Raw genomic sequence first — 72,089 nt, forward strand, 5'->3', positions numbered from 1 at the left:
CGCGACTAAATGAATGAATGTGAGGTCAAAGACAAACCTGTAAGGTACTCTGTTACTCAGATCTTATCTTTTGGGCAACCTTCCAAGGGGCTCAGTTTTATAACAATTTATATATGTATTTATGTATGCGTTGATGGGATAGGCAGACTGGTCACAACACCCTTTTAAGTCATGACCTTTGCCTCAAGGCGAAGAACAAGTATGTATGTATTTGTGTATTTATTGACAATTGATTACCAGGAAAGTCCGACTGGGTAGGAGCCCATTCTCATTGGAGGTCTGGGGAGAAAAGCTCCAAAGTATTACAAAACATTTTAAAACAATAATTTTACATTCTTTAAAAATTATACACAAAGCAACTACAGTTTAAATAATTATACCAAACAAGCATAATATGAAAACACTGTTAAGAATAAATACATGCTATAAGACAATGATTTCATAGTTAGAAACTAATTTTAGCAAGTTAATAGAGAAATTAAAGGTAAATTAGTATAATACAATCAGTAATTGCAATATGAAATGAGGCTTATGGTATATTTAGAAGAAAAGCTAGGGGAGAGAAATTGATAGAAATAAGGAAGTGAGTGAAGAAGGGAGAGTATGAAGATGTAAGGTATGAAGAGGTGATTGTTCACAATTAAGAATATAGTTTATCCTGGTGTTGCGCAAGAGCAGAGCCATCTTTTAGCTAGGAAGTCTTTCAGAGTGTTTTTTAAGGATGGGAGGGAGGGTATTGAGCTGATGGCTACACATAAGGAGTTCCAAGCCCTAACAACATGGTACAAGTACAGACAATGAGCAGAGTTTTGATTGGTTTGTGGGCAGACAGGAGTTTTGGGTCATTAGAACATTAATAAACATTATGTACAACTGTACAAAGTGGTTCACTTGAGCAAAAGCATTTATAGAAGAAGAATTTCAAACCTTGCACCACAAATATCTAAATAACAACATTTGGCAAACCAGAGACACATAATTGTACTACTGAAAGTTTTCTGAATATTTGCAGAATATGCATATTTTCTTTTTTATTTACAGTCATCCCCTTTGGGAAAAACCCAGTTTTGATGGTAGTCCACTGAACACAGAAGGCGTTAAGAGATCTGGGAACACAAGTTGACAGCAACCTCTCTTTTGATCACCACATTGTCACTGTGGTCAGAAAGTCCTTCTATGTGGCACATCTCATTACTAAGGGTTTTGCACCCAGGGAGAAAGAGGTCATACTCTCCCCTCATTAGTCCAGTCATGAAGTACAATGCTCCATTTGTTGTGTACCTCACTAGACACCTGCAACAACTATTGATGCCGCAAAAGAACCTCACAAAGAGGATCCTAGGCCTTAAACACTTGTCCTATATGGACAGACTCAAAAAACTTCAACTATTCTCTGTCTCATATCGCCTACTTAGAAGCAATCTGTGCTTGACTTACAAAACCATGTCTGACCCAGCTGTGTTAGAAATGCTACATCTAAAGAAATCCCAATTCCTCTGCACCACACACATGCTCCAGAGACCTCATCTTCATTACCACAATCAACAGAACGTACTGGAGCGACAAGTTCATAACCCAGAGAATGCCCATGCTATGGAATAGACTTCCCATACATGTCAAGCAGAGCACCTCGCTGACCCTTTTCAAGAGAAATCTTGATGAGTGGATTGGAAATAGAAAATTCACCCTGGGGATCACTGCAGTAGCTCTACTCTACAGAGGCAATGGGGAACTAAAGTCGGGTGGCACAATGCCAGGGTAATCCTATGACTAGGCTTGTAAAGTCCTTAGGGCCATTAGCCTAGTACACACCTATGAAAAGAGGATGAATGTAAGATAGCAAGCAGAAAAGATGGGCTCCCAATTGAAATGGTAGGAGTCGCAATGCTGGGTCCTGAAATGATGAAAACAAGAGAAGAGTAAATATTACAGTTCATTCTTCTCCTTTAAATGTGTTTTTGCAGGGGGCAAGTCCTCTTTGCAGCCAATTAACTATATCCGCTCCAAGATCGCCATATTATGTAGAAAAGGGAATATTCCAAAAAAATGTGTAATCCCGCAGTGGTGGTGCTGTGGTAGCGTTGTCACCTCACAGTAAGACGCTGTCTGGTTCGATTCTCAGCTAGAGCGTCTTCTGCGTGGAGACATGCATGAATGGGTGTACCTTCGTTGAAGGTTGTGCATCAGGGCTGGTAACTCAACACGTAAAAATCAACTACCAATCATTAGTGGACCGGAGTTCTGCTGTGGCGACCCCTAACTGGGAAAAGCCAAAAGACACAAGTCCAGATTTTTGGTCATTCAGTTTCTACATTTTGGGACTCAGCATAGCAAGTCCCAACATTTTAAACAGTTGGTGAAAAAGATGAGAAAGAAGGGAAGTGAAAAAATAATAATTGAATGCGCTAATATAATAGTGGTTCGAAAGTAGAACAGAAGGTAATACAGGCTGGATCATTAACTCTGACTAAGGCTCCGAGTTGCTCACAGGCTGCTTCCCATAGTCAAGGATATATGGCTTAATTCCTTCCACTTCTGTTTGCATACTTTGTTACTCTGAACAGGTCGCTTTGCCATCCAGTGCTCCTGGTTTGTCCCTAGAAATGGATACACATGTCTGGTGGGCTTACCTAGTCAACAAATAAATAAAATACACATACAAAAGACATTCTACATGTATCATACCTGTTTTTTTTTTTACAGCTGATTGAATAGATTCCTTTCTCTGAGAGCAGGTGCCAAACCTACATCTCTGAACCACTTATACATGTATCCTTTCTTTGGGTAAGAATTCAGTTGCTTCTTAATCAGAAGTAGACTGTCAATAGAGCTGACTTAATCTGGTAATAAATTCCAAAATGCGTGGAATAACTTATTAAAGACCTTTTCACAACATTAAGTAAAAATTGTGGCATATAAATCTTAATACTGTCTTGATTTTTCAGTGAATAGGATGAGCATAGTATGCTGAGTTCATTTGTTAGAAGAGGGCAGCACCTTTCATTAATTGGTTTAAAAATAAATACTCAGGAGGAAAGTGGCTCTGACCAATCCTATAAGCCATTTTGACTTTTTTGAACTTTTTAACAGTGATGTTCACTGTAATTCAAGTCCATCTTCTGTACCATTCCAGACAATTGCCTGCCATGAAAAGCCGACCCTGCAAACCCATTGGTCACACTTGTGACACTGACCATACTTTTCTGGGACTGTAACAACCCATTTTGTTGATTTTTTTTTACATTGTGATACTTTACATGCATGCATGTGTGTGTGTGTATATATGTATATATATATATATATACACACACACATATATTATATATATATATATATGTGTGTGTGTTTGTAAATCTATGCATTTTGTTTTGTATACTGTGTTAACTGTGCATGTATATGTAGTATCTGCCACTTGGCTAGAAAGGGTCCTCTTCCAGGCCACCCACCAGGTAAACAAACTTTTAAATAAAACATTCAACTGCCATTTGTCAGAAGAATGATCATGTGACCATTCATCCAACGCACTTCTTCCAGAACCTACAAACTATTTATTGTTGTGCATCTTACTTTAGCCCATTTTATTTTATGCACTGCTGTACAAATTATTTGATTCTAGCATGCAACATTTTACATTGCCTCCCATACTTAATGACTATCATTTTTTAATGTATTCTTATAATTACTACATACACACAGTGTACTGCTATCATTTTTTATAAATATTTTGTGTCTTGACTTATGGCCCTTTTCTGTTTGGGCCTCCACTAAAATGGATCTGATCAATATGGACTATCCAGTAATCAGAATTAAATAAAATAAATCACAGCCTTCATAACTACGAACATAATCCATCAAACCCCATTACCCCCACTTCTTAAGAGAGTGTTTCTGAAATGTTGAGGCCAGCCTCCCTGGAGAGACCAGGGCTTGTTTCAGGAAAGCTTAACATGTTTTGTACTAAAATATTAACAGTACATTATTAATTTCCTGTGAGATCAGGCTAAATGGATGAGGACAATAGTCTTTGCAAATTAAAAAAGCAAAGTATTGATCTAAATATTAATTATTTCAAAATGTATGAGTATGTATCGGTGAGTGTGCTTTTTCATATGGGGAGGCTTGAGCATTTTGTGGTTTGAGGGAGGCTTATTTTGACAAAACTTGAAAACCTGTCTACCCTAGCTTAGGTATGTGTGATAAATCCTAGACTTCCACCTAATATATTCTTCTGAGGCACTTTGTCTTAATGTAAGATGCTGTTCTTTACCTGAGTGGTTATGGTGTTAAACTAAAATGACTAGCTGCAGCCATTCTAAATGAGCATTTAAGAAATATGAAGAAACATTATCTACTAAACCTTAGCAACAGAAAATTCAGTAACGTATGGAAAAAGACATGAAACAATATTTTTTCTTGCTATATGACAATGATTTCCTACTTTTCAACTGAGAAGACCAATTTATAGGAAACCTGTGAAATCAGATGAAACACTGACAGATTCAAGTCAAGGTGAACTAACACAGTATAATTGGAGATGAGTTAAAAAGAAACCAGCTTCTACTATCTCCTGTCTGATTAAATGATCAGATGACATTTAGCCATATTGTGTTTTTCAGATATTTTGCCAAAAGAAAAAAAGTCCTTGAATATGGTCAGTATGACATATTATTTCTGTTTACCCCTGAGGTGCAGCAATCACAGAGTTCATTATATAAGTTGAATGGGGCAATGTTGTTCGCGTAAGAGAGCAGTTACTTTGTCGTAAAATGGTCAATTTTAGCATTTCATAATATGCCCCTTGATACTTCTTCAGACAGTCTTTTTGCCTGCTACAAAGCTTTTATCATGTTCTGCACTTGTTTGTTATTACCTTTTGTATATATTTTTTTACTTTACTAGGCTCTGTTACATGTATTTTTAGCCATTATATGTTGATGATGGACAGCGCAGTGGTTGCATTGTTGCCTCACAGCAAAAGGTTTTCTGGTTTGATTCTTGGCTGGGGTGCCTTCTGTGCAGAGTCTGCATATCCTCCCTGCATTTGTGTGGGTTTCCTGCCACGTTACAAAGACATAGGCCTAAAGTGTTTCTCCCCGGGCCTCCACTGAAAATTGGCTTCATTCCAAGTTGGACTTTCCCAGTAAACAAATGTTAATAAAATAAATGTTTGATCATTACATCTACATTTTGTTTGTACTCTGTTTTTGCCTATTTAGCCTGGATCGTGTCTCGTAAGTGTCCTCAGACCAGACCACTTACCTGGTTAACAAATGTAAAAAATAAAAAAATAAATAAATAAAAATAACAAGGTCATTCTGCAGCCTTATTCTGGGGTGTAAAGGTTTTGACCCAAAGAAATGCCTCTGCTATGGTACCCAAAGACATCACAGAACACTCGGACAAAAAAGTTAAACAAAATGTATTGCAGTCATTAAGAACTTTCATCTTAAAATAAGACTTCTTCAGAATAACAGGTACACTTCTAAGGCCAGCATTTATACAGAATTCAAAGTAATTCATTAAAGCAGCATTTTTACATCACTTCCTGTTACTTTTCCTCTAAATTTATTTATTTTATTTAGTTTATTTTACATTTGTTTACTGGAATAGTCCGACTGGATACATGTCCATTTTCAGCGGAGGCCTGGGGAGAAAAGCTCCACATAGTCAAACATACAAAAGGTTACACAAGAAGTTAGAAAATAATTAGAATATATTAAAAAAAGTGGCAATATACCTTATGCACATTGGTTTAGAAGTGTTCCCTAGTAGGGACTCACAGTTCTCATGGACAGACACAATTATAAGTAAGATTGTAACTCACAGTTCTCATGGACAGACATATAAAGGTTACACAAGAAGTTAGAAAACAAATTAGAATATATAAAAACAAAGTGGTAATATATGCTATGTACATTGGTTTAGTAATGTTCCCTAGTAGGGACTCACAATTTTCATGGACAGACACAATTACAAGTAAGATTGTAACTCACAGTTAGTCCCTAGTATGGACTCACAGTTCTCATGGACAGACACAATTACAAGTAAGATTGTAATTCACAGTTAGTCCCTAGTAGGGACTCACAGTTCTCATGGACAGACGCAATTACAAGTAAGATTGGATACATAGCATGGTGATGTAGTTAGATGTTATGATTATTAATGATTATGCTATGATAATTACTGATTATGCTATTGTTTTATAACTTACTGGGTTGGTATATGGGCATAGCCAGTTCAATTTGAGATACTGTTTGAGGTTTTTTTTTTTTTTTTTTTTTAAGAGACTTTTGGAGGACTGTAGGGTTATATAGTTTGGCAAGGGATTCACCAGCTGAGTTATTAGCTTTGTGAGTTTGGACCAATAATTTGTCAGCTAACCGTAGGGATCTAGATTGCTATATGGCTTAATAATATTTATAAGAAAGGGGGCATCTTTAGGGTGGTACAGAACTTTGTGCGCTATTAGGAGTTGATTGAATCGAATTAAGCTGGGCAGTTCTAGCCATTTCAAATTCTGGCAGTGATGGGTTCTATAGGTGGAGCCAGTGGCGAATCTGGCAATATGGTTGTAGGTATGGGACAGCTTACTTACTTCGGTTTTATTAAGGTTTGAGAGTACAGGTGAGGCATATAAAAGAGTAGAGAGTAGGTGTGATCAGGCGATTTCAGTCCTAGCCAGTGGGGTTAAGAGTGTCTTGTTTCTATACAGTGATCCAAGCTTCTTATTGATGGTCTGTATGGTTTTGTTGACCTGTAGGTCAAATTTGAGATTATTGTCTATGATAACCCCTAGAAGTTTAGTGTGTTGATCTGAGGAGATAGTGGTGCCATTGTTAGACATGACAGAGAATGAAAGTGTGGCAGGTCTACTAGTGGGGGTGAAGAGTAGAAGTTTAGTTTTATTGGGGTTCAGTAGTAGGCATTGGTTGGCAAGCCACTTCTCAATAGTGTTAAATGTATTTTGGGTTAAGATTTGTAGTTTGGATGGGGAGGTGGCTAAACAGATGAGAATAGAATCATCTGCATATTGAATACAGGTATCTTTAGGGATAGCACTATGAAGATTATTGATAAAAATAGAGAAGAGTAGTGGGCCTAGTATGGAGCCTTGAGGGACACCAAGTGTGAGAGGTAGCTGACTGGAGAGTTTGCCCTGGCATAGTACCGCCTGTTGTCTACCAGTTAGGTAGGACTGGAATCACTGGATAGTGTGCGTGTTGAGGGAAATGGATTTTAGAGAAAGAATTAGAAGTTCATGGTTGACCATGTCAAAGGCTTTTGATAGGTCAAGGAAGAGGGCGGAGGTTAGCCTATTGCCATTTCTGTTATTGTTTATGGCATTAGTAAAGGAAAGAAGGGCTGAGGTGGTGCTGTGGTATGGCCTGAAGCCATGCTGGGAGTTGGATTTTAAGTTATTCTGTGTAAGGTATTGCATTAGATGCTTGTGTACACATTTCTCCATTATTTTGGCTAGTGGGGAAAGAATGGCAATGGGTCTATAGTTGGACATGTCTATTGAGCTACCACCTTTATGGAGTGGGATGACGTGGGATGTTTTCCAGAGGGAGGGGATAGCATTTTTGGATAAGGTTCTGTTGATAAAGATAGATATGGGATATGCAATGGCATCTGCAGCTATTTGTAGATACTCTGCAGGGAGGAGGTCAGCACCGAGTGTGGTAGGTTTTAGGTTTTTTTAGGAGAATTTTGATAAAAACTATTGGATATTGGTTGGAGGCTAAAAAAAAACTTAAAATGGCACACCACTATTTTCTACTGTATTGGGTATAATTTACCACACATAAGTTAAAAAACACAGTTTAAGAATCCTACCTAATGCAAAATAGTTAATAGTTTTATATTGAATTTTATAAAAATATAAATATATAACCTTGCATATTTTATAGAAAATTTAATTCTCCTAAAAACCTATCAAATAAGACTCCTATATACAGCGACTAGAAACATAGTAAATGACAACATCATCCCTTGAGTCAGTCTTGCAGCTTTGCTGCTTTCATTTTCAGAACCGGAGCTAGGGACATCTGGTCTTCCAGACCTGGTGAAACATTGGCATTAAGTCGCAACTGCCAAACCACTTCCTGATATTCCAACAGTGTCTTCTGTCTACTTTTTCTAATACCCAAAATAAAAATCTATTCTGAGCACACCTAAGTAAATGTCTGTAAAGGGCATTGGTTTCAGTCTTTTTCCTGACCTCATACATATGCTCGTACCCTCTGTTTTTGAGGTCATGTTCAGTCTTCCCCACATAATAAGAGAAGCAGGCTGAGCAAAAAGCTAAATACACAATGCGCTTGGTGGAATAATTGAAATAACTGTTCCCCCTGAAAGTTTCCCGTATACTTGGAAGAAATAGTTCTCCATAATGTGTGCATAATGTGCATTTGTATGTGCCTTTTAGAGCATGGTTGTCAGTTAATACTTTCTCATTGGTCCCCTTTTCAACAAGATTTTTAATACTGAGACCTCTTTTATAGGTGTATAGGGAAGCTTGGAAAAAACTGGTAAACCCTTAAGCATTTTATAAAACAGGTCCCAATATTTAGTGACAATTTTTTGAATGTTGAGCATGTCATTGTTGTATTTTAAAATAAGGGACTTATTGTGATTGGTTTCAGCCTTCACCCCAACTATCTCATCCTTGGAGCCAGGGCATTCAAGTTGGTCCAATGCATCCAAATTAGATCTATTACCATCCAACAGAGAAGCAAATATTGTACCCCACCCTTTTAATACTTCATTCATGAGGTCTTTGATCAAGGTTCCAGGATCCCCCCATTTTAGGAAGCATTCTTCAATGTAATCCAGTTCCCTTACCAATCATCATAAGCGGATGTCATAAGAGCTGCCCTCACCATTTGTCCCTTGACTATGTTCTTCTTCTGATGGGTGGGAGGGTCATTATAGTAATATAAATAAGAATTAGAAAAATTATTTTGTTCAAGCCTTTTACAAGTGTGATGCCCAAATAATGAATCTCATCACATCTCGGGTTACTTGTAAATTTCAAAAATTCCATAGTTTAGTTAACATAATTAGTAAATTCATCAAATTCATCCTTATTCCCTTTCCAGATGAGAAAGATGTCATCCAAAAAACGTAGGTATAGGATGATAGATTGAAAGTAAGGGGGTTTAAAAACATTTTCTTTCTCCCAATATAATAGTACTGTGTTGGCGAACACAGGGGAACAAGCGTCCCCCATAGCTACCCCACTTATCTGTCTGTAGTACTCCCCCTCAAAGTACATAAAGTTGATATCCAAGGGGTCTATGCATTTGAAAATATCTGAACAATGTAGAACCAGGTTCAGAGTTACACAAAGAACCTACTGACATTTTCAATAATTGTGGTCTGGACATCATGAAGGCCATAATCAAAAACAATGAGAAATGTCTTGAGTTTTTTCAGTGAAATTGATGTAATGTGTTAAATAATGCTATTCAGAATCACTTGCTGTTTACTCTGTGTGAACACAGAAATAAGTATTCTATTTTAAAGGATGTTGATGACAAAGTAGTGAAAACTAAGAAATTGAAAGTAAATAAGCTCAAGAGAGAGATACAACAGATTATTGTACTGGGTGGGCTTATCAGGCACCCAAATATAGGGTTCCCAAAGATCGTGCTTTAGGTGATAATTATGATGGTTCTAACACTTTTAATACCAGGGATCCTGCTGCTATGAACCCTAATAATGGGTTTAGGTCTATAAACAAAAGTTGTAGACAACACCTATTGAAGTACCCTATAGGAGTAATGATGCTTTGGAGTCCCCCCCCCCCCCTTTGAGGAAGGTGCAACCAGTTGAAAGACTGGAGGAATACCAACCATAAAGACATGCAAATGAAGAGGGAACATTTTCGGTATACCCAGGTGAAGGGCAGGAGAGGAAGGAGAAATTGAGTCACCTACTACCAAATGACACTGTTAACACAGATGGAGTGATATGTTCCCTAGGCCAGTTCGAAATCTTTAAATATAGTGATCTGCATCTTGACCTTAACCATTTTTCGTAAGGGGTTTAACTTTGTGCAATCTTCACCTACTGCAATTAATGATGTTTTGATTGAATTGAAGTTGTTCCTAAGGAAAATCAATTTAGAACTTATTTTTGGGGATTTTGTGGGTAGCCAGCAGATGTCCAGATTCAGAAAGAGGAGTACATTCAGTCCCCCCCCTGCACCCTATGTTAGTTAATTTTGAACAGGAGATTAGGCAATATGTTAACAAAAAACATAGAAGATTTCTAATCTCAGTCAAGACAAAAGGGGAATTTTATCTGAGATATGTAAAAATAGATATCCATATTATGAAACCTGATAAGGGGAGAGGGGTTGTCATTATGGACCATTGGATGTATGTAGCTAAAATGTTTGAGTTGTTGAATGATGATATGAGATACGTTCAGGTTTCATGGAATTAGGTACAAATGGCCTATAGAAATATTGATATGGTACTGGATGACAACCTACTGCAAGGTATGATAGGCAAAAATTTACACAATTTCCTTACTGTCTTGAAACCCATTATTTCAGCCATCTCTGGGATTCCCAAGATCCATAAGAATGTTCTGGCTCCTCCACTTAGACCCATTGTGGAAGCAGCAGGTTCCAAAACCATCCCCCTAGCTGTTTTTGCAGATAGATCGTCTTGGGATTTTTTAGGAAAAGTGACTGAAGTATTTGTTCTCCCCACCATTTTTAGTGACTATCAACATTAAGGATTTATTCTCTGTGATCCCCCACACTTTGGGGTTAGAATGGTGTGGAAATACCCTTACAATGTGTACGTTTTTGATCACCAATTACCTCAGATTCGTTATGAAATGCTTGGATATGGTGCTGAGTAACAACTTTATGTACTTTGAGGGGAAGTACTGCAAACAGACAAGTGGGGTAGCTATGGGGGCTGCTTGTGCCCCTGTGTTCACCAACATAGTACTATTATATTGGGAGCAGCAATATGTTTTTAAACCCCCTTACTTTCAACCCATCATCCTATACCTATGGTTTTTAGATGATATCTTTCTCATCTGGAAAGGGGCTAAGGATGAATTAGATGAATTTATTAATTACATTAACCAAACTATGGAATATTTGAAATTTACAAATAATGTAAGATGTGATGGGATTCATTTTTTGGATGTCACACTTGTAAAAGAATTGGACAAAAGGAAATTTAGATCTAAACCTTACAGAAAATATAATTTTTCTAATTCTTATATTACAATAGTGACCATCTGACCCATCAGAAGAAGAACATAGTCAAGGGGCAGATGGTGGTGGCAGCTCATATGACATCTGCTTATGATGATTGGCAAGGGAACTGGATTACATTGTAGAACTTTTCATAGAACGGGGATATCCTGGACCCTTGATCAAAGACCTCATAAGTGAAGTGTTAAGAGAGTATGGAAAAAATGTGTTCCTCTGCTGGGTGACAATAGATCTAATTTCGATGCACTGGATCAGATTGAGTGGCCTGGGTCCAAGAATGAGGATGTTGGAGCAAAGGCTGAAATCACTCATAATAGGTCCCTTATCTTGAAATACAACAATGACATGCGCAACATTCAGAAAATTGTCACTTAACATTGGGACCTATTTTCTAAAAATGCCTAATGGTTTACCATTTTTTTCCATACCACTCCTATACACCTATAAAAGAGATCTCAATATTAAAAATCTTGTTGAAAAAGGGACCAATGAGAAAATATTCACTGACAACCATGTTCTAAAAGGCATATACAAATGCACATTGTGCATACATATGGCACATTGTGGAGAACTATTTCTTCCCAGTATACAGGAAACTTTCAGGGGGAACAGGTATTTCAAATGTTCCACCAACAGGGTCATGTATTTAGCTTGTTGCTCAGCCTGCTTCTCCTATTATGTGGGGAAGACTGAACATGGCCTAAAAAACAGAGGGTACGAGCATATGTACGAGGTCAGGAAAAAGACTGAAACCAATGCCCTTTACAGACATTTACTTAGGTGTGCTCAGAATAGATTCTTATTTTGGGTATTAAAAAAGTAGAGCCTAAACCCCATGGGCAATGGGAGACACTATTGGAATATCAGGAACTGGTTTGGAAGTTGTGACTTAATGCCAATGTTCTACCAGGTCTGAATAACAAAATCTCCCTAACTCCTGTTCTGAAAATGAGAGTAGCAAAGCTGTAAGAGTGACTCAAAGGATGATGATGTTGTGATTTACTGTATTTCTAGTTGTTGTAATAGGGTTCTTATTTGATAGGTTTTTAAGAGAATGGAATTTTCTATAAAGTATGCAAGGTTATATATTTATACAATTTTATAAACTACAATATAAAATGCTTGAGTATTTTGAATTAGGTGAGATTCTTAAGCTGTATTTTTTAACTTATGTGTGGTAAATTGTACCCAATACAATAGAAAATAGTGGTGTGTCACCAAGTTTTTTAGAGTAAAAATAACAACAGGAAGTGCTGTAAAAATTCTGCTTTAATGAATTACTTTGAATTATGTATAAATACTGGTCTTAGAGGTATATCTGTTATTCTGTATAATTCTTATTTAAGATGAAAGCACTTAACGACTAATAAATGTTGGTTTATTTTTTACTCTGAGTATTCTGTGATGTGTTGGGCACCACAGCAGATCCATTTGTTTTTAGTTACTAGTTTTGTTTGTGTTTATGTCTTGCCAATGTTCTTTGGGTATAGAGGGTTTGACTTTGATTATGCCTCAGGCTTAGTAACTGGCCAGGGAATATTGGAGAGATTAGAGGGCGGGATCAATGCCAACTCACACCTTTTATGGGGAGTGGAATTAGAGGACTTGTGGCACTGTAGATGCATCTTTGGAGAGGCAGAAATGCAGTTGCTGCTAAATGCATGTTGGGGGCGAGGCATGACTTTGTCAAGGAGTGCATGCACTCTGCCTGAGATTGTGGCTGTGCAGAAGCATGTACATTCACTGACCAAGCATAGAAGGCATTGCATTATGTGATTTTTCAATCAACTTAGGGTGAGTTAGGAGCATTAAAAAATCTCCTAACCTCCCAGTGATGTCTATAATCCCCAGGTCTCCCTTTTCTTTCCCTGTAAGTTTGTTTGCCAGAAGCACAATAAATGGACTGTTAATGGATGGGAACTGGATAGTCATTAGATGAGGGAGGTAGTGCTATAATGTGATTAAAATATATATTCAGTAAAATCTGCTTTGGCCATTCATAGTAGAAACACCTTCTGGCCTTCAGTTCATATAATAGTCAATACCTGCACCAAGCTCAGTATCAAATTCTATCAGTGGCTGCACCATCAAGCATGCCATTTGACACTTTGATAAATCTTACCTCTCATGAAAAACATATATTCGTTTTCTCTCAGTCCAGTTTTGCTGTAATCCCAGTTCTACTTTGTTTCTGGCTGTTTATTTATATAAAAATGAACAAATGGGCCACATGAAATAACAGTTTCTTCCCTGCACAACTGCAGTATGTAGACAATGCATCAATGGACCATTTAAAACTTTTAGGGGTACTGGGTCGATGAGTGTCTGGCACCTCAGGATATGCCTCTAACAGAGCTCTGCATTTAACCTTATTGTGGTATCCCTCCAGCCTTTCACCCTGTGGTATCATCCCAAATAAGCTATGGCTATACTTGTTAACCCTCATATTCCTCTGATTTTCTCTCAGCATCCATGTATGCTCACACAACTATATTACAGCAAAAGGCCATAACACTCATCAATTGTTATCTGCTCTCACCTTAACAAAACACCTTATATATAAAGAACACCTCGTCTGTCTCCACAGCACCAGTGGTTGGGACATTTTAGCCTAGGACTGTTAACTTCCATATGAACCTCTGTACTTCAGCAAGCTGCTTATCTGCACCTGAAAATATCTAAATAAAATCTTCCTCCTGAAATATGTAAATTAACTTTGCCATTGTCTAACCCCTAAAACATGCTTGGCCTTAAACATTTTATTCTGTGACAAGCATCTATTTGTGAAATACTATGATTTATTCCAATTTCCCCTTACCACCCAGACTGTTTCCTTTCTCCAGAGTATTATTTTCCTCCTTACAGAATGATCTGAATACTTCCCCTTATTAGAAAATTGTGACTTAGCAATTTTCTTGCCCTCTGTGGCATTTCTATCCTATTCAGCTTAATAATAGGATCATAGCCTTGCACTAGCATTCAAGTAGACTATTAGGTGTCATCCTTAGTGCACACCATGTTAGGCCTGAATGAAAATTTGTGATACTTTCATTAGGAATTTGTCTCCCTTGCTCTTGCATCATTTCTCCTAACACATCTGAAAGTTTCATGCTAAGAAAAAAACAAACATATCCCAGTATCCACAAATATTTTGTTATTTCACACTTAGGTGGTCATAAAGTTATTCAAGATGAAAAATGTGCATATCCTTTAATGTATAATTTCATTTACAGCTATACTCTTTACTTCTCTTTGAGCCATAAAGTTATTGAGCTTTTTGTAATCTGAAGATGAAGAAATCTGATGACTACTAAGAGTAACTACACTAGTTAGCTGAGTTTTACAAGGCAGGAAATGATACTGTGGCTGATTCAGGGAAGTAAGGTGGTGAAAGATGGTTCAGGAAACTACCAAAAATTCTACTTTTAAAAAAAGCTTTTATCTCAGTCACTTCTTTATACTTCTGCAAGCCATTTTATAACACTGTGTTACACATATGTTAGAAGAAAATATGCAAGAGTCATTGCAATCCAGTTGTTGATACTGAGGATTCCAAACTTAACAGTATTTTCCACTACTTTTTCTCTTAAGTGAATGCAATTATGACTTAATAATAGACACCAGTATAAATTAATCTCATCACTGGTGCCCTGATAGTAAAATATGGACAGACATGGGTTAACCATGAACATAAGAACACACCAGCATGTCTGTCCCTATGAGTGTATTAAGGGTTATAAAAAAGTTAAAATTTGTTATAAGTAGTTATTGTGCTGTTGGCAGGTTGGATTGTGTAGCTCTTTACAATAAAATACACACTGACCCTTTTATCAATTTCTGTTCGTACTTGCTGTTTAACCTTATCCGCTGAATCACTTACAAATGCCTTCTACCAGCACCTGCAGGACTGCATGGATAAGGCAATCCCAAGCAAAACAAAGACTCTTTGTACCAAAGGCAAGCATCCAGTCTGGTGGACCCCAGCCATAAACAAACTCTACAACAAAAGGAGGAAGCTACTACAAGATAGAGCAAAATCCTTAAAAGGTAAGACACCCTTGATCACTATAAGTAAAAAACTAAGAGCTCTCATAAAATCATCCAAAGCAAATTTCGAGAGAAAAATAGCTAAAGACTCAAAAGACAATCATAAGGCCTTCTTTAGCTATGTTAGAAACCTGGGAGGAAACTCCCAGATATGCTCAGAGCTAGTTCAAAATGATGTGAAGATTACTGATCCTACAGACATTGCCAACATACTGGCTGACAGGTTCAGTGCAAACTTCTCCCCTCCCCAAAAGGAGAGATATCTATACCAAACGATTGCAGCCCCCAAACATCTCCAGCGCCCAAGTGAGAACTGCTCTCTCCAAAGCAAAAACACAGCATCCATGGGACCTGATGGTGTCCCCGGCTGTGTGCTCCATGAACTCAATGAGGAATTAAACCCACAGCTAGGACAGCTGTTTAATCAAAGTCTTACCTCTGGATACGCACCCAGGAGTGGCGCACTGCAACTGTGGTACCACTTCACAAAGGCGGTGCCTCCACCGACCCTGGAAATTACCGCCCATTAGCTTGACAAGCCTTATCTGCAAAGCCATGGAGAGGATCATAATGGACCTCATAAATAAAGACATAGGAATTTGCAGACTTTGGATCCAACCCAGTTTGGCTTTGTCAAAGGCAGATCATGCCTTTTAAACTTGGTTGACTTTTTCAAACAGTCACCAAAGCCATTGATGAGGAAAGGCAGTCCATACAGCCTACCTCGATCTGGCTAAGGCCTTCGATACAATACCCCATTCGGGTATCATTGAAAAACTCATCAGCTTAAATGTCAACCCATACATCACAAGATGGGTTGCAAACTGGCTGAGTGACAGAACCCACAGGGTCAGAGCTGCTGGCGCCATGTCAGACTCAAAGCCTGTCACAAGTGGTGTCCCACAGGGCTCAGTCCTGGGCCCACTCTTGTTTGGCATCTACTTTTCCAAGTACAAGCAAACACAGGAGGGTTATGGCTGACAAAGTTTGCAGATGACTGCAAACTGGGCGCCATAGTAGAAAACACATCTGACACAGATATCCTTCAGAAGGGTCTCACAGAAACGGATAACTGGTGCCAGAGCCACGGCCTAAAGTTAAATGCCAAAAATGCATAGTCATACCCTTCGGGAAAAACAAGGTTACCCCTAGCTACCAAATAGGTGGCAATCCACTGAGCACAGAAGAAGTTATCAGGGACCTGGGGACCCAGGTTGATAGTAGTCTGTCATTCGACACTCATGTAGCTAAAGTAGTTAGGAAGACCTTCTACATTGCCCACCTTATCATGAAGGGATTCTCATCTAGATCAAGGGAGGTCATAGTCTCCCTTTACTCATCACTCATCAGACCAATGATTGAGTACAATGCCCCATTCGGAATGTATCTGACCCGACACTTGCAGCAGCTGGAGAGGCCACAAAAGTTCCTCACCAAAAGGATAAAGGGTCTCAAAAATCTGTCCTATGCTGCCCGACTGAAAGAACTCCAGCTCTATTCAGTCGCTTACCGCTTGCTCAGAGGTGACCTTTGACTAACATACAAGGCCATGTCAAACCCAGATTTGATGAATATGCTTCACCTCAAAAAATCTAGATCCATCAGAGCCACAAGGGCGGGAGACTTAAACCTTGACACGGCTATTAATAGGACGTGCTGGAGGGATAGATTCATCACCCAAAGACTCCCTATGCTGTGGAACAAAATCCCGGTACATGTGAGGCAGAGCACCTCGCTGGCCTTGTTCAAGAGAAATCTTGACCAATGGATGGGAGATCGCAGATATACCCCAGGGATTACCTCAGTGTCACTGCTCGACAGAGGCACAGAAAAATAATGGGTATAGTTCCCCATACTAAAGGGGTGGCCTAAGCCACAAAACGATGGGCTAGGCTTGTAAATGCCCTCGGGCAGATAGCCTAGTATGAACCTATGAACCTATGAACCTATGTAATACCGCTTGACTGTCTGACCTAAATTAACACTGGAAGCCATTATTGAGCAGTGGCTGTCAAAGCCCTAGCCAAAGGGAAGGGATGTGCAATGAAATCTGTGCACCACATTGTATACTGATTTACATTGGGTGCTGGACATGTACTGTTCCACTTTTCACCTTTGCTTGCTAACACATGTGCTTCTGTTAGCATATGAACATGTGCAGCTTGTGGTCTCTACCAGGGTACAGCATACTCTCCTCATAGGATAGCAGTGCACATTATTGGCCATATCATCCTATGTTCCCATTAAACCTAAATCTAGCCATTTGAGGTCTATTCATACTTAGTGAATGTGGGTTGCCAGCAATATGGCTATTTTACTTTGCCACTGTGCCAACAGGTTAGCACCTCTTCTGTAATATGTCTGCATGTGTGTGTATAAATTACATGTATTTAAACATATACACATACATTACTATATATTTTTATTTAGTTATTTATTAACTGGTTAGGTAACTGGTTTACTGCTTGAATGACCCTCTTCTGCCATGACCCAGGCTCTAATAAAGTACAATGAAAACATATAAGCAAATGAAACAGTAATACAGACTGGGTACTACAATAGTGAAATACAGAATAGTTGAAGTAAGTTACAAAGTAGCTATAGAAATAAATATACAGAAATTCAATGTAAAAAAACATTGTGTGTGTGTCTGACATAATTTAACATATTTTCAGTTTGTATGTAACTATTTAACGTTTGCTTCCCGTTTCTACATTCATGGATTGTTGTCATTTGTATAGGCTCATTTTATGACTGAGAAGTGAGATTCTCATCCAATATCTTTAAGGCATTTACATATGCAATATTTTATGACAAACTTTTTTAATTATGTTTTGTAGGCTTCAAATAAATATATGTACAGATAACTCTAATAAATGGTAAGTAGAAGTTACAGCAGTTAAACTTTTTGTAGATTGCAAGTTTAAAAATCAAACCTGTGAACCTGGTACGAGTAACCATGAATGATAACTACTAAACATTAGATAGAGAAGATAAACAAAGTCTAACAGCAACGATTAAATGGCAGAACATATTATAGGGTGACTAGTTAAGGCACAACATCTGGCCTGCGATGCAATGACATCCAGCCCCAGTGAGTAACCAAAACATTTTTTTAAAAAGTGAAAAAAATACTATGCCTTACTCCAGTCACACAAACATTCCAGCATGTGCTTACATACCTAACTGACTGCAGTTGCGCACACCTCTAATTTCAGCCATGGAAGTAACTATTCTCTGTTGTTTATAACTTGTAGTCTGTAAACAGTAGTAACTTTCTGCAAGAGTTTGTAATAAGTCATGGCTGCAAGCAGAATAAAGTTAAACGCAAAGTTGATGTAGAAAACAGGCACTCTCATGACTGCTGCCTTAAGTAAAAATGCCAGTCTCCTGTACCTATTGTTAACTCGTTCATAGGTTCATAGGTTGGTACTAGGCTATCGGCCCTAGGGCCTATGTAAGCCTAGCCATAACAATTCCCTGGATATTTCTTCCCACAATATTTACTTCTCCAGGCCCCTGTCTAGCAGGGCGACCAACATGATCCCTGGGGTGAATTTCCTATCTCCCATCCAATCATCAAGGTTCCTTTTGAAGAGGGCCAAAGAGGCGCTCTGCTTGATATGTATGGGCAGTCTATTCCAGAGTATGGGGAGTCTCTGGGTCAGGAACCTATCCCTCCAGCATGTTTTGTTCATTGTGATGACAAGGTTTAGATCCCTGGAGCATGTGGCTCTGAGGGATTGGGATTTCTTTAAGTGGAGCATGTCCAACAGCTCAGGGTTTGACATGGCCTTGTATGTTAAGCAGAGATCGCCTCTGAGTAGACGATATGCCACAGAGTATAGCTGGAGTTTTTTTAGACGGTCAGTATATGGCATCTGCTTTAGGCCTGTGATTCTTTTAGTGAGGTATTTCTGTGGCCTTTCAAGCTGTTGCAGATGTCTTGTGAGGTACATACCAAACGGGGCATTATACTCTATAATGGGTCTAATGAGGGATGAGTACAGTGGGACAATGACCTCCTTTTTTCTGGATGAAAATCCCTTAGTGATGAGGTGTGCCACATAGAAGTATTTCCTGACTGTTGTGGCAATGTGGTTATCAAAAGTGAGACCACTGTCCACCTGTGTCCCTAAGTCTCTCATCACACTTTCGATGTTTAGTATCCTGCCACCTATGTGGTAATTCATGGGTACATGTTTTTTTTCCAAAGGGGATAACTATACATTTCTTGGCATTAAGCTTGAGCCCATGGCTCTGGCACCAGGCATCTGTTTCTGTAAGGCCCTTTTGTAGAATATCCATATAATTTGGGGATTCAATAATGGCTCCCAGTTTGCAGTCATCTGCAAACTTTGTTAGCCAGAGTCCCTTAGTGTTGGCCTGTACTTCAGAGAAGTAGATGCCAAATAAGAGTGGTCCCAGGACTGAACCCTGAGGTACTCCACTTGTCACATGTCTGGAGCTGGATTTGGAGTCGGCTACTTTTACTGTCTGGGTTCTGTCAGTAAGCCAGATAGCAACCCATCGAGTGACATAGGGATTTATGCCCAGCTTAGTAAGTTTATCTATGATTCCAGAGTGGGGGATGGTGTCAAAGGCCTTGGCGAGGTCCTGATAGGCTGTGTGGACTGCCTTACCCTCGTCCACAGCTCTGGAGACTGATTCGAAGAAGTCAGTCAGATTCAGGAGACAAGATCGGCCCTTCACAAACCCAAACTGGGTGGGGTCTAGTGTTTGAAGGTTGCCAATGTCTTTGTTTATAAGTTCCATGATAATGCGTTCCATGCCCTTGCAAATCAGGCTTGTCAGACTGATGGGACGGTAGTTCCTGGGATCCAAGGTGGATCCACCCTTGTGTAGCAGGATAACTGTAGCTGTACGCCACTCAGTGGGCACGAAGCCTGAGGTGAGGCTATGATTAAACATGACACTTAGGTGAGGTGCCAGTTCATTTTGTAGTTCATGTAGTACACAGCCTGGGATGTCATCTGGTCCCATGGATGTTGTATTCTTAGCTTTGAAGAGTGCAGTTTCTACCTGTGTGGCTGTGATTATTGGAATTTGGCAATCTTTTGGTATTGAGATGGGCCCTTTAGGGGGTGAGAGTGGGGTGAAGTTGGCACTAAATCGATCTGCCAGGATATTGGCAATATCCTTGGGGTCAATATATTTAATGCCATTCTGTTGCAACTCAGAGCAGATCTGAGCATTGCCATTTAGATTTTTGACATAACTATAGAATGCCTTGTGGTTGTCTTTGGAATCTTTGGCAATTTTATTTTCGTAACTAGATTTTGAGGATCTTATGAGGGATCTCAGCTTCTTACTGAGGCTGGTGAGGGAGTTTTTTGCATCCTGGGATTTTCCTCTTTTTTGCAACAGTTTCTTCCTTCTGTTGTATAGTTTGTTTATAGCAGGGATTGGGATTGGCTTCCTTTTTTTGGAGAAGTGCATCTTGACTCTATTTGGGATGGCACGATTCATGCATGAGTGGATGTGCTCGTACAGTGCCTTAGTGTAGGATTCTGCAGTCAAACTTCCAGATCCCATCTGCGTGGGTGTTGTGAAGTTTGTCACTTCTGACATCAGTAGCTTGAAGTTGGCTTTGGAGAAGTTTTTTAAGGAGGTTTCCTTACTGGGGGGTGGGGGTGGGATGTGGATGTCAAGGGTGATTTGCTTATGGTCAGACCTGACCAATGAGGGGGTGACCACTGGTGTGGAGCATCTATCTATCATGTTGGTAATGACCAGGTCTAGGATATTGGAGCCCCTGGTGGGACACTGGATTAGTTGATCCAGGGCATTGGAATTTATGAATTCCAAGAACTGCTGGGAAAAGGAGTTGGTACCTGAGTAGTTTTCCCAATTAATGGCAGGGTAGTTGAAATCACCCAGTATTAGGGTGTTTGGTTATATCTTAATATTTTCCAGTATGTTTAGAAAGGTGTAGTGAGAATCTTGGGGCATGGATGGGGATCTGTAGCAAGTTACAATTTGGATTGCAGTCTTACCTAGTGTTAGTTGCACCTGGAGAATTTCAGATGCATTGTGTTGTGTGAATATCCTTGGTGAATATGGACACTCCTCCACCTCTAGTGTTTCGGTCCTGGTTTTGTGGCCAAAAAGTGTGGTAAGAATTGTAGCCTGGTATTGCAGGGGTGCTCTCTGAAGCCTTGAACCAGGTCTCAGTTACTGCACAGATATCGATGTTCTCCATTTTAGGAGTGCCTTGAGAGAGTGCATTTTGAGGTTTAGACTTCTAGCATTGAGTAGCATTACCTTCAGATTTTGCCTGCTTCTATTTGTTACGGTGGTGGTTTTATCCGTTGAACCTTGCCTAAAAAAGGCACTATAGGGGTGGCAAGAGCTTTAGCCAGTAACCTGAATCCCAGGAGTGACAGGTGCAGACCATCTCTGGCAAAGCATCGTGGTTTTTCGATCATGTCTTCCCAGGCAGACAAATACTGGATCCCCTTTGAATGACACCAGAAGCTTAGCCAATTGTTGAAGTCAATCATTTTGTCCTTATACTGCGGTATCATTCTTGGCGAAGGCAGGATGCTACTCAGGGCTAGGGTCATACCTGCCTGGGTCACATGATCCAAGAGCTCTTCCATATCTCTTTTCATGTAGTCCAGGGAGGTATGTCTCAAGTCATTCACTCCAGCATAGACAATGACAGAGTCATATTTGTACTTGTTGTGGAGTGACTTGAGTCCATGCGTTATGTGGCGGATCATGGCACCCGACAGGCAGCTGACTGTAATTTTCTCCTTGTTCAGTCTGGTGAGTGGGGCATCAGTGTGCCTGACTATAGAGTCACATATGACTAAAGTGTTGGGTACATTGTCTTGCCTTAGGGGCTGTTGTTGGGTGGCACACTGGTGTTGTGAGCTATGTGTCACTTTGGTTGTGACTGGTGTTTGTTTGCGTTTCGGCTTCGGAGGTCCTTGTTGCTTGGGCAGGTTAATGTTAAGGGCCTCCGCATATGTGGGTTTAGTGTTGCTATGTGTGGGTGTTGATGGTGTGGGTTTTGAAGGGCTATGAGTTGCTTGAGGTGTGAGGCAGGTGTTAACTTTCTCCTCTTGACTGTCTAGCACAATCTTGGCCGGAGAGAGCTTTGCTTCCAGTTTGGCTATGTAAGTGCATCTCTCGCAGGTTGTAGTGTTGGGTGGTAGGAGGAGAGGATTGTCTGTGTACCTGAGGCAGTTGCCGCATTGCCCCAGTATGCCCAAATTCACCAGGTGGACAGGAGAAATCACTGGAAACTGACCCTTGGACATGTAACAACTTACTATGTTTTGAGGTGGCCCTCAGATGCATTAAGAATTCATGTAGTGGCCCTCCCCACAGAAAGGTTGTGCACCACTGAGTTAAGGCAATTTTGAGTACCAGCTAGTGACTGCAAATGTACCAAAAGATCTAATCTTAGTGGAGCGGATCTGATGTAATAAAGTTTTGGATCACTGGGCACTGAATATGTAAGTTAATTATTTTGATATATCAAAGGAGTGATCTCTGGTATTATTTTTTCCACTAATTATTACATTGTGTAAGATAGTAAGTTTTCAGTGCACATTTAAATGCATTTTTATCTGACATGTATTTTAAAGAATAAGGAAGCCTATTCCATATTTTGGATGGATATATATATATATATATATATATATATATATATATATATATATATATATATATATATACATACATACATATAAGTTACTATGTATCTCTATATTTATTTTTCTGTCAGAAATTATGGATTAGATATTGAGTGGAAATTAGATGAAACTGATTTACACCTTACAAACATATTAGCTGAGTAGCGGCCATTTCATTGAGGAAATTAGCTTATGTGCAGTTTTTAGGTATATGAGTTAACAGTTGCTGATTAAAATTCCAACCATTTTTGTACTGCAATGATGTAGCCTGCCACAGTGAGTAGTGACAACCACACAGAATGTCATATGCTGTAGAATACAGAAAAATAAAATAAATATGCCTACGGCCAGCCTTTAAGCAATATATAATGTTTTCCTCATACAATTACATTATATGTGTTATCAGCAGATATAGCATATTTAAACAGCAGTACCAACTAATCATATGGGAAATACTTGAACTACCTAATGTTGAATACATCTGTTCTCCTGTTTCAGCTGCATGGATTGTAAACATTGTATAAATCTCCTTTTGGTTAGAGTATTATTGTAAATATAGGTTGGCAGTGAATTCCAAAGAAAAGAAGGTGCAGTTATGATAGCCTTGTCACAGTATGTTTTTGCATTCCTTGCCATTCCTGAAACAAATGTCAATTTGTAAAACACATCAGCCTCTGTGGCCTTCAGATGTGGTACAGGACACTCCTCCTGATACTCAACTGCAGTCCCTTCACCTCTACACACAATATCCTTTACTCATAGGTGCATAGTGTGTTACCAGGCTACCTACCACTAGGGCCCTTTCGAGCCTAGCCGCACACCCCAAACCATTTGGGTTCCGAGTATCATGGGCATCTATACAGCAGGGGGCGGCATGTTAGTAGGGAAGTAACTAAGGATTTGTATGGGGGGTGTTAGAATAATACTTTTCTTATTGATAGCCTCTGTCCATAAGGCACATGGGGGTCAGACCGGAGGTAAATTTATGATTTCCCATCCACTTGTCAAGGTTTTGTTTGAATAGGGCCAGGGATGAACTCTGATTTACATGGACGGGGAGGCTATTACACACTGTGGGAATCCTCTGGGACATGCATTTGTCTGTCCAGCGTGTTCTGTTCATGTCACAAGTGAAGTTCAGTTCCCTGGATCTAGTGTTTCTGGTGCAACAGGTCCACCAGGGCTGGGTCTGAGGAATTCCGGTAAGCCAGGTAAAGATCCCCTCCAGCAGCCTGTAGGAGACTGAATACAGAGACAGAATCTTTAGGTAATCAGAGTAGGACAGGGTATTTATGCCCAGAATTCTCCTGGTGAGAAACCTTTGCGGGTGTTCCAGCTGTTGCAAGTGTCTGGTTAGATACATGCCAAAGGGGTGTTGTATTCAACGATAGGTGTGATAATAAGGGCCGAATAGAGTTGTCCTGTAACCACTTTCTACTTATTTATTTATTTTATTTATTTAACATTTGTTAACTGGGAAAGTCCGACTTGGAACAAAGCCAATTTTCAGCGGAGGCCCAGGGAGAAACGCTCCAGATGCATGTCTTTGTGATATGGGAGGAAACCCACACGAACGCAAGGAGGACATACAGACTCCACACAGAAGGCACCCCAGCTGAGAATCGAACCAGAGAACCTCTTGCTGTGAGGCAACAACACTGCCGCTGCATCACTGCGCCGACCTGAATGTCATACCCTTACCTATAACTTACCTGAATGCCATACTCTGTCCCATAACTTACCTGAATGCCATACCCTTTTCTGTAACTTACCTGAATGTCATAGCCTTTCCTATAACTTACTTGAATTCCAGCCATACCCTTACCTGTAACTTACCTGAATGCCATACTCTTTCCTATAACTTAACTGAATGTCATACCCTTTCCTATAAGTTGGGTAACAGTATGATTTTCTTACTATCTTAGCTACATGTTGATCAAAGGCCAGACTGCTGTCTACATATGTCCTCAGATGCCTTACAACTGGGTCAACTTTTTGGGGTATTTTATTGATGGAGTAATTAACTTAGGTAGACAGTTTGCCAAAGGGCATTATGATGCATTTTTGGCACTGAGTTTTAGGCCATGGCTTTGGCAGCAGTCATTTGTCTGTGTTAAACCCTATTGCAAGATATTGGAGAATCTATAATAGCTCCAAATTTACAGTCATCTGCAAACTTGATTAGACAGTGGCCTTGAAGTGGCATTCTTCCAAGATGTAGATGCCAAACAGGAGCAGGTCCAGCACAGAACCCTGGTGTATTCTGGGGGCTGAAGTTTGAGCAGAATTTATCAGCCAGTAGATTTGCTACATCTTCCTGATCAGTGAAGGTGGTACTGTTCACCACCAGTTCAGCACACTGTTGCATGTTACCTTTAGCTAAAGAAGGCCTTGTGATTGACCTTAGCGTGCGAGGCTATCTTTACCTCATAGCTGGCCTTGTTAGACATAATTAGACCACTTACTTTCTTGTATAAGACAGCACTTGTCTTTGAGGGAGTTGCTTTTCCTGATTTTGGTCATGAGTTTTCTTCTTTTATTATATATCCAGTTTAGGTGAGGATGCCACAAGTAGGGGTTTTTCTTTAGTGTAACTTTTTGGGTTTACTTTTGGTAGGTACAGCAGCGTCTGTGTAGCCATTCACATTTGTATTGAGACTCTGTGGATAATTCTGCATAGGTAGTTGTGGTCTCGGGGTTGGGGGAGCCTTACATTTTGACAAACTGTCACTTAATAGGATATAATTTGCCTTAGAATAGTTTCTGTTAACTGTGTTTTCCAGGTTGATTTTTACTTCAAAGGAGACAGCTTTGTGATCTGACCTCACTACTAAGGACATGACATAGGGGAGGGGGGCAATGTTCTCCCATGTTGTTGAGTACCAAATGCAGTATGCTGATCCTCTGGTTGGAGCATGCACTATCTGTTCCAGGGTGTTTGTCTTAATAAAGTCCAGTAAGTGCTGTGTCTGTGAGTTTTTGAGGCAGTGTACATTTCCTAGTCTGTAGAGTGGTAGTTAAAGTCAGTCAAGAACATGGTGTTTGGTTGGATAGTGAGCGCCTTCAGTAATTTTAGGTAAGAATTGTGAGACACTAGGGGCATAGATGGTGACCTGTATCATGAGAAACGTTATCTATGGTGACTTGCACATTGATGAGCTCCATGGTATCATCCTGTTTAACCAGCCTGGATGTACGTTTGTTGCTAATGTAGATCAAGGCACTTCTACCTTTGGTCCCAGTCTGTGTTGTTGTTGGTATAAATTTATGGAAGGCACTGTAGCCTTGCGCATCTGGAGTACATTCTACAGCTTTAAGCCGAGTCTTGTTCACTGCACAGATTTCTTGAACGGTGTGGAGTTTTTTTGCTTAGGCTCTTCCACTTCATACTTTATAGTAGCTCATGTTGAAATTCTGGAGATCACACTTGTGATCCTTCAAACAGCAACACTGAACATGCAAATATGAGAAATGTATTTTAAGTCTGATGTTGTGGTACCCTGGAGTATTACCCTTAATCTGAGGTACAGTGATCTCATAATTAGCATATATAAGGAGCAAGGCATTGGGGGACATGGCCTTCTACATCTGGGGGTTCCCCCACTGTCAAAATACTTTAATATATTATAAGAAGTTTCAAGATTCTATTTTTTTGGTCCTACTTCATTTTTTGAAGTTGTAGGACCCAAGATGATAGGTCGCCCACATCTCACAGGGAGGAGCTGTACATACCCGAGTTCTTGCAACTTTTATTTCTGGATTTAAAGTTTTATTGTTGCACTTAAAAATGTATATTTCCCTTTGGTTTCAACATTTATGGTAGACAGTTTCCACTAAGTAGTTTGACTGCATCACAGATTGCAATGAGTACAGGACATACACATACCCCTTGTTGGGTCTATATCATTTTGTCGAATGGCTATTCAGCTAATAGCCATTCATCGAACACCTATTAATTGAAGCAGCCCTTCATCAAACAGCAAATTTTAAATAGGGCAAACAAGCGGATGGCCAACGGAGCGACTGGAAAAAAAAGTTAAAACCTGCCAAGGTAGGGGGGCTGCCCCCCCCACACACACACACACCCCGTCTATCTAAATATACCTACTCCAAGACTGCAGTACAGTGTGGAAAAGGGCAAATTCCAGATGGTAGCCAACCATTGGTTTGTACTTGTTAAAATTCACCATTCTATGAAGAGTTGCTTCGATAAATAGGTGTTCAATGAATGGTTATTTGCTGAATAGCCATTCGACAAAATAATATAGACCCCCCACTGGCCTTACCCATTTATCAAAAATCCATTAGTCAAATGGTAAATTAATGTTTTTTTTTCCCCTATGGGCCTATAATATAATATATAATATCTGATTTTTTCTCTTTTTGTAAGTGTTCTGAGCCTGGTTTCCCATGCTGTGTATGACCGTTGGATTTTTTTTTTTTGCATACATCTCTATAGGAGATCTATCATAAAATAAAAAAAAGAAGAAGCAAACACATATGCACACATCTACAGATTCTGCAGTGGTGCATCATTAATACTGTTTATTTATTTGTATTTATTCAGTAGGATGGTGCAATGGCTGCATCATTTGTCCAGATTTAGTCTAGGAATACAAATTTGCAGTCAGGTCAGAAATAACACATTTTCACAGCATAATGAAAATTGTCGAAAATGTCATCACAGGGACAATAACTTTTTGTAATGCAAGACAACAAAGAACAAACATCATTGTGGTTCCCAAGAGAGGTGACAGGAAGGGCAAAGGAAGACGAAATGGCATTCAGGAAGCTTAAGGAAACACAGTGGGGGTGAGACAGATAACGGTGCTGGAAAAGGAGGAGGGGACAGCTTAAAAGGTCATCAAAATAACAAAGGCCCACACTGATGGGCAAACACTTATGGGATATAAAACCTTTTACAAGTACAGTAATCATTAAAGAAAAGCATTAATTAGCTTGGAAGTGGCATAGCAATGCTTAATAAAGGAGAAGAGATATTACTAGAGATTAGAGTGAAGGGGGAGCCTGAACATCTGCTTGTCTTCAATATTCACAAAACAAAATAGAAAGGAACCTGATATAAACAAGAGAGTAATCCTTGACTGAGTGGTAAACACTAGATAATTCAGACAAGAGCTCATTCTGAATGAACCGTTGCAGTTAAAGATGGTTCAGGAAAATACTGTAAATGGATAAGAAAAACAGAAGACTCCTTTACAACTCATAATGGGATTGCCCTTTCAAATCATCATGTCATATCCCTATGCTTATTAACTGTAACTTGGTTTAACAAGAGGGATGCATTCTGAAACAGTAAAATATTGTTGCATGCTAACTGCTCATACCCATTTATTTTCTTTCCTTGTACTGTGTCTTACATCCTATCTTGTTTTTCTAAAGACCTCCCAATAATTCTGATGTCCCTTCCTAATATTCTTTTCCTACATGCACACATATACTGTATATTTTCCATAATAAAACCTAATTAGCTGTAACAAGCTCGCCAGATATCTGGGATAAATGAATAAAACACATTTGTGCTGATCTTTTAAAGAGAAGCTGACACTCTTTCTTGTAGGAAGTGGCCAGAGGTAGGTGTTTATTATTCTTAACCAAATCTGATTTATACCTTTTAGCCATTTTGAGTAAACTGAACCTGTCTTGAATGAATAAATGTGTGTTAGGAGACAGAACTGGAAGGTCCTGTACCAGTCAGGTCTTATCAGATGGACACCCTTGCAAAGAATCCACTCCCCCATTGTTATTTCTATGTCTGTGTGTGTGTACATCCATGCATATATGTTGACAGGGTGTGGAGGGGGGGGGGGGCTGGTCATAAGACCTCTTTAAGTCATGACAAAATCTACAAGGTGAAGACAGTAATCTTGTAAAAACATAAATAGCAAACAAATAGTATACTTCAGAAAGCATTTGTAAAAGAAAAAATGTATTTAAACTTGCCACCACAGATGTTGAAACAAGTATATTAATAACAACTTTGAAAGTTTCTTGACTGTTTACAGTATGTAGAAAAATGTAATTTTTTTTTTTACTTACAAAACTGTGTGCATCATAAACACTATAAAGGAACCTTGAGGAAAACAGTATAGAGTATAAGACAGTAAGTAGAAAACATTGAGAAAGAAAAGGAATCGAGTGACGGGAATAGTAATAGAATAAATCTGTTACTGTTATACTTTTTTGATGGTTATTTTCATTTGTTAACAATGCCGTGGTGGTGCTGCGGTAGTGTTGTCGCCTCACAGTAAGACGCTGTCCGGTTCGATTATCAGCTAGAGCATCTTCTGCGTGGAGACATTCGTGAATGGGCGTACCTTCGTTGAAAGTTGTGCGTCAGGGCTGGTAACTCGGCACGTAAAAATCAACTACCAATCATTAGCGGACCGGAGTTCCGCTGTGGCGACCCCTAACCGGGAAAAGCTGAAAGACACAAACAAACAAACAAACAATGAGTATGAAGACTGAGCATAACACCTTTTTCTGCTTCAGTCCAAGTCACAAGCAAAGACAAGAATCTCATAGTAGTATATTAATAGCAAATAAATGATAGGATGTACAACTGCAAAATTGCACATTTGAGCAAAAGCATTTAGAGAAAAACATTTTCAAACTTGCCACAGCAAACTTTGAAACAAGTATCTAGATAACAACATTCATCAAATCAGAGCTGGACATTTGTGCATCTTTAATATTTGAATATGTTTTTAGAGAGGCAAATTTGTAGAACTGAAAGTCTCTTGAACATTTGCATATTTTTTTATAAGAATGTGTACTAAAATAAAAAGAATATATATGTGTATTTACAAAAAGATATGCATACTGTAACAAACATTATAAAGCTAAACGCAAGAAAAAGTAAAGATGAGAAATGATGATAGAATGTAAACAGAAAGAAAAAAATGAGAAAGAGGAGACAGTAAATGAAGAGAATCGTATTAAAATGCGTTGAGATAGTACTGGTTAGAAGGCAAGATAGAAGCCAGTAGAGACTGGATACATTAATACATGCAAATAAATAAATAAATGACACTCAAAAATGTTTTATAACATTGATTTTGGAGGAAAAATGCTTTTCAACTTCTATCAAGGAGGGAGCTATGCTTACTGAAAATCATCTCTAAGGTCATGGCATCTCAGAAGAAAGGAGTTATAGGGGGTCACCCAAGTCATCAGTTTTGCCTTCTTCTAGCCTTCTATCAAACGAGTTGACTATCTGGTACAGATGTTTAAATCCTGACTGTGAAACAGTATCAGGCCTACTGTAATACCACCATTTAAGGGAACGAGAAGTGCACAACCTGCAGTGTAGGGGCTAGAGTCATGTGACTGGATCTGGCAAGACATGTCTGCACAGTAGCCGTCACTGTGTGTGTATATGTGTGTGTGTGTGTACATATTTTCAAAAGGAAGGAATAGCAGATCATCACATCTTTAAGCACACACTTATCAGCCACTAAGATAGTGGTTATGGGCAGAAGATAGAAAAACAAATCCATTATGGTTGTCTGGATGCTGGCCATGGTATGACTGTCTGTACAGCTGTCTGGATGCTGGCCATGGTATGACTGTCTCTGGCCACACTGTTGGGGAACAAATAGACAAAATCATGGGAAGGAGCTAAAGACATGGAAAAGAATATTAAAAAGGATTCTAGTTACACAAGAAATCATACATTTATGTCATTAACTCTCAAGCACCCATACAGACAAACATGCAATGGTTTGCTTTTCTGTGGTGAATATTAGAACTAAGGCTATTTATAATAAATAGGCAATGGATGTCTTGCACAGGGGGCTTTGTACATTCCAAAATAAATGTTTTCCTTTTTTTAAACATTGTTTCCAAGTATTCTAGTGTGTGTGTGTGTGTGTGTGTGTGTGTGTGTGTGTGCTGTGAAAAACCCTTATTTACACACGCTTGACCATCACATACCTATTTGAGTCTTGCAAAGCAGAAGAAAACTGTTGACCAACTAACATTCACTCTGACTCCTCTAATATCTGTGGTGCAGGGCTTATGCAGCCTAAGGAAAACTGTTTTAAAATATTTTGCATTTTTTACTTCTTTCTTATTTCCTACTTGTTACACATTTGGTGTGTAAAACGTACGTTTTCCATAGCCTGGGAATGAGTGACCTTTTCTTTTTTTGAATGCAAAGGGAAATTTAAAGACATGAAATATCTCTGAGTGTACATTTCTTATGGGCTTGCTTTTCCTGTGTTAGCAGATCATAAAATGTATATAATGTAATCACAATCCACTTCAAAAAAGTAGAAGAAAGCAGACAGTTATAAGATATATGTTGACATGTTGTGTATCAGTGCTCTCTATTCCTCTGGGCCAGATTAGTTAAGCCTTTTACCTTTGTACCTGGCAAAACTGGCTGAGTTACTATTGCTGTGAGAAAGCAAAACAGCTGTTTAAAAGCTGATGTAATTCTTCATTCTAGAATAAGTGATGTAATGAAGGTATGGAGCACAAGCAATGAACTGAAGTGTATGCAGGTTTGATCTTGTTTTCTTTTTTTTCTGTCCTGTCCTTGCTTGCAAGAACTTGGTGACACATCTGCAAAAGTTCTTTACTCTGCCTGTATGTATTCTTAAAATTTCCTTAACTCAGAGTAGTCATGGCCTATAGTTAAGTTATTTAGTTGCTATTTCTTTACACACTGTTCAGTGTAACCAAATGCTACTTTATTATTCCATATTTACTTTCTCATTCATTTGCATATTTAACGTTTAACTGCACTGTTGGCTTATTGTATAAATAAAGTGTATTCATGTTTAAGTTGTTGTGGCTGGTCTTTATAATATATGCATTATTTTTTTATCTAAGAAGAGGGTCATCATTTATCACTGATTAACAAGCTGTGGATCCCCATCTCCACTTACCTAGATTGTTTGGACCTACTACCAGTGAAAGTATTAATATGTATCATATTTGGCTTAATTAAAAGTAGCAGGTAACTGGAAGTCTCTAGCCAATTCCACAGTGATGGTAGAACTACTGTGTCAGGAAAAACCCACAGGGAATTAGATAATTCTGTCAGACTTGAGTATGGGGCACTAGAAGACACTGTAGTTTATAAAGAAAGTGGTATGAAAGGGGCCTGGGGTACTAGGTCAAAAATGTGGTCCCAAAGGTAGCCTGTGTGCAGTCTAATCTGGGGGTGAGTGTTCAAAGCTCATACCCAAGATAGCAGAGCATATTTTCTTTATGCTCTTGGTGCCAGATTTGCATTTTGTAAATTAATTATCGAGTTAGACTTGCTTATGCACTTTCTTCTGGTAGTATAACCTGCTAGGTACCATTGGAGTGACAGAGTATACCCGTCTGGTGCCAGTTAGGACCTTTTCTTCATATTTTGGTAGCATTCCATGCCACAGTCATCACATATTTGGGGGCAGTGTCTAACTTTACATCACATATTTGGTTGGCTTTGGTGGGATTTAAACTCACTATGGGATAACTGTCACAATGTCAAGGACTGTAGAGAAAGCATACCATCAGGATACTAAGCACATTAATAAACACCATCTCTTCTGTCCTCTATAATGTGATTTCTAGCATTGTTACCTCACAGCAAGAGGTTCTCCCGTTCGATTTTCGGCTGGGCTTTGGAGTACCTTCTGTGTGGAGTCTGCATGTCCTCCCCGCGGTTGGGTAGCATTCGAAAGACATCCGGGCGTAAATGGGCATGCCTTCGTTGAAGGTTGAGCATCGAGCTGGCACCTCAGCATTTCGTAAAAATCTACTGCCAATCATTAGCAGACCGGAGTTCCGCTGTGGCGACCCCTTACCGGGAAAAGTCGAAAGACAAACAACGACAACAACAACATAATGTTATCTCAGCCTTGCTTTACTGGCACTGTCAGTACGAGACTGTTCAAAGTCTTTCATAGGTTCATAGATTCATAGGTGTGTACTAGGCTAATGACCCTGGAGCCTTTATAAGCCTAGCCCATAGGAGTGCCCTGGCATCGTGCCCCCTGACGTTAGTTCCCAGTGTCTCTATCGAGTAGAGCCACTGGAGTGATCCCCAGGGTGAACTTTCTATTTCTGATCCACTCATCAAAATTTCTCTTGAAAAGGGCCAGTGAGGTACTCTGCTTGACATATATGGGAAGTCTATTCCAGAGCATGGGCAGTCTCTGGGATATGAACCTGTCTCTCCAGCATTTTCTGTTGATTATGGTAATGAGATTGAGGTCTCTGGAGCGTGTGGTACGGAGGGATTAAGATTTCTTTAGGTGTAGCATTTCGAACAGAACTGGGTCAGATGGCTTTGTAAGTCAAGCAGAGATTGCCTCTTAGTAGACGATGTTGTTGTGTCTTTCGGCTTTTCCCGGTTAGGGGTCGCCACAGCGGAACTCCGTTCCGCTAATGATTGGCAGTAGATTTTTTACGTGCTGAGTTGCCGGCCCTGACACACAACCTTCAACGAAGGTACGCCCATTCACGCATGTCTCCACACAGAAGACACTCTAGCTGAGAATCGAACAGGACAATGTCTTACTGTGAGACGACAACACTACCGCAGCACCACCACCGCACCTCGTAGACGATATGAGACTGAAAAAAATGGAGTTTTTTGAGTCTGTACATGTAGGATATGTGTTTGAGGCCTGGGATCCTCTTTGTGAGGTACTTTTGTGGCCTCTCCAGCTGTTGCAGGTGTCTAATGAGGTACATGCTAAATGGGGCATTGCACTCGATGATTGGTCTAATGAGGAAAGAGTAGAAAGACACGATAACCTCTTTCTTCCTGGATGCAAAACCCTTGGTAATGAGATGTGCCACATAGAAGGACTTTCTGACCACAGTGGCAATGTGGTGGTCGAAGGAGAGGTTACTGTCAACCTGTGTCCCCAGATCTCTTATAAAGCCCTCAGTGTTCAGTGGTCTTCCATCGATGTGGTAACTTGTAGGAACTGAGTTTTTCCCAAAGGGAATGATGATACATTTCTTTTGGCATTGAGCTTAAAGCCATGGCTTTGACACCAGCCATTTGTCTCAGTGAAGCCTTTCTGTAGAATGCCTGCCTCACTTGGGGAGTTAATAATGGCTCCCAGCTTGCAATCATCAGTAAACTTGGTCAGCCAGAGTCCCCTTGTGTTGGCCTGGACTTATGAAAAGTAGTTGCCAAACAGGAGAGGATCTAGGACCGATCCTTGAGGGACTCCACTCATGACTGGTCAGCAGTCTGACTTGGAGTCTGCTACTTTCACACTGTGGGATCTGTCTGTGAGCCAGCTGCAACCTATCTAGTGATGTAGTGGTTGATGCCTAGTTTGGTGAGTTTATCTATAATTCCTGAGTGGAGAATGGTATTGAAGGCCTTGGCCAGGTCGAGGTAGGCTGTATGAACTACCTTGCCTTCATCCACATCTCTGGTGACTGACTCAAAGAAGTCCACCAGGTTGAGAAGGTATGATATGCCCTTCACAAAGCCAAACTGCGCTGGGTCCAGAGTTTGGAGATTTGCTATATCCTTGTTAATTAGGTCCATGATGATGCACTCCATAGCCTTACATAGCAGAGTCATCAGGCTGATGGGGTGATAGTTCCCAGGGTCTGTAGTCACTCCACCTTTATGGAAAGGGATGACTGTAGCAGTGCACCATTTGGAAGGGGCAAAGCCTGAGGTGAGGCTGTGATTGAATAGGGTGCACAGGTGTGGTGCCAGTTCATTTTGTAGTTCATGTAGAACACAGCCAGGGATATTGTCGCATCCCATGCCTTGGACAATGCAGCTTTAATCTGTGCAGCAGTAATACTGAATGCCTGACATTCTTCCAATATTGTGAATGGTCCCTTAGGGGGGTGAGAGGGGAAAAGTTGGCACTGAATCTGTCGGCCATTATGTTGACAATATCTGCTGGCTCTGTATAGGAGGTACCATTGTGCAGTAACTCAGAGCAAATCTGGGTATTGCCATGGAGATTCTTGACATAGCTGTAGAAGGCCTTGTGGTTATATTTGGTATCTGCTACAATTTTGCCTTCGTAGCTAGCTTTAGAGGATTTTATGCGGGATCTCAACTTTTTATTGAGGTTAATAAGGGAGTTTTTCCAGTCAGCTTTCTCTGAAACAGTTTCTTCCTTCTGATGTAGAGTCTGTTAATGGCAGGGATCTACCAGATTGGCTTCCTTTTTTTGGAGGAGAGCGTCTTGGTTCTGTTGGGTATGGCTAGTTCCATGCATTTATGTATGTGTTCAGACAGTGCATTGATGTATGATTCGGCAGTCATGCAACTATTCTCCATTTGCATGGGTGCCGTGAATTTAGCCACCTCTGTTTTTAGGAACCCAAAGTTAGCTTTGGAGTAGTTTTTCATGGTGGTTACTTTTGTGGGGGGTGGAGGTAGGATCTGGATTTCCATGGTGATTAGTTTGCGGTCGGATCTAACCAGGGAGGAATTGACTATTAGTGTAGTGCAACTATCTCTCATGTTGGTAATAACCAGGTCAAGGATGTTGCGTCTCTTGTGGGGGTAAGAATGAGCTTGTCCAGGGCATTGGAATTTATGAATTCCAGGAAGCGTTGGGCCAGTGTATCGGTGCATGAATAGTTTTCTCAGTTAATGGAGGGATAGTTGAAATCACCCAGTATGAGGGTGTTGGGTTGGATCCAATTATTTTCCAGGGTGCTTAGGAATGTGGAGTGAGAGTCCTGGTACATATTTGAGGACCTATAGCAGGCTATGACCTGAATCGCTGTCTTGCCCAACATTAGTTGTACCTGAAGTATCTCCGATGCATTATGCTGTGCTACTAGTCTGGAGGTGTGCATATCCTTAATGAATATGGAGACGCCACCGCCTTTGGAGCTTCAGTCCAAGTTCTTGGGCCAGAAGGTGTGAAATGAGTTATAACCTGTTAACACAGGGGTGCTTTCTGCTGCTTTAAACCAGGTCTCAGTTACAGCAGAAATGTCGATGTTCTCCATTTTAAGGAGAGCTTCAAGCGAGTGCATCTTAAGATTTAAACTCCTAGCATTGAGCAGCATGACCCTCAGATTACATTTATTTATAGCTGTTATGGTGGTAATTTGGTCTTTGGAACACTGCCTAAAAAAGGCACAATAAGGGTGACAAGAGCCTTAGCCAGTATCTGGAAACCCAGGGGTGACAGATGCAGGCCATCTCTGGCAAAGCATCGAGGTCTGTCAATCATGTCTTCCCAAGCAGTCAGATACTGGATCCCCTTAGAATACACCAGAAACTTAGCCAATTGTTGAAGTCAGTCATTTTCTGTTTGTACTGCGGCATAATTCTGGGCAATGGTAGGATGCTGCTCAGGGCTAGGGTTATACCCGCCTGGGCTACATAATCCGAGAGGTCCTCCATGTCTCTTTTCGTGTAGCCCAGGGAGGTACATCTGAGGTCATTCACACCCACATGGACAATGACAGTCATACTTGTACTTGTTGTGGAATGACCTAAGTGTGTGTGTTATGTGGTGGATCCTGGCACCTGTCAGGCAGCTGAGTGTTACCTTCTCCTTATTCATTCTAGTAAGTGGGACATCAGTGTGCCTCACTATTGAGTCACCTATGATTAGTGTATTAGGTAAGCTGTTTTGCCTTAGGGGCTTAGGTTGAGGGGTACACTGTGTGGGTGAGCTATGTATCTTGTGATTTGTGCTGTGTTGTGGTGGTCAAGTGCGTTTCTGCCTTGGAGGTCTCTGCTGTTTGGGTAGATTTTTATCGAGAGCCTCCATGAAGGTGGGTACGTGGTATGTGGTTTTGTGTGAGAGCTGTGCTGGTGGGTGTTCTGGAGGGTTATGTGTTCCATGTGGTGTGGTTTCCTCTTGACCGGCTATTCTTGTCTTGACAGGAGACTGCATGACTTCCAATTTGGATATATAAGTGCATCACTCACTCATATGAGTGTTGGGGGGTAAGAGGATAGGGTTGTCTGTGTACATGAGGCAGTTGCTACACTGCCTCGGGATGCCCAAGTTCACCAGGTTAAAAAGAGAAAGCACAGGGAATTGACCTTTACACATGCCTGGAGGGATGGGCATTATTAATAAGTACTGGAGATGTTTTCTTATAGGACATTTAGTGCTAATAGTACTTATGTGTGGTACAATAATTGGTACAAATAAGCTAGTTAAAGTGCAACAGAGAAGAGCACTAGCAAGATCTAAGGGAAAACTGAAGAGCAGACTTTCTGTCACTGGTAATAGTTTACCCTAGCTTAGCAGCGCTACACGTCATGCAAACCCTCGCAAACACGTTTTTTTTTTAAAGCATAAAGTTAAAAGGGATAGAAAACTGCTCAAACAACCAATAAGCTACAATTTCAGAGTTGGAAACCACTCCTCTTCTGGTTAGGCTACCTAGTGCTTACCACTCCCACCGATAAGCGGAAAGGCTTCCTTCTAACACAGAAAGGTAGGGGGAACTCAGAAACTATAATACAGTCCTGAATACAGCAAATCTGTATCAAGACTACTCTAGTTAACAGGAAAGACGGGAAAACAAGCAAAAAAGCTAGAACTTTTTTTTGTTTGTTTTTTTTTTTTTTTCACAGAAAAAGCACTTAAAACAGTAATAAAATCACTTTAAACACAGTGCAGGCTATCACACTTGAGTGTGAAGCAAAATATAGTAAATGCAGTTAAAAATAAATGCAATACAATGAAAAAATTATTTAAAGGAAGTGCAAACAGCAATGCAATCAAGAAAAAGCAAAATGGAGATACTTAAAGTCTGTCTTTCTCCTTTCTGTTGCCCTTGATATAACTACAACTAAGATGCTTTGTCGAACTTGACTCCTCCACCAGTACTTTGCTTGACTGCCATCCTAACTCAACAGCATTTACCATGTAGTTATTGCAGATGGTACATTCCCTTACCCTGAATTCATTGTTGACCTCTATGTGCACACTTTTGATCTGCATACTAGGCCCAAGTTCTTCTGAGCTTTCTTTAATAGATTTTTCACTTAAATTACCAAGTTGTTCTCCTATATTCTAGTGATACTGTAACCTTCATGTCTTTCCTCTCCCTGCTTCTATTTCCACTAACCTTAGCCAGGATCGTGTATGCTAATTGGTGGCAATTTACTTATGTTACAATCTGTTCGGGTTATTGGCATCCCATCCTATTTTGCTAGAGTTTTATTTACAGTTTTTTGCTGGTTTGCTTAGAGCTACATTTTAGAAAATGTATTTGCTTTTTTACAAATATATGATGGATGTCTGTTTGATTTATTTGGTTATATTATATCAAAGTTATGCTGTGTGGCGATGGAATGAGTATTTCTATGGTTGAGATTTTATTCTTTCTACATTAATATGTACCCATTGAATTAGTAAGTATAAGTAAGGAAGGTGAATCACCTGAATGTAGGAGATATGGTACAACGGGGGTTGCTTCCTTGAAGAAACACCTTTTCAACTGTAATTTAAGTGTTTCTTAAGGTAACTATTTTGCATTCAAGTATAGTGGATTTCATTATTATGTTTTCTTCTAATTTTAATTTAACTTATCTTTTAATCGGGTAGCTTGTACCCTTTTCAGGCATGACCCAGGCTACAAGGGCATGTATAAATGTAATGCATATAGAAACTTCAGTGCAGCCAATAAACCAGCATGCTTTGGGGGGTTGGGAGGAAACTGGAGAAAATCTACAAGGCACATTAAGAACATACAAACTCTGTACAAATAGTGACCAGACATCAGGTCTGAACTCCGAAGCTGTGAGGAAGAAGTATTACAACTGACTCATTGTATTGCTCTAAATAACAATTTCCCACAGTTTCTCCAGCCAGCTTGGTCAACATGGGCAACCTGAGGCAGTGTCGCAACTGTCTCATGCTCACCGACAACCTTCTATTCCTAGTCCACACAAACTCAACATGTGAGAGATGCAACTATATTAAGAACCTTGAATCCATGCTTTCTCACATACCAGTCAGTGCATATAACAATGAGCGGGATGTCAGCATGCACACCTCATCTCCTCCTCCACCCAAACGCACATCACACATAGCTACATATGCGGAGGTCCTCACCAGAAACATATCTAAACACCAGAGACCTCACAAACACAAACACAAACACGCCACACATGATACTTCCTCTGCAGAACACAATGCACATAATAGCTCTGTGACTCCCCTGCAATGGCCCAGTAATCAAGGAGCTTCATTCCTCACCACTAGCACCAGTGAGGGATGTACATATTGGGAGGATGAAAAGTACACACACAGTAAAATACAATTTCCCTTAAGAGCACACAGAGATCACAGGCAGTCTGGGGCTGGTTTCTCCCTCTTTCTCCAGATCCCCAATAAGACTCCCCACTGACAAAGCTATAGACTTGAGTCCTTAGCCAGGGTTCCAAGCCAAGTCCTCCCAGCACTCTCTCTGTCCAACCAGTGCTTTATGTCCCTCCCCAAGTAGCTGACACATACACACACTTTGAGATTTGATTTATACACAAACACACACGTGGGAAAGGCAGGCACAGGTTTACTAGCTATGCCCTCTTCTGCCCAGACCATAAGGTAGTTAGCACTGCCACCAAAACCCCTTATCAGCTACTTTTAAGGCCCTTTCCAAAGGGTGCCCAATCTTACTGTGTCGTGTTACTATTATCCAAATGGTAAGTGTGACCAAGACTTGAAGGCTATTTAGGAGTGGCCTATACAGTGTCACCAAATACATATGCAAGTACTCTTAAGAGCTTAAATATCTCTAAACAAACCAGCCACAATTAAAAGGTTTAAATATATTTAATAATAAAACAAGGAGACAATACTTAATACCTCAGCACAGTGACTACAGATTTCAGAATCACATGAAATATTTTAAAACAACATTGCAGGGCAGTCTCAAATAAATACAGAAAACATCTAAACTAATCTTACTATATCCCTATCTCTAAAAGAAATTACTTTTCTCTAGTTGCTTACTATTACCAAGGCAGAAGTGCTGAAGATGGATGTTTCCAGGTCCAAAGACAAATACAAAATGCACAGACTCTCTGAGATAGTTCTTAAATTAATAATTCACATTACTGCTGGGTTAGCTGGGATGACATCACTCTTTGTCACCTGCCTTCAGTTCCCAGGCTAACAGAAACTTAGAATTTAGCACCACTGTGTCAGAGGTACATATCTCTCAGAAGTTTGCCTAGAATTGGAAGTTGTAAAACAGTTAATCACTTCTACATTTGAAACCTAGTAATTATTTCTGTTTTAAGACAATAGGAAAACCTTGAGCTCTAGACATTGTGTCTGTTCTGAAGTGAAACAGTGATAACAGAATTGCAAAACAATTTCTACTTATTTTCTTGAGGTTTTACAAGTTAACTCTGTATGCTCCAACTTCTACCATTAAAACACACATCTGCACAGGTATATAGTTTATACACATTTATGCTCTTTTCCAGCAGGGTACACTGTGGTTACATTCATGAATCTCAGTACATAACATACAGTTCAACACACACTTCTGCACCAGTAGTTTAATATCCACATAACATATAGTTATCTTATGTTTGTAAGAAAAGCCTATGGATCATATTAATATTCACAAATGACATATGATTATTTACAAAATTCCAGATAGCTGGGCTGGCAGTGTCACATTTTTATATAAATCATATTAATATTTTCAAGTGGCATATAATTATTTACAAAACTCCAGCTAGCTGGGCTGGCAGCATTTCAGTTTGTCACAAGCTCACACATCAGTGTCTCACCTTGCCCATAAGGCAAAACACAAAACCAAGCATATTAGTCTTAGGTGATTCCATCATGAGACACACAGATGTCCCTCTCACCAGGCTGGATAAGGAAAATGTCATGGTCAGTTGACTGTCAGGTTCTAGGATCTGCCATATCACACATACCTCAAGAACACATACTGTTATGACTCCATCATAGTTCATGTTGATGTGAACGACTTGAGACATACCTCTCTGAATTATATGAAGAGAGACACACCTGAGCTCTTGCTCTTGGATTATGTGTCTCAGGCAGGTATGTCCTTAGCCTTAAGCAACATTTTACCTTCACCTAAGATGATACCTCACTACAAACAGGAAAATGGTTGACTTCAATAATTGGCTTAGTTTCTGGTGTCATTCTAAGCACATCCAGTATCTCTCAGCCTGGGATGACATGATCGACAGACCTCTATGCTATGCCAGAGATGGTTTTCGTCTGTCACCCCTGGCATTTTGGCTTCTGGCTAAAGCTCTTGCCATCCCCATAGTGCTTTTTTCAGGCAGTGTCACAAGAACAAAATTCCTGACGTAAAAACTCCACCTAAAAACAACTTCAAGGTTATGCTGCTAAATGCTAGGAGTCTTAACATGAAACTGCACTCACTGGAAGCAGTCCTCACAATGGAAGACAAAGACATTTGTGCAGTCACAGAGACCTGGTTCAAGGCTGTGGAGAGCACCCCACCCATACTAGGTTACACCTCCTTCAACACATTCAGACTACAAACTGATGGTGTGAAAACTAAAAGAGGCAGTTTATTAATATTCATTTAAGATAAATACACCTCCTCATTGGTTAAACAGTATGATTCTCTGGAGATACTTCAGGTGCAAATAAATGTTGGTAGGGCACCCATTCAAGTCATTGCCAGCTACAGGACCCTCTCCATGAATCAAGACACCCACTCTGCCTATTTGGATCTACTTAAGTAGATCTGACCACTATGGTTTTGGGCAACTTTAGCTACCCATCCATTGACTGGGTAAATTACTCATGCTCAAACTCACTTGCCCAAAGGTTCCTTGACTTTAACTCCAATGCCCTGGACCAGCTGGTTGACACCCCTACAAGGGTGCCAACATCCTGGATCTGGTGCTTACCAATATGGGGATCACTGTAGCACCCTTACTGTGAGGTCTTCCCTGATAGAGATCTGACCACAAATCGGTCTCATTCTCATTCGAAGTAACACATGACCCCCACAGCAGCAATTAAACTAAAAGAATTTCTTTAAAGCAGATTATAACCTCTTATGGGATGGTATAAATAGCTTCACTGCACATCCCCCCTCAGATGGAACTGGCAACTATGCCGACTTCTACACCAGTACTTTATACAAACACCTGTATAACTGCATTGACTCGGCCGTACCTGATAGGACCAAAACAAGCTCCTCAAGAAAGAGCAAACAATAAGAGGAAGAATTTGCTGTCTAAGAGTAAGAGGGAGTGATCCTTAAACTGAAAACACTCCCTCCTCAGCTTAAACAAGCAAATAAGACTTCTTGTGAAGTCCTCCAAAGCAAACTATGAATCCAAATTAACTTCCTCTACTAAGGGCAACCATAAGGCGTTTTTCAGTTACAGCCATAACCTAAAAGGAAAGGCCCAGATTTGTGCCAAACTGGTAGTTAATGATACCACATATACTGCACCTGTGGCTATAGCTAACCTGTTGGCCAACAGGTTCTGTGAAAACATACCCCTTGACATCCCTACCACCTGTCCCCACCTTGTATTTCTAAAGAGCAGGTCATAAATGCCCTATCTAAGGACAAAAACACAGCATCTATGGGACCTGATAATATCCCAGGCTGCGTCATACATGGACTTCAACAAGAATTATCAACACCATTGGGTACTCTTTTCAATCATAGTCTAAACACCAGCTTCATCCCAGCTGAATGGAAAATTGCCAGCGTTATTCCCCTGTACAAAGGTGGTGCTTCCACTGGTCCCAGGAACTATAGACCTATTAGCCTGACTAGCCTTATCTGCAAAGCCATGGAGTGAATCATCATGGACTTTATCAACAAAGATATAGGTAATCTCCAAGCACTTGACCCTACTCAATTTGGATTTGTCAGAGGGAGATCATGCCTGTTAAACCTGGTGGACTTCTTTCAGACAGTCACCAAGGCCTTGGGCGAGGGTAAATCTGTGCATACAGCCTACCTAGACTTAGCCAAGGCTTTTGACACTATCCTGCACTCAGGCATTATTGACAAACTTACCCAACTAGGTATAAACCCTTACATCATTAGATGGTTCACTAACTGGCTCACTGATAGAACACATATAGTCAAAATAGGGGATTCCACTTCCAACAGCAAGCCTGTAACCAGTGGTGTTCCATAGGGATCAGTCCTGCAACCTCTAATTCTTATTTTAAATTTGTTAACCAGGGTACAACACTGGTCACACATGACCACTTTCAGTCTCAACTCAGGTAAGTGTAGAAAGATGCAAATTTCAGTAAAAACAATACTGTCTTTGGAATGAGAATGGTTTACAATCAGTGAGAACTGAAATAGTTTGGTTGTTCCAGTCTCTTGCCTATATTGAAGACAGATATCCAGTGTGAATTACATGTACTTGTAGTTATTGGATAATAAGACTGTAATATTTCGCGTCTATATCACGTTATCGAAAGTTTACTTAATCGAATCAATAAAGTTTGAATGTTATTGATCGATTAAGTAAAACATCGAATAACATAAAAAAATACATAAATTAAAAAAAAAAACTAAATGGCGTAGGCAGGGGGCCCCCCTGCACCCCCACACACCCTACTTAAATATACCAACTCTGAGACCGCACTACATTGAGGTAAACAGAAATCTCCCCTTACAGAGATTTCCGTTTACTTACACAATGTTCTTCACTTTCGATATTGTTGTGCCGACAATATCAGACTTGTATTGTCAGCTTACGAAAACATGAAGTAGACCCAATATTTCTAGTAGTGAGTCTCTAAAATGTCATTTAATCCTTGTGACAATTAATAATGCTAGATAAAATCTTAGCTTTACAGTTCCATACTATTTTGTGTAAATAATGGACATAGAAAGTATTTCATCTTGCCCTTATGCCGTATATCCTCCCTAGGTGCTACCAGTTCCAACCCAGCCTTCTCCATCAAGATGCCTGTCCACTTAGCTTTTTATTGTCCAACTTTCTCCATCATGATGCCTGTCCACTAAACTTCTCATTGTTCAACCTTCTCCATCATGATGCTTGTCATTGTCCAACCTTCTCCATCATGATGCCTGTCCACATAGTTCCTCATTGTCCAACGTTCTCCATTATGATGCCTCTCCACTTAGCTCCTCATTGTCCAACCTTCTCCATCATGATGCCTTTCCACTTAGCTCCCCATTGAGCCCTACTTCCATCACAGTATGACACCCACTCTTTGCATTCCTTTGTGAAAACTGACGCAGAGAATTCATTCATTGTTCTTGTTTTTTTCCCAGTCTTCTGTTATCTCCCTCAGCTCCTTATCACAGTTTCAATGCCTTAAAGTCCATAAGTGAGGAAATGGAGATTATTAAATACATTTTTTGCAAGGTGAGCTGCGCCACCCCTGACATCCCATGTGGAGGCAAAGCCCCCATATCCCCACCTCTAGGTTTACTATCTGTGAAGTATTCTGTCTTTGGAAATGGGGCAAACATTGACAAGTACCATCTTTCAGGCTTGCTAACTGTGTCCCTTCCACTGGCCTTTTTATTATGTATGTAAAAAAGGCCCTGCTACCTTTCCAGATTCTTCCTGACAACTTCTTTCTGACTTGTACAATCTTTGTTGTCCTTCTGCGAGCATCCATGTACTCTGTCTCTTCCACCTCAACCCCTCCATTCCACCACTTTTGCACTCCATCTTTTACATAAGACTAGTCTCATAGTCCTATTAGCCATAAAACTCCTCTCTTCATTTTTGCCTTTTTGAATTATCCGCACAATCATGCCCATAGTTCTGAGTACTCCATTCCTGATCCATTCCCAAATCTTACTAAATCCCTCTGTCTGCTATCAGAAAACAAATTCATCTTTGACCCTCTCCCCCAGCTCAGCATAACCATGTTGCCTAAAATCCCACATAATTATCTTTATCATTGGATTTTTATCCTTCCCCACCTCAAACTACAGTTACTTTTTATTTATCTCTTAAATAGGTAGGGGAACTGGGCACGACGACTTGGACTCAGTAATGATCAAAGAAAAAAACACAAAAAGCAAGATATATATATATATATATAGCAGTGTATACACAATGTAAACATTGCAAACAATGTTTAGAGTAACATTTACGACTGTGTATATGAGGTAATGACATTCCCTACACACATTCTTAAGTTACTGAATATAAAGTGAATGTCTAGTTGTTATTTCAAAGTTAAAAAAAAAAAAAAAAAAAGAACAAGCCAAAACAAAGTGTATCTATTGTTGTTACTAGGATACAGAGCCGGATCCAGTACTAGGCAACCTAGGCAATCGTCTAGAGCCTGCTGGCTGGGAAGGGCCCACTGGCTGGAGAGGCTGCTACAACATTTACTTTTTAATTAAAAAAAATAAATAAATTTCTTCTTTAAGGGCATTTGTTCTTCTTTAAGATAATGAACACCCTTTGCATCTGTTCATACCTGCATGCGTTGACACATACACCCCCTGCTGTTACTTTTTCTTTTCCATGTCTCTGGCGTGGAACTTAAACACAATGAACATTCCATTCTTGCAGCATTCCTGAATCTTATTTTGTGATTAAAGTAAGTGTATGAGAAAACTTCAGAATCAGAATTAAAGTTTGTGTGAAATGCCCTAGTTAGGGATGGCAAGTTAGCTGATTTGCTCTGGCTCAAACTGTGTACCTTAGTTACAGGACACAAGAGCCTGAATCCTTTACACCAACTAGCAGAGTACTCAAAGTGCATTTTCAAGGAACTGAGATTCAGTGCATTTTCAAGGAATTGTGAGCTTCAGTGCATTTTCAAGGAATTGTAAGCTTCAAGGGAAGATAAATTTATTGCTGCTAGGGTTGCCACCCCTCCGTTTTTTTGCCAGACTATCAGGAAATCAAACTGATTCTCTGGTAGTCCAGAAAACACTGTACAAACTCTGGAATTCTGTTTCAAAAAGGAAACAGACTATCGGAGTTTGTAAATCGGCTGATTTACTATGCTTTTTTTACAGAAAAGCATAGTAAATCAGCTGAAAGCAGGAAACAGGAACGGAAAAAGAGGGCGTTCCTCGCAGAGTGATGTCATCGTGACATGATAAAATGGGCGGAATGTGGGCAAGGAGGGTGTGGGATGGGCGGGGTTACTGATGATGCAAGGGGTGTGGCTTTACTCTGGTTTTAGCCACGATGAAAGGTGGCAACCCTAATTGCTGCTCATGCTAACTTGGTTTTCAATGTGTAACTGTTTTGTTAAGCAAATGGCCACCACTGTTTGTATTATAGAATTTGAAAGCAGTGTTTGTAGCACAACAGGCAGCATACTTGCTTTTAACGCCAAAGGCTGTGGGTTCTACTCCCACACCATACAGATGGATTGCTGATTCTGTGTTGTACTTTAAGGGGAGGGGATGCCACAGTCCTGAGTGTGTCCTCTTTTGAATGAGATGCCTAGTAAGTATGAACTAGTTGTCACTTTGCCATCTGTTCCCTACTGCAATATTACCAGCTTACCATTTTTTAACGTAACCTAGTCACATTATTCTCCAAGGGCAGCAGGCACTGAATTTGTAGATGAAACAAAACTGTGTCCTCTTTTGGATGAGATGCCTAGTTCATAGGTTCATAGGTTCATACTAGGCTATCTGCCCAAGGGCATTTATAAGCCTAGCCCATAGTTATTTGGCTTTCGCCACCCCTTTAGTTTGAATAAAACTATGCCTATTATTTTGCTGTGCCTCTGTCAAGCAGTGACACTGAAGTAATCCCTGGGGTATATCTGAGATCCCCCATCCATTGGTCAAGATTCATCTTGAACAAGGCCAGCGAGGTGCTCTGCCTCACATGTACCGGGATTTTGTTCCACAGCATAGGGAGTCTCTGGGTGATGAATCTGTCCCTCCAGCACGTTCTATTAATAACCGTGTCAAGGTTTAAGTCTCCCGCCCTTGTGGTTCTGAGGGATCCAGATTTTTTGAGGTGAAGCATATTCATCAAATCAGGGTTTGACATGGCCTTATATGTCAGGCACAGGTCACCTCTGAGCAAGCGGTATGAGACTGAATAGAGCTGGAGTTCTTTCAGTCGGGCAGCATAAGACATATTTTTGAGACCCTTTATCCTTTTGGTGAGGAACTTTTGGGGCCTTTCCAGCTGCTGCAGGTGTCGGGTCAGATACATTCCGAATGGGGCATTGTACTCAATCATAGGTCTAATGAGTGATGAGTACAGGGGACGATGACCTCCCTTGATCTAGATGTGAATCCCTTCATGATCAGGTGGGCAATGTAGAAGGTTTTCCTAACTACTTTAGCAACATGAGTGTCAAACGAAAGGCTACTGTCAACCTGGGTCCCCAGATCCCTGATGACTTCTTCTGTGCTCAGTGGATTGCCACCTATATGGTAGCTAGGGGTAACCTTGTTTTTCCCGAAGGGTATGACTGTGCATTTCTTGGCATTTAACTTTAGGCCATGGCTCTGGCACCAGTTATCCGTTTCTGTGAGGCCCTTCTGAAGGATATCTGTGTCAGATGTGTTTTCGACTATGGTGCCCAGTTTGCAGTCATCTTAAGTATAAATTACTTGTCGGTTTGTCATCCGTTCCCTACTGCAATATTACCAGCTTACCATTTTTTAACGTAACCTAGGCAGTTAATTCTCCAAGGGCAGCAGGCACTGAATTTGTAGATGAAACACTGAAATATAACATTATTTGCTAGCAGCAACCTTTTCATTAGTTACATATCTCTTTAATGTGGAATTATTCAGATTACTTTACTTCTGCAGAGATTACGTATATTGACTGATATCGAGTGGTCCTTTATGGTTGAAATGTTCTGAAGTGGGCACTTTTCTCATTATTGCTTCATATGTTTTGCTTCATTGCTTACTGGAAAAATGTTCAAAACTACAACTTCAAAATTCACTCTAACATGTGGTGCTGTACTACACAAGGAATATAATTTAATACAATCAGGAAGGTGAATCAAAGGACAAGTGCATGTCTGCATGGCCCTGAAAATGTGTGCAAGGAGCCAATGGTTTGAAAACAGCCCAAAGGTGAACTTTATCCACCACTGGCCAGATGCATTTTCTTTGAATGGAAGTTTCAATGCCGTTTCAATGAATGCGAGTTTCAAGGGCTGAGAAGTTTGCTGTTACTGCTAAGTGTGTTTTCACTGTGAGACCGTATTGTTTTGTTTAGCAAATGTCTATCAGTATTTGTGCTATAAAATTTGAAACAAAAGTATTAAATTAAATCCAAATGTCTGTCATCATTGTAGAAGTAAAAAGGATAATAGTATGCTCACTGACAGGTTTGAATAGCGTTTATGGTAACTGGGGAGAAATAGCCAAGTAATGGGACACAGGAATGACTGGGGGAAAGGGGGTGCTGCTGTGTGTGTGTGTAGGGAGGCCCCAATCTATTACCCCGCCTAGGGCCCCATTTGACGAAGATCGGCTCTGTTGGGATATCCAGTATCCATAAACCACTACCATTTACATTATCACTGCTGGTTAATGGCATTGTCATTGTGCTATCCATGGTCCTTTCTGCCTTCGTTAGTGCCACCTTAGTATTAACATATCCAGACGTTTGTCCTTTCTGGTTCACTCTCACAACAGAAAATAGGTTACTTGCTTCAGCAGGTCCAAATTTACCTTACGTAAAGATAGTTTTATGGTTGCCTTTAACTGTAGTGGTCTTTGATGCATTATCAAAATTATTTTGTTTGATTTTTTTTTTTTTTACATTCTCTGTTTTTTAATGATACTTGATTGTAAGAATACCCCATATTAAGTATGCAATGTACATATTACTTGCTGTCCACTGTATTTTACTCTACTACTGGAGGCATTTTGCATGTTTGTATTTTAGTTTTTTCCACTACAGGTGAGAAAATAAACCTTACTGCTCCCACCCCCAAATTACAAGTTCATCGCGATCTAGATCTAGGTTAATTCACACAAAGCAAAAAACACTTGACACAAAGAGATAGCTAATCAGTGTAGAAAACTGGATTTCTTAAGGGCTGTGGCTAAGTTAATATTGCAGTTCACTAAATGCAGAGTCAGAGATGTGTTTAGCTGTTACGTAATTTGCTAGCATTCTTTTCCTGCAAGGAGGGAGGGAATTTCATTTCAGGCTTTTGAGCAACCCTTGCAGTTTATTAAATTGGGGGATGGGGACATTGTTGCCTGCATGCTATCACTGTTATGCAAAGAGTACTCTGTACATTCCATTTGGCCAGTGACTCAGCATTCTATAGTTTACAAAGAGATCATTTACAGACAACTGCTGTATTAATACACCATTAGTGACACACATAGTGGTGATTAACTATTCATTCGCTGTAGAATCCAACAAGAAACAGGATACAGTATGCTTGTAACAAGAAGTAAGCAATCGCTATTCATTTCTTTAAACTTTACAGATTCGGTTCCTAGTCTGACTCATCAATGACATCATTCAATGCTTTCTTAGTATTTGATAAAAAGAAAAGTTGTCGTTTTCCTTTAATGAAAAAAAAAAACAAAGATCTCACTTCCTAAAATCTATCAATCACCCTTTGTCCTAATTTATTTTAGTTTGTGCCTGCTGTTTGTATGTGGACTTCTGGTGGATCAGTCATTGTTTTTCCTCTGTGGAAGTTCAAGTTGCAGGCTGCATGATGCAAATAAAGTTTTGGTACTTTTTCATTTTTTTTCCTGGATTTTTTTTATCTTCAGTACTGAAGTCACAGCAGGAATTCTGCCCTGGGGCACTCGACTGTCCATATTTTTGCAGAATGTCCAAATTTTCACCTCATATTTTCAGTCTGTTACTCATAAAATTTGTGGATTTCTTGCAAATCACTGAGGACAAAAGTCAGTGAATAATGAAACACATTCAAGTTTCAGACTTTATTTTGTTCAGAAAATGCACGCTATTACAAAACCTGTTATACTAGCAGCTTTCTAAGTCTGAGAGCAATATTTAGTATCTGTCCCTATTTTTTGGCATTTGCTTCCTCCATTATTTTAGGTTCTGTCCAGATTTCTTGTGCTAAGAGATTGAAATGTATGGGCACTCCTGACATCAGGTAATTATACTTCACACCAAGACTGCTTGAACCCTGGTGTGACATCAGATCTGCGGACTCCAGCTAAAGCCACTGTGGATGTGACTGTGGTGTACTCTTAGCCTATTCTGAATTGTTCGTCCCTTGTAATACTTACATATATTGCTTCTTGGCTGCCACGTGTTGCTGCATAGTCCTTTCATATAGTTTCTTAGAAATTCATAATTTCACTCACTTTAGCCAGCCTTCTGATCACACAATTCTAATGCCATGCTGGACACATTCAGGTCCCTCCTCATCAGTGAGCAGCTGAAGTGAGACTTAAATGTCGTTCGTAATCCTTCTTCTACAAACTTTACCTACCAAATGAATACACGTAGCAGTGGTAAGTATTCCTACACCATGTATATCATGGTGCAAAGTGAAAAAAAAAGTACTGAAATCGTATGCTGCCAATACACATGCGTTATGTGGATAGGAGAGGGGTTACTCTAAGGAAAAGAGGCAATATATATATAATGCCAATAATCCTGGTTATGTCCCTGTCTATACATTAACAGACATTGCGCTTTTGTTTTTTGGTGGGTGGCAAGCCTATAAGAGCAGAGTGTTGCTTCAGCATTGTTTCAGTACTGATGACCCAGGAGAGAAGGGTTGGGTTCCATTATCCTATTAATGTGAGTTAAGCAAGTCATGGGAAACACCTCAAGTTCTACTAGTCACTTGGCCTAAAATTACAACTAGTATTTTAGCATTAAATGATGGAAAGATAGCCTTTTAGTCTTGCATAGAGAATAGGCAAAAGCTAAAGATCCCAGAATGTAGTTGTTTTATTGGCAAAATGGCTTACTAGTTAGCTTACCTTGTTCTTAGTGCTTGTGTAAATTTGACACGTGTGTGCAGCTCTTGGCTTATTTCCACAGAGCTCAGCCATGCTTGGTGTCCTCGCCTGTGCCTCAGAAGTTTGTCTTGCATCTGGTGCCGCCCAGCCAAAGCTAAGTACTTTTACTGAATAATCACACTTATATAAGCTCTTTAAAGTACACTGATGGTGTTATCTTTTTACTTATTTCCATTCCTTGTGCTTATTTTGTAAAAAAAATAAATGCATTTTGACTGTCATTACCCATTCTGCTAATTTACTTGCTCTGAATTCATTATCTAACTAGTTTTTGGATACATTGGTATACTTGTACACTCCAGCAACCCTTTTTCTCTGTTTTTACATTAAGAAGACAGAAGAGTTTCCATATATTGGCAGTAGGTGGTAGCCTGGTTGTAGCTCACATAATAAAGGGCCTTTTGTAATGCATATGTACTTTCCCAATTTCACTGCAGCCAGTTTGGTGGATATGGTTCCTGAGACAATGTAGCAATTGTCTCGTTCACTGACAATGATTTAATCCTTAAAGAAACATATACAATATGTGACGGATTTACATACACAGTGTCACTGGAGGCAAAACTCTCGCATACAGGCACCTAAAATAATAACTAGGTTATCAGAAATACACACTATATCCACCACAATAGTATGTACCTAACATATGGTGAAGTGCTTAAAAGCAATCTTACCGAACCCTAAAGACCTCCCTGACTCTCCACTTGTAGAAATTTTCCTCAGCAAACCCAAAAGCACTATACAAAAGCAACACCCAGCATTATACATATAGTTGTAACAGGTGGGGCCTCATCTATTAAGCCCATAATGCAAGCCAACATACTACCAGGACTCTAATGATAGGAGACTCCATTGTGTGATATACTGATGCTCCTCCCACCAGGCTGAACAAGGAGGAAGTCACTGCCAGTTGTCTATCAGGACCCAAAAATCTGTCAAGTTTTGCAAGCACTCAAGCCACTGCACCACAGGTACTGGTATAATTCAGTCATAATCCATTCAGATGTAAATGACCTGAGACATACCTCCCTAGACTATATGAAGAGAGACTATGAAGCTCTCAGACTATGTGTCACAGGCTTGTATATGCCTAGCACTGTGCAGTATTGTACCTTTACCGGAGATGATGCCACAATACGAACAGAGAATAACAGACTTTAATAATTGGCTTAGTTTCTGGTGTCATTCTAGGGGGATACAATATTTGTCAGCATGAGAGATTATGGTCAACAGACTACATTACTTTGCCAAGGATGGTCTGCCCCTGTCCCCTCTAGGCAAAGACAGTGTCCTCCCCATTGAGCCTTTTTTAGGCAATGCCAAATTGACAAACCTTTCAACATAACAAAATCTATCCAAAGCAGTTAAAAAGTATTACTGTTCAATGCCAGGAGTCTAAACAAGAAACTCCACTCCTTCCAAGCTGTCTCACTTTGGAGAATGTTGACATCTGTGCAGTTACCAAGACGTGGTTTAAAGCTGCGGAGAGTACCCTTGTGGTGCAAGGCTTCAGTGCCTTCCACACATTTACACCATCAACTGCACAGGCAGGGACTAAAGGTGATGCCTCAATCTACGTAAATAAGCATATCTCAAGGTTGATTAAATAGGGTGACTCACTGGATTACTCCTCCATAGACTGGGAATCCTACATGACCCCAGATTTGCAGGTAAAGAGATTCCTGAACTTAGCTGACACAAACAACCTAGACCAGGTACTCACATATATGGAAGAATATTACACCACCCCTAATGTTGTATCCTCTCAGGTGACCACAAAGCTGTCTCCTTCAAGATAAAAATCAATTCTGTAACTCAAGTAAACCCTGTAACAGACAGGACCTATTCCAAGGTAAACTACCACTTATTAAGTGATAACCTGTCAAAATTTTAAACTCCTCCGAGCTCAGATAAAACAGCCTATGTGGGAACTGTTCACAGAAGCTCTGTACAACCATGTCAATAGTTACATAGCAGCAGATGTGCCTAACAGAAGTCAGCCCAAATCAAACTCAAAACACAAGCCACCTGGGTGAATCAAACGTTAAACAGATTGTACAATAAAAGAAAAAAAAAGTGATAGCTAAACCTAGAAAGTGCAAGACCCAAAAAGATAAAAACTCTTTTATTAAATTGAATAGACATCTAAGAGAGCAAATTAAGACCAACAAAGCCAATTTTAAGGTTAAGATAGCTTCCCTGGCCAAGGACAACTATAAGGCCTTCTTTAGCTACGTCCAAAACCTTGAAGGCAACACACAACAGTGTGCTGAACTGGTTGTAAATAAATCCAGATTCACAGAGCCAGAACATATAGCGAATCTACTGGCTGATAAATTCACCCCCACACACATCCCTCAAATGTTCCCCAGGGAATACCATCAAACATTACCTCACCGACTATCAATAGGGAGCAGGTCCACAGTTCCCTCTCTCTAAGGCCAAAAACACAGCCTTGATGGGCCCCAATAATATTCCAAGAATCTCCTAAACAGTCTGAAATATGACCTATCAGGGCCACTGGGCACAATTTTCTACAATAGCTTCTGAACAGGCTCTGTGCCATGTGAATGAAGGACTGTAACGGTTATCCCTCTACAAAATGGCAGACCATCAACGTATCCTGGGAACTACAGGCCTATCAGTCTGAATAATCTCTTCTACAAAACCATGGAAATAATTACCATGGAAATGATTTATATTGACATAGGAAACCTTCAGACACTAGACCTAGTTTAGTTTCGTCAAGAGCTGGTCATGCCTACTAAACCTGGTGAACTTCTTTGAGAAGGTCAACAAGGCAATGGATGAGGGCAAAAATGATGCATACTGCCTACCTTGTCCTGGCTAAGACATATGATACAATATCCCACTCATGGAAGACATTTGGGTTGCATGGCTAGGCTTGTAAAGGCTCCAGAGGTTGTTAGCCTAGTTTACACCGATGGATGTATGGAACAATTAAAAATTATTTTACAACCTCATCCCTTAGCAGAAATTCACGATGTACAGAAAGCTAATACTAAGTCTTTGGGCATGACTTGATGGGGAAAAGCTTTATACAACTTATATATTTCATTTTTTGACTGTACTTGAATGAATCTCAGCCTTGCAAAATGGTCCAGCAAGCATGCACATTCATTCCACCTCTTATACATGAAAGTTATATTTTTGAAATGACGGAACACATTTGATTTGTTGCACCTACTGCTTCACAAGTGTAGAATATGAATGGCCAAAGCATGTGTTTAAGAAAATTGAGTACGTGACAATCTCCTTGCATTAAGATGGACTTTGTACTGTGAACTCTGAGTAAACTGTGAATAGTGGGAAAGGAATTAAAAGCAAGAGCCTGCTTGAAAGCAGAAAATGTGCCTTATATGGAAGTGCATCCGATTTTCTTATTCTGCCTACAGATGTAGTAATGTGAACTGTTTTAAGCCTACGGGTAAACCACTGATTGGTTAATTGTCTTTTGTACTGATCTAATTGGTCCAGTTTATATTTTTGTATTGCCAACAGTATTACCAGTATATAAGCTTATGCATTCCTTTGTTCTGGGAGTCTCCCTGGTACTTTCCATGAGGCTCCCACATGTGTGTAATAAATACCACTGAAAGAGAGGAAAATCTGTCTTGTCTTCATTTAAGGTAAAAGCTAACACAACACAAGCAACATGCATTTCATTCTCCAAAGATGACCTCGGATCTTTTGTCCACAAGTAGTGCTTTCTACTTTGCTACTTTAAGACATAAAACAAAATATAACCATTACTTTGTATTTCTGGCCACTAACTCTGTGCATTTATCTGACCATTTATCATGGAAATTCTGAAATTAATGAGATAATTTAGACTGAGATTTATAGCAATTGCACTATATTGCATCTGTCTGACTATAGAAATAAATAAGCCTTTCTTGTCTGTCCTTTAAATTTGTTTAACATTGTACCCACTCTCCATTCAGCCTTGCCCCCTAACCTTTTATCGACCTGTCCTATGGAACCTTGAATGTCTCTGCAGATTCCATGTCCACCAGCTATGCCAGTGGTTCAAATGGCTCCCCCCTCTCTTGTGCAGAAGTCATACAGATCTAGGGAATACTTTGCCCTTGCGGTGTGTTGCCTGTGCCGTCTTCATTCTCTTTTCCTTCTTGTTCAGTAGGACCCCTTCACATATATTTATGTATCTGTTTGCTAAGTGAGTTGGTCCACTTACCCTCTTCAGTCATGACATGGCATCATTGTGGAGCACATGCAATCCTAAATAGTACAGGCAGTTGATTTTAAAACAGTTGAGAAAAAAGTTTCATCCTTGTTAAGGTTATAAGTAAGGCAGCTGTGATAGTGATACAACGCTCCACATGCACAGTTCGGGAAACAGCAGAACAGTACAGCAGCTTCTTTACATGAGAACTATAGTTAATTTCCTTTGTACAGTTAAACGGTAATGTGCTTTTGGTGCTAATGAGTAAACATTTGCAAATTTAGCTACATTTCCATTTTGAATAAACAGTTAAACGTGATGATTGAATTCCACTATATGATAAAGTCACCTCAGATAATTGTTTCATAGGAGATGTTACAAACCACCCAGGAGAGTATATATTTAACTGTATGGATGTTACTGCCTTGAGGGCATGTATAGAGCAGTGACATAATGCTTTTAAGGTTACGTTTGACGATGGAGATAATTACTTCAGCATTATTGAAATGGGAATAGTGTGTCGGTAGGGGTTAAGTTGAAGTGTATTAGGTAGGGTAAAAAATTGTGTATACCCACCACCTTTTTATCTTTCCTATTAGGTCATAGTATACTGTAGCCTGGAGAAAGTATATCCTCATCTCTGGTTTTAGCCAAGTTTAAGTTGCAGAGAGAATGTCTATGGAGTAGTTCAAAATCCATACAAGTAGGGCTGTGAGTTTATTGCACATTTTTTGTAGACTGATATTAAAACGTTTTAGAGGAGCTAGCTGCTACAGTAGTGTACAGTGATAAAGCTCTAACCGGGTCTATATTAAATTCTCGAAAGCCGACAATGTCGAATCTGACATTGTCGACATGAGAATAGCGAAACTGCAGAACATCAAAGAGGTAAACGGAAATCTCCGTAAGGGGAGATTTCTGTTTACTTGAATGTAGTGCGGTCTCAGAGTTGGTATATTTAAGTAGTGAGGGGTGCAGGGGGCTTGCCCCCCTGCCTACATCGTTTAGTTTTTTTTTGCTTTGTTTTTATTTTTTTTCCGAACATTTGATGTTTTAACAGTTCGATCGCTAAGGGTCGACCTTTAGTGATTCGAACTGTTAAATATTCGATGTTCTAATATAGACCCGCTCTAACCATAGCCCAGTTGACCAGGGTTCTATTAGCAGCTCAGGTGACTGACATAGTGACAGCAAGGAATAGGCATGCCTGTCCAGGTGTGTGCGTGGGTTCACTGATGACGCTCCCTTAGGGGAGGCATCAGAAGAATAGCTGGCTCAGCCTGTGCTGGTATGATGAACCAGCATCCCACCCCCTCAGCTCTTCAAGTAAAGAGCAGAAAAGCACTTTACTGTATCTGTATTAAGACATTCTACTTATTACAGATCTAGACCCCCAAGCTCTTCCATTGAAGAGAAAAAAACAAAAAACAAATATGTGGCCAGATGCACAACACACCCCTCCACCTCCCTCCTGCCCAGCCATTCTGGTCCCATTTCTGTGCCCTGCCCCCAATCCTCCTCCCTTTTCTTAAAAAAAATGTATACCCTGTCTGCACAGAGCTATGCGATGGTCAGATTTTAGTTAAAGAATAAAAATATTTTTTTTCTAACTTTTTAACTGTATCAAACTATTTGCTACAATGTTGCAAGCAGTTGCTTCAATTTAGAACACACATGGAGCACTACAGCGCACAGGGGTGCACTGCAAATGCAACTACATTAGATTTTGGGATCATCTGGCCATGCCCCCCCTACACTTTGCACCCAGAGTAGTTGCCCCTCTCTCCCCACTCTACCTATGCTACTGGGAGGCATGGTCTAATGAGGGGAGTTGCCTTGGATTAATCAACAAGCATGGGTGACAGGGTAGGGAGTGGTTAGGGCATCTAAAAGAAAAAATCCGGGGCAGAAGTGGGGACGGTGAAGCCTACAGGATGCCCTTAATATCCACAACTGGATGCAGTGACACAAGACTAAGTCCACCGAGGTAGGAAATGAACTGGTAGACCTAGTGTGGCCATGGGGTACTGGGGGTCAGTCAGGGAAAAATGATGTCCCAAGCAGAACCAAAAAAAAAAAGTTTTAGGGGAGTTTTAGTGTGTGGTTTGGAATGTGAGCAGGCTAGCTTTTTCCTTGGAGCAGGGTTAAGGTGAATGTTCCCATTCGGAAGTACAGCGCATAGTAGGATGTGGAAGGAGGGAAAATGTTTGTATTTGGCTCATTGGTTGCAATTTAAACATCTTCAGGTAGGTAACACTGAAAATGCGACTAGGGAGGGGGAGATTGTTACTGTGTAGTCATAGGTGTCCTGTGCGAATGTAAAGGAGTAAGTAGATAAGAGGAGGCTGGGATGAAGGTGAGAATAGTAGGTTACTAAGTATGACAGAGACAGTAGTGTGGCAGTAAATAATAAATTGAGTATAGTTTGGAATTGTTGCTCTTTGAGAACAGAGATGATTCTATGCAGTTGTTGAAAAAGACTGATGGAGCATGTGGCAGAGAATGTGTTTGTGTGTTGCATCAGTTGGATGTTAAAGTATTTTATATAGCTTTGTGTGTTAGTGTTTGTAGGGAGTATTAATAGTGTGTTGTTATTGTGAGGATGAAGTCTGGAGTGGTTTTGTAACTTTAAATGGTGAGTCAAAGTGAGTAAACAGGAGGTGGACATGGTTTGTAATAAAATGTGATTCCGTAGGGTGGCTGGGCAATTGGGGGTGAGGGTCAAAACAGGCTACACCAATAGTGCTAGCAGGAATCAGTCTGCACAAGCACAGAACCCCTGACTCACTGACCCAGAAATCAGGTCATGTAAGTAAAGCAACACTTGGCAGAAGAATATTGTGTATCACAATATTTGTTTATGATACACAGCTCAAGTGTATCACAATATTCGTTTGTGATACACAGCTCAAGTGTATCACAATATTAGTTTGTGATACACAGCTCAAGTGTTTCACAATATTCGTTTGTGATACACAGCTCAAATGTGTCACAATATTCGTTTGTGATACACAGCTCAAGTGTATCACAATATTCGTTTGTGATACACAGGTCAAGTGTATCACAATATTTATTTGTGATACACAGCTCATGTGTCACAATATTCGTTTGTGATACACAGGTCAAGTGTATCACAATATTCTTGTGTGAAATGCTTGAGTTGTGCACCACAAAAGAATATTTAAATTTCCCATAGTAAATGTACAGTAAATGTTGCTTTCCTGAAAAAATATGTGAAACAGGAATTCCAGCACATAGACAGTCCCACTCTCCACAATTTACATTTGCTGAATTGTAGAGAGTGGGAGTATCTATGTGCTGGAATTCCTGTTTCACATATTTTTTGAGGAAAGCAACATTTACTGTACATTGAGGGTGGGGGCAAATCAAGAAAAACAGAATACTCATGTACCCTGCAACTGGGAAGCAGAGCTGAACAAACATTTCCCTATATAGGGAAATGAACACAGTAAACTTAATAAATGGAGCAGATAAGCTTGCCCGTGTCAGTCATCTTTTAGTACAGTATGTCATTAACCTACAAGTCTTCCTAGAGTTGGGGTTTCCCTTTCAACTGTGAAACACAGCAGCTGATAATTGAGGTATGCAGGTGGTAGAATGGGGGAAGGCTGTTACAGTTAACAGAAGTTCACAGGGTTTCATAAACCGCCTTTTGTGAGCAGCATAGCCTTCCCATCAGCAAAGAAGAGTGTTTTTCTCTTTGCTTGTAGAGCCTGTCTTCCTGAAGGTTCCCCTAATGATTGTGTTTGCTCCTACCTGAACCTTGTCACTCTGTTTTTGGTGGTCCAGTTTAGATAGCCCCCAGCTCGTTTTCCTCCCCTATTACTTCCACTTCCCAGGTGATACCTGACCCCAAGGTTGTTGTGGTCCAAGTGCAGGACTTTGCATTTGTCTGCAATGAATCTCAGCTAGCACCTTTATACCTACTGGTCACACTTTCCAGATCCTTTCTTAAACTGATGCACCTGTCATTTTGAATCCAGTCAACTGGTTGATCTACTTTTGTTTTCCCTCAGGTATGGCTGAGCACTTTAAATGTGGAAGGTTGACATAATGAATAAGGTATTTACCTTACAGACACAAGGTGCAGGGTTTGATTCTTACATGGGGGTAATTGGCTAGGCTTAAATTGTCCCACAAGGGCAGTTAGCCTAGTACTAATCTATAAACAGCTATGAAAATATTGGATCCAGAACTGATTCTTGCAGCCACTTGTCACTTTCCTTATTCTTGAAATTAAACCTCTCACCAAAGCCTTCTGTGTCCTACCCTTTGACCATGCTGCTGTCCAGATCTTCATTCTTTGTCCCTACATGCACACATGCCCCCCCCACACACACACACGCATACAGACACTACATCCTTTGATCACTCAGTCATAGTATACTCCCCTTAGTTTCCTTTGAAAAGACTTAAAGAAATTATTTGTTCAATGCCATTACTTTTTCCAGTCTTCCATTCTACTTCCCGTCTTGGATCAGCCTGGACAGGTCTGTCCCTCCTTTACTCCTTTCCGCTTTACACACAAAAATCCTTGGTCTTTTTATTGCCCCTTTCAGCCCTACTACTTCTCATTTTGCACCTTTACTCCCTACTTCACCTTTCAACTTCTACTTGCATCCTTCCTTGTACCTTTCCTCTTCCACCTCCTCATCCCATCCTTTCAACCTGTCATATACCTATGCATGATGGCTCCACCAGGTGAGTACTTAAAGATAAGAGAAACAGGCCAGAAGAAGGACTTTCATTTAAGCCAGTGCTAAAAGCTTGGGTTGCTGCCATATTTTAGTCAGGATGGTATAGTGTTTTACATGGGTGAATACAGAATGGCCCATTTAAGCCAAGATATCTGAGTTTATGGTGTTTGTAATCAACAGGTAACATATGCAGTCTTAAAGTGAATGTTAGACTAACAGGCTGAAGTAATTTGAAACTCCAGTGGAGTCCAGAAGACTTTGTAGAGTTTTATTTGCTGTAACAGCAACTAGGACCAGAGTAATCAGCTCTGAGACAGGAGTCCAGAGAGATGTCTGCAAATGCCAGTGGAAATCCTGGTAGCGGAAATTTTGAGGTTGTTTGATTGGAGAAATTCTAGCAAAAGACTTCTTATTTGTGTTTGACTAAAGAAATGCTGGTAAAATACTTTTTGATTGGTTTTACCAGAGAAAGCCCTGGCAGTAAAATATATTGAGTTATAAGAACTGTAGTTTGGGTTGCTGGTGAACACTATTGTTATTGATTTTAAGCCTTCTGAAGAGAAACTGTCTTGTGCAGGAGGATTTTAAATTGGTTCACTCAAGTGTGCAAATTCAAAGACTGTTCAAACTGAGAAAGATAATGTCCACCTGTGCTAAGTGCCCTTGCTAAAGTGGCTAAAGGACTAAACTGTGTGCTTTACTGCAAACATCCTATTTTGGTTTACCTTTTCCTTATGGTTGCATTTTGGCAAACCCAGCCATTTTATTTTGTACCAATTAAAAAATATTGTTTTGTCAGAAAATGGGTATGTCCAGTGCCCACATATTTCACAGCTGGTGGATGTAGCAGACAGGTGCAGCTCCTTGCCTTCCAGTTCCACCTGTCAGTGAATTTTTCCTCAAGCAAAGAAAAAAATTGGTACTCCTGATGTTTGGGACAAGCAGTGTTGGTCATTGGAGTCAGTTTAGAGGTGGTCTTGTCCTGGAGGACATATGATGACCACTGTAGAACAACATCTGCAGATAATTGCTGCTGTTGCCAAAAGGATGGTAGGAGTAGCCATGTCCATGTCTCAGTTCACAGACACAGCCCCAGTGAAGCTTCTGAGTAGCACCAAAGGCCCCAAAATCCACCTGATGACATTTGAAAGAAGAGCCACCCAGGAGGGTTGGAATGATCCAATCCGGCAAGAATTCTAGCAGCCAATCTCATGAGGTTGGGTGGCCATCTGTGCATTCATGGACAATCTCATCTTGGACTGTAATGATAGTGACAAGGTAGATGGAGTCACTCCAGAGACTCACACCCTCAAGTTTCATGAGTGGACATTCTCTTGAAGTAAAATGGTAAGGGCATAGTTATTTGACTTAAAGTACATTGTGAAATTTTGGTTAGGCACTGTGGGTGTGTACACAAAGAAGTAATTATGGAAATTACTGTAACAGAATTAAATGAATTTTGCTAGCAGTTATTAAAACTTGAGTATGTCAAGGGAACTCAGAAAAAATGTCAAACATTTAGTGATTTTAGTGGAGAGGAGGCTTTGCTATGAAAATATCTATAAAGAAACATCTGCCAAAATAATTTAAAAAAAAAACAGTAAAATGAAAGATACCATATCTTCCATACTTTGCTATAGGTGTCATAAGAGAGGGCATATTGTTATGTACAGTGGAAGGGAAGCTAAAGTGGAAACTCTCATACAGACAGCTAACACAGAAGGAGTGAAAAGGCTGTGGGATGCTAAACTTGACAATCAGATAGACACAAATTTACACCAAGGTTATCATGTAGAGCCCTGCATGATCTGGGAGGTGAGCATTCTTTAAGTGTTCACTAGGACTGGCAAGAACTTTTAAGGGTGCCTATTTAAATGTTACATGGCTAAGCATCTTAATGGTTTCCATGTTCGCTTACCTTCTACTGTTCCTGTTTTCCGCAGTAACAGTTTGACTACTGAAAACCACATTCTATAACCACACTACTGCGAAGTTAATGACGTGCATAATCAAAACAGATGTACAAAAGCTACGGGGACTATTAGAGCCCAGTAGTATGGGATTTTTTAAAGCTGCAAAATCCTTGCATGAAAAAAGCTCATTCATCAAAGTCATTTTAAGTCATGTATTAACCCAGTTTCGCAACTGGTAACCTTGGTTCCCTGCCCCATCCATGATGTAATAACTGGGAAAGACTTCCCATTTTTCAAGTATCTCTGGCAACAGTGGAAAGGATATAACATCTGGGAGCCTAATCTAGTCCATGAAGCAGACTCAAAACAAAGGTTGTTCACTGGTCATCTGATTAGAGACACCCCCTGTAGCCTAAAGCTTTACAAAAAAAGAGCACTTGAGAGACCTGGAGTAACTACAGATGATTCATGGTAGACTAACATATGGATACATTTGTCTAAAGAGGGGGACCCCAAGTCTCTGTAATACAGATAGGCAGCATAGAACATCCACAGGAGACAAGTTCCCAAGAAGCCAAGGTAGGTTTGAAACCACAAATTAGGATGAAGGATAGTGATGAACCACTAAGAAGGAGTGGGGTTTCATGCCAAGAGCTAAATGACGAGAGTTCACTAGAATTTTGGACTGAGCCACCCCTTCCTTGTTGAGAAATGGGATGTGGAGGCTTCTATACCTGCACTAACTGGAGAGGAAGCAAGGCCGTCTACCACATGAGATATACATGGAGAAGAGAATCCCAATCTGATATCCAGATGAGTTGGTTAACCTTTAAAGGGCCCAGCTGGAGAATGAGACATTAAGTTGTGGTAGGGAGACTATATCCTGAGTAGGGGAAATTTGGTCCTTCACCCATTTCTCCCTAGTCTGAGATGGAGAATGACCTCATCTGTCAGACAGATGAAGATAAAGAAGAGATTGTTGCCAGTTGTTGGTACCAAAGATATTCAGAGAAATGGTCCTGAAAATGACCCATAGTTATTTATTGGGGGGGGGGTGGCATCTAGGTATGGATAAGGTCAAAGCAAGAGACATAGTTAGATTCCATTTTCAAGGTAACCTAGCCAGTTGTCTTCAAGAAAAATGAGAACTATTGTGCTGGGTGTCTCAAACATCAATACAGGTTGCCCGTAATCCAGATTTAGAAATCCTTGTATTCCAGTGCCACTTATCAAAGTTCCATTTGAAAAGATTGCTATGGATATCATGGGACTATTAATTAGGTACAACAGTGGACACCAGTACCTAGTAGTGATACTGAATTATGCTACCTGGTTAAAGCTATTCCCCTCCAGAAGGGTAACTCCAAAGTAATCTCTATAGAGATGTGGTATTGCTGTTGTCCTGGGTGAGGATACAGAAGGAGAGCCTACTGGACCAAGGTGCACCCTTCATATCCAAAGACATGAAACACTTGTGTCAAACAGCTGAGAACCTTAGGGTCTGAACCCCAAATGGATGGATTAGTAGAGTGGGTTAATAGAACTTTAAAAAATCTATGTTTAGACAAGTTGGTGAAGAGGGATATAGCCCTGACTATGGGCCAGCCTACCCAGTTTCAATTAGCAGTTCAGGCAACTGACAGAGTAGCAGGGATGAATGGGCATTCCCATCCAAGGGAGGGGGGGTGATCCTGATGACACTTTGACGACAATCCATGGTGGAGGCCACGGATGTGTGACTGGGGGATAGTCTAAGGAGGGATAAGAGTGGGGACTTTTACTGAGCTGCTGCAAAAGTGGAGTGCTATATCAGCAAGCGCCCACTGCATGACCACCCTCATGACAATGCCAAGGGACCATAGGAGGGAGAAAACAGGGTGAAGATAAAAAAATTCCCTCCAATAGATGGTATGATGGCCAGAATCCCCAGGGCACCCTTAAAATCTGTACTGGCCTCAGACATACAAAGTTTGGGGGGAGGATAGGAAGCAGCAGAGCGAGCCGGCAATGGACATGGGGCACTGGAGTAGGGTGCCATAGAATGATGTACGGGAGAACAAAAAAAAAAGTGTATGTTACGGAACGTCACTGAAAAGTTACCTTCTTTGGAGCAGGTTTCCTATTCACATTAACCAGAGACCTTCTCTGGTCATTTTCATATGCAGTTTGGATCAATGGATGGGGAATTGCAAATTCACACTTGGGGTAGTGCCTGTGTCCCATATGGACAAGGGCATCTATAAGATACTCAATGGACAGGCACAAATCAATGCCGTCTTCTTGCCCTAGTGGCCATATATTGGGTAAAATAGGGTTATATTGGCTAAGCTTGTAAGTCTCCTTAAGCCGTTAGCCTAATAATCTCCAATGAACCTATGAAGAAGGATGGGAAGTATCAGTTGCTATCCTAATTAATATTCTCAGTTCTAGATGTACCTCAAGCTTCTATGAGATTTAGTCTATTTGAATTGTTATATGGTAGGTACCCAGAGAAATGTTGGGTGCAATAAAAGAGGAGAAGATTAAACACCTTTTAAGAGTGTTTAGGATATGAACGGATCTACAGGACAGACTGAAAGTGGTGATACACATTTTATAGGAGAATGTGAAGAGGGCACAAGCAAGTTATCAAGGAGCCTTGACCATAAAGCAGTCTCCTTCAAAATAAAACTGAAACCAGAGATCCCTTCCACCCAAGGTACTTTTAGAAATTTCTTTAAGACAAACTACCTAATCCTAAGTGATACATTGGCAAGCTTCAAATTCCCACCAAACCAAGTTAACTCCACTGAATACACAGACATGTACACCACCACACTATACCAGCATGTGAACAGCTGCACATATGCAGCTGTACCACATAGGAACAAGCACAGGGCAAACCCTAGATACAAGCACACATGGTGGAACCATCATATCAACAAACTTTATAATAAAAGGAAAATGATTTTGACCAAAGGTAAAAAGATTTATTACCAGAATGTTGGAACCCTGTCACTGAAATAAATAAACATGTCAGGAACTTAATGCAATCCACCAAAGCCAAATTTGAGGCTAAAATAGCTGCCTATTTATGTTTGTAATCTCAAAAGCATAATACAGCAACGCGGTGAATTGATTGCAAACAATGTTACCTACAATAAGGCTGAAGATATCATGAATCTACTGGCTGTTAAATTTATCTCTAACTTTATCATTCACTCCTCTCCATCTGTCCCTAAAGATATAACTGAAACTGGCTCGCCTCCAGCTATCACACAAGGCCAAGTCCTAAAAGTGCTATCAAAAGCTAAAAATACTGCATTGATGGGTCCTGACAATATCCCTGGATTTATATTAAATAGCACAAAGCACGATTTAGCCACACCCCTAACAACAGTGTTCAAGCCAAGCAAATGGAGAACAGCTACAGTCATTTCTTTGCATAAGTAAGGACCTTCCACAGACCCATAAGTATGAACAGCTTCATATGCAAAGCCATGAAAGACTTATCATGGAATTAATTAATCGTGACATAAGGAACCTTGAAACATTGGACCTATCTCAGTATGGATTCATTAAGGGCAAGTCATGCTTACTCAACCTGGTTGATTTTTTTTGAAAATGTAGCCAAAGCAATGGATGAAGGCAAAAAGGTACACGCCAGATACCTCGACATAACCAAAGCTTTTGACACAATTCCCCACTTAGGCATAGTGGAAAAGCTAAATAACCTGCAAATAAACCCTTATGTCACCTGCTGGATTGCCAACTGGCTTACAGATAGGATGCAGATAATCAAAAAAGGGGAAGTTACCTCCAGAAAGAAACCAGTCATCAGTGGAGTCTCTCAGGTTTCTGTGCTAGGACATGTCCTGTTTAGCATCTACTTTTCTGAAGTAAACGCCACTATCAAAGGGTTCCTGGCTACTAAGTTTGCAGATGACTGCAAGCTGGGAGCAGTCATTGAATCCCCAAATGACTCCATCTTTCAGGATCACAGGAGATTACAAGGCTATTAACCAAGAGGTCATTTCAAGCTTAACTAACATTTCTATAGTATTACACTGGGATGAAACAGCTAATACCCATGATTGCATTTAGTAATGACTGCCCATGTCCATGGGGGTTGTGGGCACTATCCCTAGTAAGAATTTATAGTGTCCCAACAACTCATCCAGACTCCTCTTGAACAATGTCATAGATGTGTTCTGTTTAACATGAATAGGTAGCCTATTCCAAAGTTGTGGCAGTCGCTAGGAGATAAATCTGTCCCTCCAACATGTTGTATTTAAGTTGTAGGCCATATTTAGGTCCTTGGAATGGGTAGCCCTAGTCTCGTTTGATTTATGGATATGCAGCAAGTTCATTAGGTTTGGGTCTGATATTTCTGTGTTAGCCAGGCATAAGTCTCTCCTAAGAAGTCTATACAATACAGAGTATAGTGACAGGGACTTTAGTCGGTCTGTGTAAAGCACGTGCTGGAGTCCCTTCATCTTCTTTGTTAGAAACCTCTGAGGTCTCTCCAATTGCTGAAGGTGCTTTGTACGGTACATGCAGAATGGGACATTATACTCAATTATGAGCTGAATTAGTGCTGAGTATAGAGAGGTTATAACCTCTTTTGCTCTCGAGGTGATGGCTTTACTAATCACGTGAGCTACATAGAAAGCCTTCTTACTACGGCAGACACATGGTGGTTGAGGTTAAGGTCACGGTCACCTTGTGATCCCAGGTCCCTTACCACTAAGTGGGTACTTAGGGTATTGTTGTTGATTTGGTAGTGTGAAGGGACATTGTTTGTGCTGAAGGAATGATGATGCATTTCTTTGCATTCAAGTTTGAGATTGTGACTAAGACACCAGTCGTTGGTCTGAGTGAGACCCTTCTCGAGTATACTGACATCATTTGGGGATTCAATAATTGCACCCAGTCTGCAGTCATCTGCAAATTTGGTAAGCTATAACCCCTTAGTTTTGACCTGAACTTCTGAGAAGTCTGTACCAAATAGTAGGGGGCCCAGCACTGACCCCTGTGGCACCTTGCTGGTAAGGGGTCTGCTGGCTGATATGGAGTCATCCACTTTGATTGTGTGTGCCCTGTTTGTGAGCTAGCTGGCAACCCATCTTATAATGAAGGGGGTTACATTCAGTTTGCTAAGTTTATCAGTAATGCCTGAGTGTGGTATTGTGTTGAAAGTCTTTTCTAAGTCCAGGTATGTTGTGTGCACAGATTTGCCCTCATCAATGGCCCTGGTCACATTTTTGAAAAAATCCACCAGATTTAACAGGCAGGATCTGCCCCTGACTAAGTCAAATTGGGTAGGATCCAGGGTTTGGAGGTCGCCTATATCTTTATTTATGAGGCCCATAATGATACATTCTGTGCCCTTACAGGCTTATGGGTCTGTAATTCCCCGGGTCTGTTGCTAGGTCAACTTTGTGGAGGGGAATAACTGTTGCTGTTCTCCATTCTGCAGGAACAAAGCCTGTGGTTAGACTATGATTGAAAGGGGTACTTAACAGTGATGCTAGTTCATGTTTTAGCATGTTTAGAAGACAGCCTGGCATGCCATCTGGTCCCACAGAGGCTGTGTTTTTTGACTTGGACAAGACTTTGATGACCTGATCTTTAGATGTGTAGGGTGGGGGGGGGGGGGGCTGGGGGAAGGTTTGTGATAGGCTTGGTGGGGAAAAGGGAGTAAAATTTTCACCAAACCTGTCTGCTAGCAGGTTTCTTATCTCTGTGGGGTCATTGTGTGTGATACCATTGGTCACTAGTTCTGTACATGCTTGGGTCCTACCTTTTAGGCTGCATATGTATCTGTAAAAGGCCTTATGGTTAACCTTGACTGTGCTTGTTAAATGCTTCTCAAAGAAGCCTTTAAAGGATTTGGAAAGTTGTCTTATTTGCCTGTTGAGGCTGAGAAGGATGCTTTTCCATGGCTGGGGTCTCACCTTTGTTTTCATGGACAGCAACTTTCCGCATTTATTATAAAGTTTGTTTATGCTGGATGTCCACCATGGTGGCTTGTTTTTACTTCTTTCTGGTACAGCCGAGTCTATACACTTATGCAAGTGATTGTACAGAACTTCAGTATAAGCTTTGGTGTAGTTACCACTTCCAGCTGGGGGTTTGGCTTGGAATGCATTTATACCTTCACCTAGGAGGGTATAGTTTGCCTTGGTGAAATTTGTTTGTTTGATTTCACCCTTTGTGAGTTCTGGTGTTAGTGTCAGTTTGAAGGTGACTGATTAGTGGTCAGATTTAACTAATGAGCATCCGACAGTTGCGGTAGTGCATCTGTTTGACATGTTATTGATGACCAGATTTAGTATGTTTGTTCCTCTTGTCGGGGTATGAACAATTTGTTTGAGGGCATTTGAGTTAACAAATCAAGGAACTTTTACGTTAGTGAGTTAGGCCTAGTGTAGGTTTCCCAGTTGATGGTGGGATAAATGAAATCCCCCATAACCAGAGTGTTCAGTAATATTAGGATTGTCGACAGTTTGGTCATGACCCATGGAGGGGATCTATAACTGGCTATGATTTGAATGGGGATCTTACCCATCATAACCTAAACTTGGAGTAACTCCATGGAGTTGTGCAGTCTAACTAGATGAGAGATGAATTTATCTCTAATATAGATAGAAACACCGTCTCCTTTGGTTTTCACACATTAATTTTGAGGTCTGAAGGTGAGGAAGGCACTGTAGCCTTGCAAGGCCGGGGTACTCTCTGAGGTCTTATACCAGGTTTCTATGACTGCACAGACATCTACATCCTCCAGCCATAAAAGTGCTTCCAGGGTGTGCAGTTTTTGGTTTAAGCTCCAAGCATTTAGCAGAATGACCCTTATTTTGTTATGATTGGCAAATTTCACTTCAGTAAGTTTATTTTCAAGACCTTGCCTAAGAAAGGAACTATGGGGAAGGCAAGAGCCTTCACCAGCAGCTGAAAGCCTAGAGGTGCCAGGTGCAAACAGTCTCTGGCAAAGCAGCTAAGTTTGTCGACCATGGCTTCCCAGGCTGGAAGGAACTGGATCCCCTTTGAATGACACCAAAAACTAAGCCAATTATTGAAATCAATAATTTTTGTTTATACTATGGCATCATTCTAGGTGAAGGTAGTATGCTGCTCAAGGCTAGGGACATACCTGCCTGGGACGCCTACTCAGACAGCTCAATCATGTCTCTCTTCATATAGTCCAGTGAGGTGCGTCTCAGGTCATTCACTCCAACATGAACTATGACAGAGTCATAATGGTACCTGTTGCTGAGAGACCTGAGTGCACGCATGACCTGACAAATCCTGGCACCAGACAGGCTGCTAACTGTGACTTTCTCCTTGTCTAACCTGGTGAGTGGGACATTCCTGCTTTGCATTATTGAGTCTCCAATGAGTAGAACATTTGCTTTTTGAGTGTTACGCCTTACAGGTTTAGTAGGTGAGACACTGGTGTTGCTGTGTGTCATAGGTGCTGTGGGAACTCTGTTAGTTGTAGCAGTCTTGTGTTTTGGAGGTCTCTGGTGTTTTGGCAGTTTTTTTTGAGAGAACCTCCACGTATGTTGATTTTTGTGTTTGATGCATACTATGTGTATGAGTAGTGGTACTATGTGCATGTGTAGTGGTGGGTGGGTTGGCAACCTCTTCCATGTTACTGTTTTGAATGCGAGAAACCATGAGGGGTTGTCTCAGATAAATAATTGGTGCCAGAATCCTGGACTGAAACTAACTGCCAAAAAATGCATTATTGTATCCTTAAGTCATCTGTTGACCCAGATATTTAGGAACTTATGTGGACAGTGACCTAACTTTTGACCAGCATGTGTTTATCGTTGTAAAAAAGATCTTCTATACCACATGGCTTGTAAACAAAGGGATTATGTTTAGATCTAGGGAATTATTGTTCCCCTTTACACAGCCCTCATTTGGTCATTAATTGAATATAATACCTCCTTTGGCATGTATCTGTCTAGACACATGCAACAGCTGGAAAGCCCACAGAGATACCTTACTTAAAGATGCAAGGTCTAAACAACCTGGACTGACTCAAACCCCTGTCACTATACTCTGTATCCTACAGACTGCTAAGAGGTGACCTGTGCTTGGCATACAAGGCATCCTCTGACCCAATTTTCATGGATTTACTACACATCAGCAAGTCAACTCTCATCAGAAATACTTGGTCAAGGGATTTAAACCTCTTTTACAACATCCACAGAATGGTTTGGAGGGACACATATATCTTGTAGAAGATACTGCTGCTGTGGAACAGACTCCCCATCCAAATAAAATAAAGTTAATTCCTGTCAATATTCAAGTACCACTTAGATCTATGGATGGGAAACAGAACATTCATCCCAGGACTGCCCCCTGTACTACTAATGGACAGAGGCAGCTCCTAAATGCTTTATCCCATGCATGGCTCCCCTCAAATTTTCTACGGTATGATCCCAGTCAGTCACTCTCATTAGAGGTAATATATAATTATGGACCATGGGGACAGATAAGGCCTATCTATAACCTAATTGGATTGGTTATTTTGAGCACAAAAAGGGAAACTGGCCAGGCTTAAAATGGCCTGCAAGGACAGCTACCCTAGTGAACCTATGAGTCCATAACAGAAATGCCCAAAATAGGGATTTTCAAGTGGGGACTTAATTTTATTTGTGTACCTACAACCAAATTCCTGACTAAGTTGCAAGAAGCCTTTGAGATTACTGATTGGGTAAATATGGTATGTTGTAACGTAAAGCAAACAAGGAAGAGGTGTACTAAGCAAATTTGACAGATAAATGCTCTAAAGCTGTGGCGGAAGGCATAAATAAATGTGTAAATGTTTGGTAATAAAGGTCAGGGACTGCAAATAGAAGAAATGAATGCTAGCCTGTCCTTGTGGGGTAGTGGATGAAACCATCTCAAAAAAAGCAGGAAATTCAGTAGTGCCTTCTGAAGAACAAAGATATCTTTTTTAGATTTTCCTGGAAGGTGTAACCTAACACCCTACAGCATATGTGAAGTTTAGAAATGAGCAGTCAAGAGAGGAGATTAAAAAAAATGCTGAAGTTAGGGACCATTGAGGAGTCAGCTAGTGGCTGGGACTGCCTCACTGTACTAGTCTTAAAACTGGATGTTAGGGTCCAGTTCTGCCACTACTTCCAAAAGCTTAACAGTATCTCCAAGTTTGACTCCTACTCTGTGCCAAGGGGAAATGAGCTGGTGGAGAAGGACAGGTTCCTAACTCCCCTAAATTTAATAAAAGGGTTTTGGCAGATGCCCTTAAACACTGAATCTAGGAGAAGACTGCATTTCTTTTTACAACTGATGGGTATTTCCAATATCCTCTCCCCCCATTTGGTCTCCACATGGTTCCAGCCATGTTCCAGCAGGTAATGGACCAGGTACTGAAGCCTCAGTAACCTGTACTCTGGCCTGTTTGGATGGCTTTGATAACCTTTCAGAAGACTGGTATTCTCTCTTTCCTAAGGTGAAGGCAGTGTTAAATTCACTAAAACGCTAAGATCATTTTTAATACTTGGAAGACTAAGGTAGAAATGACTGAGAGGAACTGCATTGGATATCTCATTGAAAGGGGACTAATCAAGCCTCAGAAAGAGAAGGCTTTCCCTCAGACAAAGAAACATATAAGGGATATTTTTGTGACTTACTGGATATTACCAAAAGTGCATCATTCACATTTCCTCCATTGTATTCCTCCTTACAAACCTGACCAAGGAGAAGCTGCCTAAGAAAGTCAGGTGAAACCTAGAAGGTGAAGAAACTAAGCAAAGCCCTGGTGCAAAACTGGTCTTAGTGTTCCCTAACTTCTCAAAACCATTTTCTGTACACATGGATGCCTCGAGGTTGTAGTGGGGCAGTGCTGACTCAAAAGTCTCAAACATCCAATTTGGCATCTCAGCAAGTTTGCCAGAGTTAAAATATTCCACTACAGAGAGAGAATACCAGCACATTAAATGGACTTAGGGGTCCCTGTACTATTATCTGATAGCAGGGATTTCACCGTGTTTACAGCTCATACCCCTCCATTGGCTTCACCAACAAAAAGGAGGGTAATGTGACCATTCCCTGCACTCCAGCCATTCTGCTTCCAGATTCAGCACTGTCTTATTATTCACCACTACAATGCAGATGGACTGTCTAGGTCTTACGGGCCTTCCAGCAGGCTTGATGGCAGTGGGTTCAAGCTGGGAGAGGGGCATCTGTAACACAGCATGTCTGTTCCACCAGGTGAGTGCACAACCTCCCCATAGATAAAGTGAAACAGGCCAGATAAGGGGCTTTGTGATGAGCCACTGGTAAATCTAGATTTACTGGAATATTCTACCTAGGAAAGTATAGCATTTTACATGGGGGACTACACTTAAACAAAGTAATGGGGAA

This window comes from Protopterus annectens, chromosome 1.part1, assembly GCF_019279795.1.
Source record: "Protopterus annectens isolate FY-2018-M chromosome 1.part1, PAN1.0, whole genome shotgun sequence".
Lineage (NCBI taxonomy): Eukaryota > Metazoa > Chordata > Ceratodontiformes > Protopteridae > Protopterus > Protopterus annectens.